General features: G+C 44.5%; 2 protein-coding genes across 3 annotated transcripts; both read right to left on the minus strand.

Moving 5' to 3' along the window:
• Window positions 1-9,473: 9,473 nt before the first annotated feature.
• On the minus strand, window positions 9,474-31,136 carry Smarce1 (SWI/SNF related, matrix associated, actin dependent regulator of chromatin, subfamily e, member 1). Of its 2 annotated transcripts, XM_051158521.1 has the most exons (11): window positions 31,022-31,135; window positions 29,193-29,244; window positions 28,971-29,014; window positions 25,696-25,800; window positions 21,179-21,259; window positions 20,244-20,375; window positions 19,853-20,024; window positions 15,415-15,587; window positions 14,681-14,782; window positions 13,639-13,849; window positions 9,475-10,736 (listed from the first exon to the last, which is right to left on the minus strand). In XM_051158521.1, the coding sequence occupies exons 2-11, from the start codon at window positions 29,197-29,199 to the stop codon at window positions 10,528-10,530; spliced, it is 1,236 nt and encodes a 411-aa protein (XP_051014478.1). In that variant the 5' UTR covers window positions 29,200-29,244; window positions 31,022-31,135; the 3' UTR covers window positions 9,475-10,527. The 2 variants fall into 2 exon arrangements, with proteins under 2 accessions (XP_051014479.1, XP_051014478.1); XM_051158522.1 differs by lacking the exon at window positions 25,696-25,800 and having other exon boundaries at window positions 9,474-10,736; window positions 31,022-31,136.
• A 6,196-nt stretch (window positions 31,137-37,332) lies between these two features.
• On the minus strand, window positions 37,333-50,240 carry Krt222 (keratin 222). The gene is made up of 6 exons (XM_051158523.1): window positions 50,082-50,240; window positions 45,659-45,787; window positions 42,974-43,194; window positions 39,339-39,415; window positions 39,015-39,150; window positions 37,333-37,707 (listed from the first exon to the last, which is right to left on the minus strand). The coding sequence occupies exons 1-6, from the start codon at window positions 50,175-50,177 to the stop codon at window positions 37,479-37,481; spliced, it is 888 nt and encodes a 295-aa protein (XP_051014480.1). The 5' UTR covers window positions 50,178-50,240; the 3' UTR covers window positions 37,333-37,478.
• Between the last annotated feature and the right edge of the window lie 21,254 nt (window positions 50,241-71,494).

Below are 71,494 nucleotides of genomic sequence, written 5' to 3' on the forward strand. Positions count from 1 at the left end.
GCAGACGGTGTCTTGGGGAGGAGGCTTGAGAAGAAGCCCCACGTGTTAGAGGATGGCTGGCTCTTGGCAAAGACCAGCACAGCCAGGCGTGAGCATGCAGTTCTCAGCTGGAGGGCCTGCTTGGCCCCAGGAGAAAGACGTCACGGGGAACGATTCTAGTCTGGGCTCTGAACTCTTGTATTTGAGATGAGTCACTCACCTTTTTTTTTTTTTTTTTGAGACAGAGTTTTTCTGTGTAGCCTTGGCTGTCCTAGACTCGATTTGTAGACCAGGCTGGCCTCAAACTCACAACGATCCACCTGCCTCTGCCTCCGGAGCGCTGGGATTAAAGGCGAGCGCCACCACGCCCGGCCCAGAGTCGCTCACCTCTTTGGGTATTGATTTCTCCTTTGTTAAAACCGTGAAATCCATGCGCTGGATCCCTTGGCTCCATCCTGGCCATCTTGGCTGCAGTAGTTGTGGGTGGGTCCCAGGCATCTTTGTCTAGAGACATGCTGACAGACATCCAGTGTGGGAAACCGCCCCTGGTATTTAATGGAGGGCTTTGAGGTGGGGCTGAAAGCTAATGTCTCAAGAGATAAAGTGGGGGAGAGGTGGATGAAGAAGGTCTGCCCACAGCACACACTGACAGGAAAAAGTAGGCAAGTTTTGTTTTTCATGTTCTTGAGACAGAGTCTTGCGACGGAGGGCAGATCCGCATGCCTCATCCTCCCAAGTGACAGGATTATAGGCATGTGGTACCCCAGGAATGCAGTCACAGGCAGCCAAGATAAGGATAAGCAGAAAGCCCACATAGAAGCCATGAAGGTGGTTCTCTGTGATGCCTATCTTGAATTATCCCAGGCTTTCTCTCTGAGCTGTTGGCCTGTGTGTGTATGCTCTCATTTTGGCAGTACAGACAGCCCTGGAGGGCAGGGATGGTGGTTGAAAAGGGAGCAGTTTTTATCTGTGTTTCTCCCAGTGTAAGAAGTAGCTGGTCCCTGGGTGGATTTGTTTGCCTGGAATCTTTTGAATTATTGACTCACATCTCATGTCACTTAGCACCTTGTATATAGCCCGAGGTCATTTTTCTCTTTCTCCAGGAATCATGGGAATTTATTTTCCGACTCAGGCCGAAGATTACAAACATAGATTGCCTTGGGAAAGCGATTCATTTTATTATTCACTTTAGGATTTAGACACTGAGTCAAAAGGGCTGGGGAGATCCCCAGAGCCTTGATGAAAAGCTGGGCGTGGTCTCATGTGGTGGAGGGGCACAGAGACAGGGGCATTACTGGAACTTCCTGGCTGCCAGTCAAGCCTCAGGCTAACTGAGAGGCCCATTTCTCTAAGAAACAAGGCAGAGAGCGAGACAATGGGGCACCTGCCATCCTTCTCTTGCTTCCTCCTTCCCATGTGTACTTACATCAAACACACACTCATACACACACACAACACACATACACACACACTCATACACACACACAACACACATACACACACACTCATACACACACACAACACACATACACACACACTCATGCACATATACAACACACAAACACACACACTCATGCACACACACAACACACATACACACACACTCATGCACACATACATACATACACACACATACACACATACACACACACTCATACACACTCATATACACACACACTCATACACACACACTTATAAACACACACACACTCATGCACACATACATACACACACATACACACATACACACACACACTCATACACACACTCATACACACTCATATACACACAACACACATACACACACTCATACACACACACAACACACATACACACACACTCATACACACACACAACACACATACACACACACTCATGCACACATACATACATACACACATACACACATACATACACACACACTCATACACACTCATATACACACACACACTCATACCTCATACTCACACATATATACACACACACATGCATACATATACACACGCATACACACACACATACATACACATAAAGTAAGTCTTTTTTTTTTTTAAGCCAAAACAGCCAGAAATTGCATTAAAAGCACTTGCGCATACAGTAAGCACTCGTATTGGCTCTTATTATTATTGGGTGACTATGGCAGTAGCTTCCTCTTATTGACAGGATATCAGTAAGAATTCTCATTGTGTAACCGGGACATGCCGCGTGTTGACAACATGGGTAAAACCCAGGAATGGAAACTTTAAACTACGCTTTATTCAGAGAGGCAGACACGCAAGGAGACAATGGATCACTCTGCTAAGGGTCCGTCATCGCTCTTAACTACAGCAGCAGATCATGTGGGGAGAACACAGGCCATGAGTCACCCAGCGCTCAGGCGTGGCCTTGTGGTCAGGTGATCAGCCACATTTTTTTTTTTTGAGACTTGTGATGTCCATGCCTCCCTCCTTATTGTCACTTTGCGCTCTCTTCTCTTCTTCTCTGCATGCTCGATACTATGAGTCTAGTCAGTACCTGCCAGTACCACCCTTGTGCTTCTCCAGGGGCGTTTGGTCTGGGAAGAGATTAAGTTAGAGCAAACCCCACTAATAGTGTGTGTGAGCTGAGCTGGGGACGACATGTCTGAGCTTCCTTTTTATGATACAGAGCACGCGTATACCATATAATACCGACTATGGGAGTGCCCCTGCTAGTTGCTGTGACAGGAGCAACCTAAGGAAGGCAGGGTTTACTAAGGCTCACAGTGAGGGTGTGGTCGGGGAGCACAAGGAAAGAGGGGTGTGAAACAGCTAGTTGTACTGCACCCACAGTCAGGAAGCAGTGAGTGATGAAAAACGGGTGCTCAGCTAAGCCTTCTCCTTTTTTTTTTTGACTCAGGGTTTCTCTGTGTAGCCTTGGCTGTCCTGGACTCGATTTGTAGGCTGGCCTTGAATTCACAATGATCCGCCTGCTTCTGCCTCCTGAGTGCTGGGATTAAAGGCATGCGTCACAACATCTGGCTGCTGCTGCTGCTGCTGCTTGTTCTTCTTCTTCTTCTTCTTCTTCTTCTTCTTCTTCTTCTTCTTCTTCTTCTTCTTCTTCTTCTTCTTCTTCTTCTTCTTCTTCTTCTTCTTCTTCTTCTTCTTTAAAGATTTATTTATTATTAAGTATACAGTATTCTGCCTGCATGTACACCTGCACACCAGAAGAGGGCATCAGATGACATTATACATGATTGTGAGCCGCCATGTGGTTGCTGGGAACTGAACTCAGGACCTTTGGAAGAGCAGCTGGTGCTTTTAACCTCTGAGCCATCTCTCCAGCCCACCTTCTCATTTTTATTCAGCTTAGGATCCCAGCCTGTGGAGTGGTGCCACCAGTATTTAGAGTGGGTCTTCCCACATACTTACCTTCACCCAGAAACTACCTTGTGGACACGCTCAGAGATTGGTTTCCATGGTAATCCTAAATGCCATCAAGCTGACAGCGATTAGTCCCCAGGAACAGTTTTGTGTTGAGATGGGGGTTCATGTAGCCAAGGATGATCTCGAACTTCTGATCTTCCCACTTGTACCTCCCAAGTACTGGGATTTCAGGTGTGTGCCACCAGACCCAATTTTATGCAGTGCTGGGAACTGAAATTAGGACTAATTGAATGCCACACAAATATTCTACCAACTGGGCTACCTTCCCTAGTCCCCTAGGAACAATTTCTTTTTTTTTTTCTTTTTTTGGTTTTTCAAGACAAGGTTTCTCTGTGTAGCCTTGGCTGTCCTGGACTTGGTCTGTACACCAGGCTGGCTTCAAACTCACAGTGATCCCCCTGCCTCTGCCTCCCGAGTGCTGGGATTAAAGGCGTACGTGTGCTACCGCCGCCCGGTTCCAAGGAACAATTTCTAAGCAAACAACATTCCTGCAATCCTAGCAACTTTAAAATAGTATATGTGTTAGCATAAGCCCAATTCCTAAAATATTTGTGTTTAAGACTTTTTTTTTTTTAAACAAAAAGCAATAGTTTTATATTTGTGCTGACTGAAAAATTCTCTTTAAAATAAAGAAGTCGAAGAAGTCAATTCCAAGAAGGCTGTTACATAACAACAGTAGAGAGAGGTAGTACCTAGAAATGCCGCTAACTCTCACAGAGGTATGAACATGACCGAGGTTCAAGAATCCTCCTGTGGCTTATTCCAAAACCCTAGCACTTGAGAGGAGCAGGAGGGGGATCAGGAGTGCAAGAGCATCCTCTGCCACATAGGAAGTTCAAGGCCAGCCTGGGGTATGTGGGGGATGTCTCAAAAAACGCACGCACGCACGCAAGCAGGGAAGGAAAGAAAGGGAGGAAGGAAATTTATCTGTATGCTCTTCTTTTTGCTACTTATAAAAATACCTAGCAGGGCATGGTGGTGCACGCCTTTGATCCCAGCACTGGGGAGGCAGAGGCAGAGGCAGAGGCAGAGGCAGAGGCAGAGGCAGAGGCAGAGGCAGGTGGATCTCTGAGTTTTAGGCCAACCTGGTCTACAGAGTGAGTTCCAGAACAGCCAGGGCTACACAGAGAAACCCTATCTCAAAAAAAAAAAAAAGTAAGAAATACTTGTTGCTGGGTGCACACCTTTAATCTTAGCACTCAGGGGGCAGAGGGAGGCGGATTGCTGTGAGTTCGATGCCATCCTGGTCTACAGAGAGGGGAGGGGGGGAGAGAGAGAGAGAGAGAGAGAGAGAGAGAGAGAGAGAGAGAGAGAGAGAGAGAGAGAGAGAGAGAGAGAAGGAGGGAGAGTTCATTCTCTATGATAGGCAGGGGTGCGCGGTGAAATCGTGTCTTGAAAAACAAAACAGAATAAAACAAAACCAAAACCCCAAACCTGTCAATACTTATGGAGGTTGGTTCTTTAATATGGTTACAAAGGTTTTGTGTTGAATGGGACCCCGAGATCATCATATCATGGCCCACTTCATTTTAGATGATGATTCTAAGGTGCCTTGGTTGAGTGCCAAACGCCGAGAGGATACTCTTTCTATAGTAGAGAAAACGGCTTTCAAGGGTCTGGACCTCAGAGGTAGAAGCAGAGTCACATGGCAGGAGAGAGAGAGAGGCCCATGAGCTCAAGGGACACTTGTCCGTTTGTCTTGAAATGGTTCATCTTTTACTTGGAAGGACAATGCATTGGTTCTATGTCAATTCAAGGTGCATTTGTAAGAGGATTTGAAATTATTATTATTATTTTTTAGGAGGTCATAAGCTGTCTTAAGATGTTGGGTTAACAGAACATGATGGCCTTGGGGGCCAATGGACCAAGTGCTTTGTGGGAACGGGAGGTGGTTCCTCTAAGCCTGTCTTTCCTGAGTGTCATACGGCCTCTCTTGCTTTCGAATGACACATCAAAGAGCCAGTATCTACAGATACTATCTGAGTTTTACGTAAAGAGCAAACTGCATTTGGGAATTTCCCCTCCCTGCTCAACATTTTTATTCCTAAGTGAGAACGAAGAGAAGAAAAAAAAAAAAAAACATTATTGGTAATAAGTGAGACCATGTGAACACAAAAGAGGTGGTTGGTTATGTGGCTACTGGGGTGTGTGTTGTTGGGGCTGTAGAGATGGCTCAGTGGTTAAGAGCTCTTGCTGCACTTGCAGAGACCCAAGTTCAGTTCCTAGTACCCACTTAAGGTGGCTCATAGATGCCCATAATTACTTACGGTGGCTCACAGCTGCCCGCAATTCCAGCACCAAGGGATCTGATGTCCTCTTCTGGCCTCTGCTGGTAACTGCACTCCCATGCATATGCCCCCACATAGACGCGAACACATTACACATAATGAAGATAAAAATAAATCTTAAAAATCGGTCAGGATGTTAAATACTGGGAACCTTGGGATTCGCACTTTAATTTGGGTTCCCTTGAACACTAAAACTACAAGAGAATGCAGGTCAGTCTGGCAAACTGCAAATTTCACACTCTAAAGCTATGAGCAAGCATTTACACTTGCAGAGTGAAGTGCAGGAGTGTTAGCAAGCAGGTGGAAAGGTCATTCTGTAGATAAACATGGGGAGGTGGCTCAGCTGGCAGAGTGTTTGTTGTGCAATTACGATGACCTGAGACCGAATCCCTCACATCCCTGTAAAGTGTGTACCCATGATCTTAATGCTCAGGAGGTGGAGATCCCAGGGGCTTGCTGGCCTGTCAGCCTAGCTGAATCAGCGAGCTCAGACTCAGAGAGACCTGTTTCAAAAATAGGTAGAATGGCAGAGGAAGACCATCTGTTGCTAACCTCTGGCTTCCACACGCACATGCGTGTGCACTTGCGTGCACACACACACACACCCACACCCACGTATCCACATGAACAAGTAGACACATGTACACTATGGCACATGCAGACAAAAGCAAATGAACCTATATGAGCAATTAATCTCATATGGTTCAAGATGACAATTAAGACATTTACATCTATAGTTTTAATGATTATTATTATTATTTTTTTCGAGACTGGGTTTCTCTGTGTAGCCCTGACTATCATGGACTCACTCTGTAGACCAGGCTGACCTTGAACTCAGTGATCCACCTGCCTCTGCCTCCCGAGTGCTGGGATTAAAAGTGGGCGCCCACCCTAGTTTTAATGATTATTAATACACTCATATCACTTTGTACTAAACTGCTTTTTTCCTTACCATACTGATGAGAGAAACATCTTCACAGTAAGCCACATTGTGATTCAGCATGGTGTTTTCTAAAAGCACTCTGAGTTCTTTCAAGCTTGTTGCTGCACAGTTTGTTTTCCATTTGAAAGGTGGTAAGCCCTCTGAAGTACAGATAATTAGGAAGTCAGCAGTAGTTTTCCCAGCAAGATTGCTTCGGGTGAAGAGAAACAGGATAAAACCCATACAGGAGGTGGACCCGGGCGGAGGCTCACGAGGATAGTGCTTGCGGGTGGAGGGCAACTTCCTAAAATGAGAATTTAACAAATTAGGATCGCTGCGTCATTGCCTGTTCACATGAAAAACTAAAGCTTCAATTTAGCTGCAGGCGACAGGAGTCTCACACCGTTGGCACCAACTGTCTCCTCTCCAGAACTGCTGTAGAAGTGGGGAGAGTCAAACCAAAGGTCTGGCCTCGGGTTGGCTACCCTCAGTAGCTATCCGTGACCCCAGACTCCCTTTTTGGATAGCCCTTGAATCTAATATTTTCCTATTTGGCCTTTATATCATCACACTGAAATAAGATGGTTCTTTGCTTCTTCCCAATTCTCTGCTTTAAAAAAAAAAAAAAAAAAGTAACTGCTGGGAGTACAGGTGTGGTGCCACTGTGCCTGGTTTCCCAGCACTCAGGGAGACAAAGGCAGGAGGATCTCTGTGAGTTCCAGGTCAGCTTGGTTCACAAAGCAAATATAGGACAGCCAAGGCTGCCTCAAAAAAACCAAAGAACGAAAAAAAACCAAAAAACCCTAATTAGTGGGACATGCCTTTGATCCCGGCACTTGGGAGGCAGAAGCAGATCAATTTGAGTTCAAGGCCAGCTTGGTATGCATACAGCCAGGAGCTAGACAAGCCCTGAGACCCTGTCTCAAAAATCAAAACAGAATATATATAGCCATGGACCACTTAGTAAAAGGGACACACACACACAGTCACTGGGTGATTTTCACCAGGCACGCATCATGAAGAACATGTGTACAAGCCTATCATGCTGTGCGCTGGGGCTACAATGGATTGTTAGAGGGTGACCTGTCAAGTCCATGACTAGAGAGACATAGAAAATAATTTCAGGACTAGGCAGTACGAAGCAGAGTTGGGGTCTATTAAAGATAGCTTTACAGAAGATTTGAGTGTGTTGCCTGTAAGAATGGATGTGCACCACCCAGTAAAAGGGGCCTAGTGTCCTCCGGGGCCAAAAGAGGGCATTGGATTCCCTGGAGCTGGACTTACAGAGGGTTGTGAGCTGCTGTATGTGTGCTGGGAATCAAATCCTGTTGTTCTAAAAGAACAGCCAGTGCTCTTAAGCCTTGTATTCATTCTAGATTTTAAAAATCATAGTCATAGAGAGGTGCTTACAAAGGGGAGGAAAAAAAAAAAAAAAAGCAAAACCCCCAGAGTGTGTGTATGGACTTCTTAAGTCACACTTCATTGTTTTTACAATAGTCATATAGAAAATTTGGGGTTTTGAAGCTATTATCTTCAGAGGGTTGCTAAGAAACCCAAATGAGATCACAGGGTGGTTCCTGAGGGGCAGACGTGATTTTAAACTGTTGAGGGCAAGAGGCAGGAAATCCCTACCTTAACAAACTCAAGTGTTCAAATTCCTAGAAAATGTCTGGGAGTGACTGAGGTCCTACAAGGCCACACATATCCAGGGTGTAAACCTACTTCATTGCTGTCTTTAGAAGACACCCATACTGGAAGGGAGCGCTACCTCTAGGATGGCAGGCTTCATGGCAAATGCTGTGTTCTAGCTCTCACTTAGCCTTCCAAGACATTTCTCAGCCCGTGTGTCTGCGTGATGGGACCAGTCCGCCACACACACACACACACACACACCTTTGCTGATGGGAACACAGTCATGCTGCACCTGGCTGCTCTTGTCAGGTCAGAGTCATTTAGAGAAAGGCTTGTAGGCTGCCTAGGCAAGTTGCAGAATCTGAAATTTCTACAAAATCACGTTATGACTCCCCTCATTGCTTTTTCTTAGAACCTAGTAAAATTTAAATCCTCGAATCTTATGCACTCATAAATAAAACAAATGCATTAAACAGCATGTGAGGGTAGAGAGGGTTAAGATAGCTCAGCATATTTAATACTTAAAACACTCAGTTTCACCTGTCTGGTGCCTGTCAGGTGTGGGGTGTCAAAGACCTGTTATACTCGACCTCTCAGAACCAAGAACTGCCCCAAACATTGGTGTCTACATGAACTGCCTGACAGAAACCATCAACTCAATCCTTCCCCACTGAGGTTAGTCCCATTTCAACCCACTTTTTGGTCAGTGCCAGCAGCAGCCTGTCTGGGCAGCCTTTCCCAGACCTCACAAGTTTTCTGCTCTTATTTAACAGCTTTTCTGCCCCATCTTGTCTACTAGAGGATTACGTCTGTGGCTATCCAATTGTCTGGGATGAGATGTTTTGAATTCTTAGCCTTACATGCAACACTCCCAATAGACCCGTTGATAAGAAAGCTCTTCACCAGGGCAGCCAAGGCTCCAGAGAAAATTCTATGTAAAGCACGAACCATCTGCCCAAACAATGAGCCCACATATCAGACCTCCTCTGAGTGAGCTGAACACAGTGTGGAATCTGACACTAAGAGTGCCTTGTACTCAACTACAGTGAGTCACTGTCCTGAGGAGTGCAGGTGTGGTCTCCCCACATGAGCACAGGCTGTATTCATTAGTTATACTTCTTGCACACTACTCAAACATAGATTTCCTCACAGTCTTGTTAATACTGACAGTTATGACACAAGGGTCTTATGTATGACATTTCATGATGTCCCTGTATCATGGGGACCAAATTATGTCTTTTATCTTCTATAGTGCAATAAAAACACTGAGACCTTCGTCTTCATTTCTTTATTATGTTTGGACCTTTAAGAAACATAAACCATCATATATACGACTATTCAGTAAAAATCTATTCTAGATTTTAGGAAGCACACCCACAGACTATCTTGTTTCTGGTCTCTAAGAGCATTAAGGTTTATCAAAAAGGTAGGCTCTGATGTATGCAATCTTGAGCCTTGAGGTTTTCATCACTTAAAATATGTTCAAGTGGATAAACTTAATTCCTGTTTTTCTCTGGGAATGGGATAATCATACTGAAGCGTGTAGTCCATTTTAAGAATATTCCATTTAAGCTCTGCTGTCTATCATGACTTTGGAAAACCAACCTGGTAAAAAAGTACTTCTTTCCCCCTGTACAGTAAGGATGAATTTCTTAGAACACTTCCCATATCACCTAGAACGAAAAGCACTACAGATAACGTACATGTGCTGAGCTCACTGTAATGATGATTTCACACAAGCACTACTCTACCACGGAGACATCTCTGCACCAGTCTGATCTATGCGTTCCTAGTTTCAGGCTACATCCTACCCTGTAAGAGAACTGGTACCCGACATCAGAAATTTTAAAAGGGCAAGTGAACAAACATACTCACAGGATGCTTTCAAGAGGGCACTCTGGACAAGTACACAACAGGGGACACGGGAAGCTGTGGATGGGCTGGGAAGGGTTAAAGCTATGGCTTTGGTGAGCACCCAAGAGAGCTGAAGGAAGGCATTTGTAAGAGGAGACTCTGCAGCATCAAAGGTAATTCTCGAAAAGAGGTGGGTATCTTCTCGATTAATCTCAGTTCTGAGGCTTCAGAAGTTAAGAGCTACCAACAATATCCAAAGGGAAGAGCCGTTTCCACAAAGCTAAGGAAGGTGAGTGCTTAGGCTGTGATGCTGACGGTTGAAAAGACTTTGGTGGTTATCAATAGAAAAGGAAATAATTAATACACAGACCACATAATACCATTAAAACCAAAAAAACATTTTTTTTTCATTTAAAAAAGTTTTAGGACACATAAAACAAGGCAACATTTATTCCTTCTTCTCGTCTTCTGGCATGGGGTCTGTGGGTGGCTCCTCTACTGTTGCACTGTTGCTCTCTGAGCCAGTATTACTATCGCTGGTCCCTTCCACCTCCATGCTGTCAGCCCCCTCCTGCCCACTCTCCTTGTCCTCAGGAGTAGACGTGCCTTCTTCCCCGTTCTGCTGGCTCTCGGATGTTTCCTCAAGGTGTGTCTCCTCTGTAATCACACATTTGCCACTGTCAGTTCCAAGACAAACATTTACTTTAACTATGCTGAAGGCATCAGATGTTCCGTTCAATATGATAGACGCCAGCCACACATGGATAAGCACCCGAAATGGACCAGTATGACTCAGAAATTTTTAAACATATTTGAGACAAGTTAGGGTACAAAAATCTACATTTTTATCTATAGGTTTATGAAATTTAAATACAAACCAAACACTTGGTGGTGAGAATTGAGCTTGGATTTCAAAGATTTGCTATGACAAAAGACTGCAAGACAGTTACAGTCTTGTGTGTGTGTACGTGAAGGTTAGAGGAGGACCATAGGAATGTAAGACAGTTACAGTCTTATGGTGTGTGTGTGTGTGTGTGTGTGTGTGTGTGTGTGTGTGTGTGTGTGTGTGTGTACGTGTACGTACACGTGATGGTCAGGGGAAGACCACAGGAATGTAAGACAGTTACAGTCTTATGGTGTGTGTGTAAGTGAAGGTCAGAGGAGGATCATAAGTGTTGTGTTCCTCAAGAACTGGCCACCTTTTTGAGACAGGATTTCTCACTGACCTGAAAGTGACCAAGTAGGCCAGGCTGGCAAGCCAATGAGCCCGAGGGCTCTGCCTGTCCCTGTCTCCCCAGAGTGGAATTATGAGAAATGTACCATCACGCCTACTTTTTACACATGGGCTCAGGTCTCTAGCCTAGAATGTTAATAATTTAAAAAATGTTAGTAACACTTAAATGCTTGGCTGTATTAGGTTAACTGTTACATACTGGATTAAATGTAACATTAAAAGTAAGCCAGGGGCAGTGGCACCAGAAGTTTCAGCTGCCCAGAGGTTGATGTTAAGACTGTTTGAACCCAAGAGTTTGAGGCCAGCCTGGGCAATACAGTACAACAAAATGAAAGCACAGAGAGAAGATGAGATGCTTTGTTGAAAGTCCACTTCCCTCGGGTGTGGAAGAGGTAGGTAGGAGCTCTGTGAATTCAAAGCCAGCCTGGTCTACAAATGAGTCCAGGACAGCCAAGGCTATACAGAGAAACCCTGTTTCCAAAAACCAAAAGGAAAAAAAAAAAAAAAAAAAAAAAAAAAAAAAAAAAAAAAAAAAAAAAAAAAAAAAGAAAGAAAGAAAAGAAAAGAAAGAAAGAAAGAATAGAAAAGCAAAGCAAGTCCAGTTTCTTTAGGAAGTTAAAAGCACAAGGTTTAGCTGGGTGTGGTGGCACATGCCTTTAATCTCAGCACTCTCCTCTGTAATCAGAGGCTGGCCGATCGATGTGAGTTGAGTTCGAGGCCAGCCTGGTCTACAAAGTGAGTCCAGGACAACCAAGGCTACAGAGAGAAATCCTGTCTTGAAACCACCCCTACCAAAAAAAAAAAAAAACACCCCTCCTCAAAAAAAGGGTATAAGGTTTTTTACATCTCAAATTTTTTCTTACCGGGCATGGTGGCACATGCCTTTAATCCCAGCACTGGGAGGCAGAGGAAGGCGGATTGCTATGAGTCAAGGCCAGCCTGGTCTACAAAGCAAGTTTAGGACAGCCAAGGCTACCATAGAGAAAGACTGTCTTGAAAAACAACCCCCTCCCCCCCCCCAAAAAATAATTTTTTTCTTTAGTTCCTCTTCCTTTTCCTTTTCCTTAAGCTAAAAGACAGAACCCAAGTAAACATCCAGGTGCTGTGAGAGCAAGACAGACCTCATCTGGGAGCCAAGCAGGCTCAGGGTGGTCTGGCTGCAAAATAAGCAAAAACCTGCACTTTGATTTGCACGCGTCTGCTGTAACCACAAAAACGTGCTCCAGCCCCAAATTTCTGGTAAAAAACAGGTTCATAACAGAAAGAGGCCCAGACAATGAAGATTAAAACTAGACTGTCTGAAAAGAACCTGGTGAGTTAAATAATGTACAATATTTAACTGGTAGAGATGCTGATGTTCCATTAAACATTGGCCAGGCAGCTGCCTTTTGAGTACAAAGTATGCCCACATCCCTTCTATTTTGTGTTAGCGACTCTGCTGGTGTCCCCTAATGACCTTTGGCTTATTCCTGTTTACCCACTAGGCAGAGTCAATAGTGCCAGAAGGCAAGGTGACCTCAAAACTCCACGGATAACCAAGTTGATTAGTATTATCTTTAAAATTTTTAATTGATTAATTAATTATTCTTGTTTTTTTCGAGACAGGGTTTCTCTGTGTAGCCTTGGCTGTCCTGGACTCATTGATAGAAGAGGATGTCCTCGAACTCACAGTGATCCGCCTGCCTCTGCCTCCTGAGTGCTGGGATTACAGGTGTGCGCCACCACGCCCGGCCCTGATCAGTATTATCAATCAAAGTTTTACCTTTAAAAATAAAAGAAACCCGAGGAAACTTTTATTCAGCAACATCAAGAAGCATTGTTCTAGGGTGAGGTTTGCCATCCAGTGAAACTTTACTCACAGTAAGATGCAGGTAAGACATGACTTATTGCCTTTACTTTGCCCGATGCCATCCCAGAATACCAAAGACAACAAATCTTGGGGTCAATGATCACATCTTATGTAAATAGTAGCCGGAAGGGTTAAAGTATTATCTCCTGACAATCAATTCTTTACCAAATCCAGTACCAGAATGTACTCACAGAGGCAGGTACTTGTTCAAATGAGGGAATGAGAGGCCCCTCCTGTCTGTTTCCAGAACCACACCCACCCACATGGCATTAACCAAGAGCTCACACTGCAGGACTGAAGCCACTGTCATGCGCTGCAATGCCAGCAGCAGTGCCAGTGCGACTACTATGGGTGGTCAGATTGGAAAGTCACAGAGTGACTCAACAGTGACAGCTGCTGAAAAGCATCCAGAAGGAAAGTCAGAAACCAGCTGTTAAGGGCCCCGCACACTTCCTGGGTGTCAAGGAGGCGGTTACCTGTCTCCATCGGGATGTTCTCCTCATCTTTCTTCTCCTCGGCTTTGTTCGCCACTTGTTCTTCCTCAGGGGCCATGTTGCCCTGACTGCGTTCAGCTTGCTCCGCGGCCTCCTTCTCCCTCTCCTCCTGCCTTTTTCGGGCCTGTTCCTCTGCTTGTGCAATTTCAGCTGCAATTTTCTCCATGTCTACTTCTACCTTCAGACCGCACAACTAGTTGTAAAACACAAATCAGTGGACTCTTAGTAATGCTTTCTTCTTATAACCTTGGAATCAGGCAAAGGGTTTCCTGGCTTACATATGGTATTTACATGAGGGGGAAAAAACCAAAGCAGTGCTTTGTCCTGAAACTGTACAGGACAAAGAAAGCTGCTGTAGCAGCCATCAGTCATCAGAGGGGCAGGGGCTGCTGGGCTAGCCTGAGGATTCCCCAATCACACCTCAGCTACCAAAACACATGGCTTACTTCCCCCCGCACCCCGAGACTGGGTTTCTCTGTGTAGCCTTGGTTGTCCTGGACTCGCTTTGTAGACCAGGCTGGCCTCGAACTCACAGCGATCCGCCTGCCTCTGCCTCCCGAGTGCTGGGATTAAAGGCGTGTGCCACCACCGCCTGGCTACTTTTTTATTCTTTTGGTTTGGTTTGTTTTCTAGAGACAGGGTCTCTCTATGTGGTCCTGGACTCACTCTGTAGACCAGGCTACGTCTGCCTGGTATGAAAGATTTACTTGTTTTGATAACTACATCTAATGAAGGCATCTATGAATAAATTACAGTAATGTGAAAATAAAATCCACAACCAGAAAGATTTTTGAACAAAGCATCGTAGGGCTCTACCACCTGTGGGCCTAGTCCTTGTACACACACTCCAGGACACTGTAGATTTATTGCAATTTTCCCAGAAAATGGGAATAATTTTATAAAGACAGTACAAGTTGTGCTGAGATGTGAGTATTGTTCCAACGTGACCAGTACTCAATACAAACATTACTGAGAAAGAGGCAACAGGCATACAATAAAGGTAGTCAGTGAACGGAATGGATACCCTTTTAAGTTCATTGTTAAAGGAGTCTGTGCTTTCCAGGAATTTCCTCTTCTTTTCCTGGTGTCGCTCCTCTATCTGAAGAAGCTCAGCTTCCAGTTTCCGCTGCAAGGTGTCAGACCAGATTATGTATACTTGTAAGTTTTTTCTAAAGCAGATTCAAAGCACAGAAAACTACACCATTTTTAAATAGTTTATACTTTCAAGTATAATTTTACATTTTAAATTATGTGAGGTGTGTGGATATGTACACCAGTGCAGGTGCCCATGGAGGCCAGAAAAGGGTGCTGGATACCCTGGAGCTAGGACTACTGGGGTTGTGAGCTACCTCACATGGGTGCTGGGAACTGAGCCCCGGTCCTCTGGAGAGCAGACCATGCTCTTTACCACTGAGCCACCTCTCCAGGCCACTAACTTTGAATTTAAAAAGTCATTTAGTCTAAAATCTAGCTATTATTTTTAAAATGTAACATAGAGAAATGACTGTGATGAATAAGATGTTAATGAGTAAATTCTTTGTGAAAAACATTGCATAGTAATGCAGCAAAGGCTAATAGGATGCCTCAAATTCTTTAGCTTGCATCCATCTCTTAACAGATCTCTTAACTTGCACTACAATGTTATATTACAATTTCCAGTCTTTCTCAAAGCAGGCACAGGTGGCACTACACTACCTCACAGGTCGACTTATGGCTGTAGCAGAGCCCCATCGCCTAGTGAGTGCTGTCTGTCCTTACCTGATGCACCATTAAGGACTGGACCTGTCGCTTGAGGACCTGCATTCTAGCTGTTGTGACGACTGACCGCACATCAGGTACCACACTCTCACTGAGGATCTCGCTGATGAGGCGGTGGTTTCTCTGGAAACGTGCCGTGGCTGTGTGCTTCATTGAAAAGCCATCATCATAATCTGGAATGAAGGGAAATTTCTGGAAATTAGGTGGCTAGTATTCATAACCAGAACAATGTTAACAAGCAGTTACCTAGTAAGTGTGTCCCTCAGTGTCCTGGCAAGTGGGTTTGCTCAGTACCAGGGCCGTCTGGGCAGGCCACAGTAAGAACTACACAGAGGCAGAAGACACAGCCCACCTAAGTGTTGTTCTCATAAAGCTACTAAGGCAGTGGTACTCAACCCCTCACAGGGTTGCATATCATCAGATGTCCTGCATATCAGATCTTTACATTATGATTCAAAACAGCAGCAAAATTACAGTTATGAATTAGGCACAAAAATAATTTTATGGTTGGGGTCACAACATGAGGAACTGTATTGAAGGGTTGACAACCACTGCATTACGGGATGATGTGTGTTTTGAGATTCAGTTAAAACACGAACAACATATGCCTTTTACCCTGGGATCCATGTAAAGCCTGCATATGATGGCAATACTTGAAATTCTGCCAAATGTTTCATTCTCCTGGTAGTTATCAAAGGCATTTGATAAATGCTGGACTGTAACTAGAAGGTATCTTTACTATAGTTGTTAAAATTAATGAAAATAACCATTTGTAAGATTAACTGAATGCCTTCTCTAGCAGTATTTAGTTTTCCAGGTAGTATTTATGTTTTATCACATTAAAAAATGGTAAAGACCCAAACTAATGGTTCACTTGGTAAAGTGTTTGCAGGCAAGCATGAAGATGCCAGCCAGAATCTAAGTGAAGCTGTGTGTGGCAGATTCTGGACCCTAGCAAGCTTTAGGTTCAGAGAGAGAGACTGTCTCAAAATAAGGCAGAAGAGAAGCAATTTAGGAAGCCATCTCGATGTCAACCCTCAACTTCACATGCACCTGAACAGGGAAGTGTATGTGTATAGTCATACCCAACATATCAAAAAAGGCAGAGATTGGGGAAGGTAACAACCATGCGTGCACACACTCACATACATACCCTCTCAGACACTGGACTCTAAATTAATTAATTTTGTTTTTGGAGACATGGTTTCTCTGTGTAGCCTTCGCTGTCATGGAACTCGCTCTGTAGACCAGGTTGGGCTTGAACTCACAGAGATCTGCCTGCCTCTGCCTCCCCAGTGATGGGACTAAAGACATGCAACTCTATTGCCTGCCCTAAATTGTTTTTAAATTTGCCAATTTATATATGGCTACTATTAAATGTGTAAAGGTTCCCCCATACTTAGGTACATAAAGGACACATTTGGGTTACATGTTTGTTATGGGTGGAGGTTGTATTATTTTTGGTGTGTGTGATGGAGCACATGGGACTGCAGGTGTGCGCACATGTGCACATACATGTGGAGAACAGAGGAGGATGGCAAGTGTCTTCCTCTCTTTCCGCCTTATCTGTTTAAGACAAGGCCTCTCACTGAACTGGGAGTTCATATTTTGGTTACGCTAGCTGCCCATCAAGGTCCCAGAACCTGCTTGTTTCAGCTCCCTGATGCTGGAGTTTTGGGTATGTGCTAGCAATGCTTGAATTTTTACATAGGCACTAGAGATTTGAACTTAAGTCCTTGTGCTTGCATAGCAAGAGTTCTTACCTACTGGGCCATCTTTCAAGCTGTAGGGTGTGTGATTTTTATTTATTTTTAAAGACAAAATTTCACTGTGTAGCCCAGGCAGGCGTTGAAGTTGCAGCAGCCTTCCTGCCTTAGTTTTTCGTGTGCTGGGATAACAATGTACCACCATACCCAGCACGTATGTTTATTTCTAATAACGTAAGAGCTGTTTGCTTTATCTTGCTCTATCACCTTCACATATTTGGCAGCAATCTGTGTTAGCATCTACTTAATCGTTTTCTTTACATTAACTCATCAAAGCAAGTTTTTCTTCCAATATAGATCAAAACAAAGTGTGTCTCTGAACCACCTAATCTTAAGTGTCTCATAGAGGTGCAGGGACTATGCTTTAAGAAAGAAACCCTGCTCCACACAGAGGCCTGCATGCCGCACACGATGGTCTCTGAAGAGTAATTTAACACCCCCTTACTGTCTTGTGTGAAAGAGGTGGGTCCTGTGGACCTTCTGACAGGCCCCTCTGAGATGTCAGTGGCTGCTGCCCTGATGGAAATAGGTTCCATCTCTTGGTTTTCTGTACATTTCTACCTCTCAAGTTCTTCTAAGGCAGTGGTCACAACTGTGCTGTGTGACCCCCGTGTGTGTGTTTGTGTAATGACCTCTGCACAGGGGTTGCCTATTAGGTATTTCATAACAGTTCATAACAGCAGCAAAGTTAAGAGTTATGAAGTAGCAATGAAAATAGTTTTATGGGTGGGGGGGATCACCACAACATGAGGAACTGTATTAAAAGGTTGTAGCATTAGGAGAGCTGAGAACCACTATCCTAGAGGGTAATATTCTATTACTATACCTTCTTTTTTTGGGGGTGGGGAGGATGGGATCAGGTGGGGTTTGGAGACAGGGTTTCTCTGTGTGGCCTTGGCTGTCCTGGACTCCCTTTGTAGACCAGGCTGCCTTTGCCTCCCAAGTGCTTGGATTAAAGGCATGCGACACCACACCTGGCTTAAATTATTACATTTCATGTTAATGTAAAAGCCTCTCAAACTTAGTTCCTGCTATTATTTTGCTTAGGAAAATGTTTATTTTCTACACATGCCCTCCGTGTTGCTACCCTTTGTTTCTACTGCATTGATCTTCATTCTTCCAGTTACTTGCAGACTTCACCTTCTATTGTTTCGTTCATGTTTTGCTTGCATCACGTCACCTGGGTAATTAAAGTCTGTATATATACCTTTAGCAATGCTAATTCTGCTAACACCCAATTTCTGTTTCTAGTCCACATTTTACTACATTCTGTTGCACTTCTGAGAATTTTTGCTAGTAACTCTAATGGATCCTTCTGAAGTTCATTCCTGATTCTTCCTCTTACTTAGCTAAATTTATTCATGTCTTTTGGTGTCATTCCTCTTCCTCCACTGTTATCACTCTAAAGTTCTCAAGAGTTTCCTCTGGTGTTTTCAAAAGTGTGATTTTATATTATACTCTTGGTGGCTTTGCGGTTGGTGGTTACTGCTTCCAATCCTGTCCACAAAGCAGCAGACACAGGAAGAGTAAATATTTACCCAGTGTGTGGATGACATGCTGTTAAGTGGAGGTGGATCTCTGGGGGGGAGGGGGGGCCCTTGCAGCTCCAGACTCTGTCTAGCTGCAGAGGGCCAGGACGGCAATCTGCACATGGAAGCTTAATTAAGAAGCCTGGCCAGCTGTGTGCAGTGTGTGTCAGCGTGTACAGTGCTTCTAGAGTTCAGTTCCCAGCACCCATGTTAGGAGCTCACAGGCCCCTGGATGGAACTCCTGGCCCAGAGGATCTGACATATATCCTCAGGCACTGCACCCAAATGTATAAACCTACAGGCTCCTACACATACACATTAAAAAAAAAAAAAAAAAAAAAAAAAAAAGACTGGCTCTAACTGGAAGGTATTTAACTTTTTAGAAAAGAAGCAGGGTGTGGTGGCTCACACCTTTAATCCCCACATTTGAGTCAGGGAGGCAGAGCTCTTGAGTTCCAGGCCACTTTGGAATGCATAGTGAGCTCCAGGTCAGCCATGGCTATGTAGATATCCTATCTAAAAAAAACAAAACCAAATACCAACCAGCCATCCAGAAGTTAAAAGGGGGAAACAAACAAACAAACAAACAAACAAACAAAAAAACCATGTTGCCAGGCTAGGTAGGGTGCGTCAGCAAAAACATGTAATCCCCAAATTTGGAAGCTCAGATTGGAGAATCCATTCAAGATAAATCTGGGCAACACAGTGAAGCCCTGTCTTGAAAAACCAAACAAATCTTTTATCCTCAGTACAAAGACTTGGAAAAGACTACAGCTTTTCCCCCCCTTAATAATTTTCCACACTGTAAAGGGTATTTTTTTTCCCATGGGAAAGTCACATACAATTTTCTTATTATTGAAAAGGCTTAAAATTATGCTTTTTCTGCTGGATGTAGTGGCACACGCCTTTAGTCCCAGCACTTGGGAGGCAGAGGCAGGTGGACTGCTGTGAGTTCGAGGCCAGCCTGGTCTACAAAGCGAGTCCAGGACAGTCAAGGCTACACAGAGAAACCCTGTCTGGAAAAAAAAAAACAAAAACAAAACAAAATTATGCTTTTTCATTTAAAGGACCAAAAGCCTCACGTTACGATGTATCTTCTGTTAATCCAGAGAGAATGCACATGCATGCCCCGCTCCCCCTTACCATCGGGGTCCTCGGCAGGCTGAATGCTCATGTAAGGCTCTCCTTTCTCCATGCGAGACTGTCTCTGTCGACTTTCCTCCTCTAATGCAGCTTCGGCGCGGCTCTTTGCATTAATATAGGCAAGGTACGCAGGGGAATTGTGATAGGCCTTCATGGACTCATTGTACTCTATCTGAAATTCAAAAGGGGTGTTGGTTTTATAACGTGCACTCCGCAGGCTGCCGCGTGCGCCTCCATCCTCCATCTGAATGTCAGAGGGCAGGAGGTGAAGCGGGCGTTGGGAGATGTGGCTCAGGTGAGTGCAGCCTGCTGGGCAGATCTTCAGTGCCGCCTCAGCTTCCTGGTCCCGCTGTTTCTTTTATAATGACAAGCAAGGCGGCCCTCTTCTTACCTTCTCTGCTTCGTATTCGTTTAAATATTCTTGTTTCTCTTCATCAGTGAGATCTCGCCACATGCCACCAATAATCTTGCCAATCTCCCACAACTTTAGGTCAGGGTTGGAAGCCTTTACTTGGTCCCAGACCTTAAAAAGTCAACAGTTGAAAACTCAACATTAATGCCTAAGTGTTGTCATTTAAAAATACCCTAATATGGAAACTTTTAAATACAAACAAAGCAGAGAAACAGTATCAAACGTGTATGCACCAATCAGCTGGCTTCACACCTGCCGACAACTGGCTTGCCTCATCTCATCTCTACCCTTCAGAATCTCATATACCATGTCATTTTACTCAAATACTTCAACCTGATTAAACTAAGAACATCTTTTTTTTCCTTCTTTCTAGACAGGATTTCTCTGTGTAGCCTTTGCTATCCTGGACTCGCTTTATAGACCAGGCTGGCCTTGAACTCACAGCGATCCATTAAAGGTGTGCGCCACCCCGCCCGGCTACTAAGAACATCTTTAATCACTGTAAACACTTGTAGTGAATTAACTGAACTGTTAAGACTATGTCTCTAATTGTGCAAGTAAATTTAGAAGTAGTTAATTTGCATAACCCAATGGCATCCTACTATCAAACATGTAGTAATTGTGATCAAAATATTTTTTATTATACTTATTCCATTCTCTTTCTACTTAACAGTCTTCTCGAGTCTTTCAGTATTCCCCAAAGATGTCACTTTCATGGCTACTGACTCATCTCTTTAAAGATTTTAGCAGTTTATTTAATCATGTTCCTCTTGCATCTAAGCTCTGGAATTCTAAAATCAGAACAAACCACTTAAAAATTTACGGGTTTTTAAATTACACCCTATCAAATATGTGTAAGGAAGACTCCAAGCCAGCCCGAAACTGCACATGAGGCCAGTAAGGTCGGCACCCACCTTTCTGCTGTACCTCATGTAGGGCATCAGCGGCTTATCTGGTGGCTTGGGAGGCTTTGGAATCGTAATGCCGGAGGACGCCTGTAAAGAGTGAGACACAGTCATTACTCAGTTGCAAGGAGGTCACTTCCACCTGAAAAGAAAGTCCCTTAAAAAGTCTAATGCGTCTTTCTTCTACTCGTCCATGGATACAAGATTCTTATATGTTCTCCAAAGAAAATAGATATCACTGCAAATTCAGAAATGTTTATATCAAAAGAAAATGACTTTAAACACAAAATATTTAATGTTTTACTTAGCAGTTTATTGCTGCAAGAATAAAATATTACACAGTATTCCACACACTGAAAATGTCAAACGCCTTACATTTAGAACATTACCTGGATCCTTTTATTTTGCTCAGTTGCCATTATGCATGCAGTCAACACTAGATTACCTGTGCACTCTGAACACTGAGCACTTACCACATACACACTGGCTACAGGGGACCCTGCTATCACTACAGGAATGCACCCCTACCAACAACAGAAAGGCATCTCCTAGGTTAGAAAGAGCACCAGTAGGAAACAGGAGGGAACTAGAAATCTAGGAAAAAAAAAAAAAAGAAAAGAAAAGAAAAGAAAAAGATTTCTTTTAGAAATAGACTATTTCTCTTAAGGCTTTATATTGTCTTGTAGCTTTTTGTTTTGCATCTTTGCAGTCTTAGGGCAGTGGTTTTCTTACAGGGGATCAAGGTGCGAACTGAAGTCATACTTTTGTCTTCAGTCAGATGGCCACAGAAATAAGGAAGCGTCTTAAGAACTCTGTGCCTTGCTTTTGCTGCTTTTAAGGCCCATTCCTCAGCATTGCTTTTGTAGAAAAGAAATGAGGAAAGGAAAGGCAGAGCACACAGGGAAAGAAAGAAAAATACAAGAAAAAGGGATAAAATTTTTTCAAAAAGGTATTGAAGTTGGTTGAGAGGAAAAAGTAAAAACAGAGGCCATCGAGCTTGAGGTAATTGGTCCATGTGAGGAGACAGGCAAGGAGGCACCAGGTGACTTCTAGCAGATGCCCCATATAAAGCTGCTGTTCCCAGGGCACCTGGTTCTGACCTTTTCTATCTCCTCTTTGTATCATCACTGCTCTGGTGAAGGAGCCAAAATAAGTAAATGGCGTACCACACCTGCCTCTGATATGGCAGGGGACCCTGATCCTGATCCTCTTTGCCAGAATGGGGAAGAGGACTGCTTGCTTTAGACTAATTATCAAAACACACACTGGCAAATTCTTGCTGCTCTGACCCTCAGAGAGATCTGGTCATAGCCAGCAGTGGGCAAGGGAATAAAATGAAACATGGGGGCAACTGTCACAGTGGTTAGAGTAGCCACTCAGGGAAGCAGGCATCTCGGCTCACAGGAGTCCTAAGGAGAAGTCAGAGTCATGGTAAGCCTGTTTCTAAACACAGGAAGTGATTAGAAAACATTTTTTAACCCAGACCCCACACAAACTATTGGAACACAAAGTGGGTTACAAAAAAAAAGAAGATGATAAAGTCATGTTTTTTTTTTTTTCCCCCCTTCTTTCTGGAGACAGGGTCTCTCTGTATAGCCTTGGCTGTCCTGGATTCACTTTGTAGACCAGGCTGGCCTTGAACTCACAGCGACCCACCTGCCTCTGCCTCCCTAGTGCTGGGATTAAAGGCGTGAACCACCACGCCCGGCCCAAAATATTGCTAATAGGTAAAAAAATCTAATGTGTACTTTTTAAGCTTTAAGTATGAATTAAAACACTTTAAAAAGTTTAGTAGTATTTGCTCATGTTTGCCAAAGCATCACATTTTTTACAACATTAATAGGTTTGCTAATTCATCCCTTTCCCAAAGAAAGGTACCCAGCTAATACTGAATTCATTACTATTACACTGTCAGTTTACACATAAAAACAAAACAAAACGACAACACGAAACAATGCTCCCACCATTCCCTAAGAATAATGAAGTTAAATTCCAGTTGATTTGGGGATCCTAAAGCATTTCCTCATCACACATCACTAGTTTAACATCTCAGACATCTAACGGCCCAGACACTTCTCTACCCTGCAGCGAGCACACTTTATTTACTCCTTTCTTGTTGTGACTCAACTGGAAACAGCCGCTGTGCGCTGAGCTGTGCTGTGCTCCTGAGTATGAAAGGACTACACTCGACTTTTCACTGAGCGGCCAGGGAGCAGGGTTTTGGAGAATTCTACTTTGCTTTGTTGATGAGGCTCTTTCCTTGTTGCTATCGGGAAACCCACCTGTTGCACCAATTCTCCATCCTTCCAATTTCTGTCTTCCCATTTGCAATGAATTGGAGGGGGTGGAAGCAAATACTTATGCTTGTTAAAACTGCTCTTATCTAAGACTTAGGTCCTAGTCAATCTGTGGATGAAGGCCATGATTTTGTGATGGACTCATCTGGGACAGCACAAAAGGCTTTTTTGTTGTTTCTTTCTCAGTTCCTAGCTGTTTCTCTGGTAAGGTCTTAGACAAGGATTTTCTTTTGGAGAAAAGATTTCCACTAGAAAGAAGCCAGCTGCTTTTAACATTTTGTCTCAGTCTGTGTATTAGAGGAGGTGAACCGTTATCTGAGCAAAGGCGAGGGCTGTGCTCAAAGCTGTCCCGAGTCCACTAAAGCTCTCAATCTGGTACCTAAGTGCTTTATTATCTGAAAACTACCCACATGGAATAGGCCCTTGCTTAGGGTTTCCCAGAATTATTCCACAAATCGCTATAGCTATTTATAGACAGATTCCCCACAAAGGAGTGTATCACTGGGGTCATTCCCTACCGACACTTTTTATCAGCAACTGGGGTAACAGAGAATGCAAGCCCCTATGGGCTTCTAGCAGTCTGGTGATAACAGGACAAAAGGAAAATAATACAAGGGAAAACTACAAAGAACAAACCCCCAGACCTCTCACTCCTAACCACTCTCCTGCACTGAAGGCTGGAGCTCACTCCCATTTCTGAGTTCTTATGTTCCACAGGAAGGAAAGGGCTGAAACAGATGACCAAGCCAGGCCCAGACAAGGAGTCTACTCTCCTTTTTCTAGTAAGGTCTCCACTGAATGACCTTACTTTGTATCACCTGAGATGTCTCACAGCTATGTACAAATAAAAAACTGGCCATTCATACAAACCCAAACCCAAATTACACTAGGATCCCTCCTGTTCGTCTAGTGTGGCCACTACGAGCTGACTGTATGGAGCTAATCAGAACCATCGTTCTTACATGATTTCCATCAGGACACTTCTGCATTAATACAAACGACCCCAAATTAGCCCTGCTTGCCATGTAAATCACAGTACTCTTTTTTATCATAGTATTCTTTATCATGTAGTGACCCTGCCACCCATTACACCTGTGAAACATCACATTTAGGCCAGGGTGCGCATTGCACAATGCACACATGAACATATTTTGTCAGAATCCTTTTAAGAAACTATGAAATACGTATGGAACACAGAACTTGATATGCTTATGAAGTACAAATTATGCAGAAACAATGAAAAATTTAGACAAACAAGACCTATCAAGCTAAGCAATATGCTTACCAAGATAGACACACAGTTTGATAGGGACGACTTTTCAGCTATAGCTTTACTACAGGGTGAGAGGGTTTTTTTTTTTTAAGTTACATTTCTTTCTTTTTTTTTTTTTTTTAAATGAATACAGCAAATGAAAACCAAATACTAAAAAGTTTACAGCCATTCTGCATTATATATATTCTCACCAATACCATATTCTAATGGAGGTATTTGACTTTTGGATTTATTACCTTAATTTCCTTGGAGTTTAAGATAATTTAAAAATAAAGCTTTGACGTATATCATCCAATTTTGATGATCTTAGTTGGATTACTGAGATGAAATGTCCAAGTTTTAAGGGTCATCATCTACAGTGGGTTGGGAAGGGACTGCTAGCTGTGCTTCTTTAACACCTGAAATTAATCCAAGTTTTATTCTGAAATTCCTTAAGGTGGCAGTAAGATCTTTTTTCTGTATTAAACTGGAAAGAAGTGAGTTTCAGACACGTCAATTATTAAATCCAAAAGACAAATACTAAGTGTAGAAGTTTGGACAGGCAGGTCTGTCAAAGCTTTCTAGTCCAGACAAAGCCAGGTCTAAGAGTCGTAGTGTTCCTTAACAAACTCTGTCCTAGAGAATAACGCCAATTACCTTACGCAATGAAAGACACTCTTCATGTCATAGAATATTTTAACCAAAGGAATTCTAGATTTGCTCACATATACAGCATGAGCACTAAGTGTCCAAGACTGTAACCCTACTGATCACCAAACAGAATGCATTTCTTTTCTTCCAGGTACATATCCAGACTGCACTTTTTTTTTTTCAGTGTTAAGACTGTACAAAATAGTTGAAAAGTCAGGTTAAAATTTTTAAATGGCTGTGCTTCTGATTCAAAAGAACCTAACTCTGGAGGCATTTCTGGTCAATTCCAGTTGTTTGCCGGAGGCTGTAATAGTTGATTCTCCTACCGTGACCCGGCTGTTGGTGCCCGGGTTCCCTCCCAGCCTGTAGTTGTTGTAGGCGAGATGACTGTATGGATTGTATCCCACAAACCCTGGTGTGCTGGGCATTTGCTGATGGAAACAAATGAGACAAAAACACGAATGAGAAATGAGCTCAAACGAGGAAAACACAGAAATGAAAAATGATCTGCATATGGCATGCAAAAGCAACCTGAATTTAAACAAGCAATGGTGTGCTGCAATTGTTCTTTCTGTTGTTGAGGAAATTAAGTTGGGTTTCTTGTTTTGTTTTTTGTTTTCCATTGAGAAACCAGCCTGCAGGTATGCATATGCACGCGTGTGTGCGTGTGTGTTTCTTCTTTTTCCTTCTTTTCCTGGGTGGGTGTTAGGGTGCTTGTGACATTGAGACCGAGAATGGCATGTTCTGCTCTGAGGAAAGCATCACACTGCAGTTGTAAACAGCTACAACTATCATGGTCAACAGTATGAGACAACAACTTAGCAGTCTGTGATGTCTGAGATAGGAAAGCTTCAAGTATGATATACTTTAAGTCTGAAAACACTACATGCAAACGAAACATGATTTATTTGACAGTTATGTGGATGCCACCAATGCACTCATTTACTAAAAACAAAAACAAGAAATGGATCTGCTTTTCAAAGACAACTTTAAATAATTTTCTATGTGACAAATGAGAAGAGACTCAAATCAGGAAGCCAGGAATTGTCAATAGAAAAGAACATCTGCTGGATTCAATGGATGTCACATGCATGACTTCAAAACAAGGACTTATAAGAAATGCATAGATTTCATACTGGGGTACTATCTGATCTTTAACCCAGTCACTCTTTCATAGGTTATCTCTTCTTTGATCCATCTTCCATAGGTAATCATGAACAGTTTATGCATTTAATTTTAATTAGAACTACTTTTTTTAGTTGACAGACTTGAACTTTCTTTTTCACCTGATTTCCTGAAGTCTCTCAGCCTTTCCAAATACAACTGCTCACTGCAGCAAAAAAATTCTTGATTTTTGTGAATTATGAGTTGATATCATCACAAATGGGTTCTTATGTAATTGTGGCCTTGTAGTTAATACAATGACATCCAATGTTCATAAAATCAAAGCATAATGCATGAAAAGAGTATAGTAGCGACCAAAGCGTAGTTTACTTAGTGAAACTCAAGTCGTAACAAGTGATAGCAGCGCCATTTTTACATGCATTAACATAGCTCTCCTGAACTACACAGAGCTACACTTGACACACCCCCATTAAACTTTAGCTGTCACAAAATAAATGTCATTTCCCAAGCCATGGCATTGTATATATCCTTAGTGTCCAAAAACATTCAAGCAGGCAGCACATGGGAGACTTTTTAGAGGGAAGCAAAGTCATCAGTTTATAGCCCACATAGTTAGAAATGACGCAAATTAAGCATATTTAAGTAGCAAAACACAGATGAAAGAAGGGTGCATGCCACGTGCAGTGGCTCATGTGAGCTGTGGCGGTGGACGAAGCGGGTGGGGGTAATGGTGGCCAAAGCCATGGAATTAAGAAAAAAAAAAAAAAAAAAAAACAGAGAGAAAGAGACTAACTCAGTATCTGTTCTGTTGGGTTTATAATCCCTAGTTTCTGGATTTTGTGTGTAAATGTGAAATTATGATGAGTGTTTTAAAAAAATCCCTTTCTTTGTATAAAAACTCAGAAGAGAATCTTTATTTAAAAAATAATAGCAAGTTTGTTTACTGTACACTCTTGGAGGTGGTATTTATATAAAACGGTACCTCCAAACACTGCATAAGAATGAGTCATAGGTTCAGTATGCAGCATAATGTAAACAATAGAGGAATTAAAAGAAACAGGAACCTAGCATATTGTAGTTATCCATTTCTGAAGTTGAGGGGCCCTGCTCCATCTTTGAGTGAGACTCTTAATCACTCAGCTCAACCTGTACCCAATGATGAGTGTGATGTGATGGAGATGGTGGTAAGAAATGTTCTTTGAGAAAGAAAAATAATGAAGCACAAGACTTTACAGTCTACTGGAAGCAACTATACAGACTGTATGTTACATGAAGTGAATTTAGGAATATATGATAAGCTTTTTAAAAAGATCATCTAAGAAAAAACAAACTGTTGATAAATGCATTCACCTACAGGTTAGTAAATCAGACTAGTTACCTAGTGGAGAAAACAAAAATGACACAGGAGCTCATTAGTAATAAAAGTAGACTAGCCTGAAGTTAGCTGGTAGAGGGTATGGAAGGAAGAGCTAGCAGACATTAAAGGATTAGTTTTGGGCTGGGCATGCTGATAATCCCAGCATTGGGAGGCCAAGGCAGAAGGAAGGATCATCATTTCGAAGCCAGCCTGGGCTACATAGAGACCCTGTCTCAAAACAAAACAAAACAAATCAAAACAATCCTGGTTCTGATTCTGTAGGGTATGGTTATGTTAAGTGGTTTTGCTGTTGTTGCTTCTGTTTTAAAGCAGTAAGAAAGCCGTTTCTGCATTTCAACAAGGGCATCCACTGCTGCTGTTAAGTCTGAATCATGGACTGGACAATTATTTTACATGCTGATCAAGCTGGGCTAGAGCTTGCTGGGTTCACAACCATTAGACACTTTGAAACAGATCCGTTGGCAAATTGTTATAATTTATGGAGAAGAACAAAATCTGGCAGCAAGGTCTGACCTGTGGATAATGAGGCCCTTGCTTGAGCAGCTTGAAAATAAGATTTATGGTGAGTGTAGTTATCTTCAGAACTAGAACTCTATTTAACGTGAACATTTTATATACAGACAAAAGTTAAAATTGTGTTGCTGGGGTCTAGGGTCTTGCACATGCTAGCGAGTGCTCTGCCACCAAGCTACATCCCTAGCCCTTGCAGTGAGAGAAAAAGTTAACCAGCTGAAGGTTAGGTTTACAAACAACAACAACAACAAAAGGAATCAATAATGCTGATATGAGCATTTAGTCCATATCAACTTAAAGAGTCCTCAGCAGGGAAAGCTATCAACAACAAGAAGGGTTTCACGTATTTCCTGTTAGGAAAAAGCAGAGCACAGGAGACTGGAGGCTCATGGTGTGTATTTTTAAATGTTGGGTTTGTTTCAAGGTAGGATGAAAAGTATTATTTTATTTTGTAGGAAGTGCCGGTTTTTAGCTGAACTTCTAGTCTGTGGCTGTGTTGACTGAGTGACTGTCACTGGAAGACATCTGGGTTTTTGTATCAAGGCCAGACTTGGCTATTACATTAACAAGAAAATTAAAACTTACTGTTGCAGGAGCTGGGGTGGGAGGTGGGGCATAAGATGGTCTTTCTGTTTGAAAGAAAATAAATAACTTCTTGTAAACAACTGAGATATAATACTATGCAACAAAACTACCAATGGTCCTGTTTTGAAGAAAAAAAAAAGAGAGAGTATTTTGGAATTCCCATTTGCTAGGGCATTAGTCTCGTATTAACACAGATTGATAAATATAAAAATTGAAACTTACTTGACATTTTGGAAGATTAAGTTCTCAGTTCCTTAAGAATGAATCTGAGACACTAAAATAAAAAAAAAGAAAAAAAAGAAAAAAAAAGAGAATCAAAACTCAGCAAGCATAAGAGAATGTTTTCCTAAAGAATAAGGTAGTTTGGTATTTCTGAGCAAAATTACTTCACTGTTAATTGCTAGTAATCAAGCCTTTTGCATTTTTAAAACTAATTCTTGTAGTCATTTGATTGATCAGAATTAAATGATGAAGATAAATCACTGGGAAATTTAGAGTTATATTAGAGATGGATTTTTTTTAGGTTTTTGCTTATGATATTTGAGCCACGTCTTGTATGGAAAACATTTTGCTGATGCCATGCAAACGTTTACTTAGACTGATTAAAAAAAAAAAAAATAATGACAATAGAATGTGATGTATTATCAGGGTGATCCCCAACAAGGCCTACCAGATACAACAAATAACTCCTGACCAGAAGCTCTGCCTTATGTAGGGGGCATCTTTTATTGAAACAGAGCAGTGACTTATTCTTGGAGGGAGTGTGAACAGATAACCCAGGCACGGTAACAAATTGTACACTCTCTTCTATCGGTAAATAGTTTCGTAAGTGTTGGAACAAATTTCCAGAGTCTACTTAGGTGACTTATTGTTCCTTTACAGCCCATTTCAGAAATTATCTCAGGAACTTCCTTGACAAATAATCTAGGAGGAATTGCTTGCATCGTCTCCGTTCCTATATGGTTTACAAGTATCAATAACACGTTCCCTCACACAGCATGCCGATACGGCTAGGTTTTGACTTGCAAGCCAGGAGGGATGGTCCAGTTTACCTACTGTCCTGCTCAAACCTAACTCAATTCTTCATAAATTTGCTCCTGGTATTACCAGCTCACAGCAGGGCCAGATGCGAGCTCGTCCCTTCCTCAACATACACCACGCATGGTAATAACGTAGAAAGAGATGAAAATTTATCTATTTATTTTAGAAAGAAGGTGAATAAATTATGACCGCTGGAGTACTTTCATCCAACATTATGTAAAAACAAACACTTTTCCCTTAGACACCCAGTAGGCCTTGCTGTGGGGAGCCCCGACAGAAACTGTTAACAAGGTCCCTTTACACTCCACTGCTAATACTTACAAATGACTGCTCCCCTGTGCTAAGAATCATCTGACGGTGGATCTAACCCCAGTGCCTGGTGTGGAACTCAGTTTACCTTACACGGTTTGGATCACTAGTCACAATGACCCTAACCAGACAGATACGTATGGCTTGTCCCCATTTTTACAAAGGAAGTCTCCAGGGCGATTATTAAGGATAAGTGTCTAAAGCCATAGACCCAGAACTGCCAGAGGTGGGTTTAAACCCAACCCAACCCCATCTCGGAGTTCACTCCTCACTCCAGGCCACCCCGGGAGTGTTTAGGGCGCTGTCTGGACCCAAAGGGAACCAACCACCTTCCAAGTGGCCTCGCCCGGAGGGCTCCCCAGAGGGCCTTTGCTTTTGAGTTTTTAGCGGAGGATGAGCTTTTCTGACAACTCCCCTGCAGGGGGTTGGGCATCGGTGCTCGGCCGGGCTCGGGAGTCCAGCGTGAAAGGGACAAGCGGCGCCTCCGAGGAGCTGTCCCGGATAAGGGCTCCCTCGCCACCCCGCCACCGCTAGGCCTTACAAGAGGCCGCACCGGCCCCACCCCCACCCCCAGCTCCCGCCTCGCAGCCGAGCCCGAAGCAACCCCAGCACCCCGCGGGCACTCGGGGTCCCGCCAAACCGAAACGCCACAGCTCCCGCCACCCTCCCCGACCGGGTCGGGCCCACTTGCAAACACTCACCCGCGGGCCGAGAAGGCGCCCGCAGCTCCGGCTTCGCTTCCCTTTGTCCCGCGCTCGCCCCGCCCCTCGCGCCGGTGCTTCCGCGCTCGCACTTTCCACACGCTCCGGGACTTCTCGGCGGGCCGCGGCCGGCTCTCCTCAGACGAACAGCCCCTTCCAGCGAGGACGCGGCGAGGCTTGGCGCAGCCAAAGATTATTATTATTATTATTATTTTTTTTTTATTTCTCTTCCAGGCTCCACGGTTTCCTCCGGAGTCTTGCAATTTGGATCCCGTGGCAGTCGGGCGCCGATTCGTCACGGCGAGGAGGGCGGAGAAGGCTGGGCAGCGTTCCGGGCCCCTGGTTCGCGGCCCGGCGGCAGGAACTACGCGGGGAGCGCGGCGGGGATTGACCCAGGCGGTGGGCGCCGCCGCCGTGTGAAACCGGCGCCGGGCGAAGGCACGCCGCAGCCTCTCCCGGGAGAGGGGCGGGACGCGGCTCCGGCACACCCGGCACCCTGGCGTTTCCCTTTCGCTGTGGTCCTCAGTACGCCGCTGCAGGATGGAGGATGGAGGATGGAGGCGGGGAGGACTCGGGTCGCCGCCTTTAGGTCCTTCCTGGCGCCGGGCACGGCTCCCTTGACTCTACCGCCCCAGCGAAAAGCAAGACGGGAGTTTCGTGGGTTTTCTAGAGGCTGAGTGATGATGGCGACTGATTTCTGAGCCTAGGGTCCTCAGATGTCAGCTCACTCCTTGCAGGTCGCATTACCTGTGACAATTCACATTCCTTCCCAGGAGGGGCCAATTGAGCTATTCGTTTGTCTTCCAATAGCCAGCTCAAATGTTTCTTTGTGATGGTCTCATGAAACTTTACCAGGCCAATCCTTGCTTTGGCTCTTTGTAGTTGTGTCTGGTACTCTCTCTCTATGAGATTGAGCCATCTGCAGTCTTGGAAAAGTCTTGAAAACAAAGGTTCAGACATCTGGGCCGGACAATTTCATAATTACCAATGCTTTCTAAGGGCTAGGCTCGTAGTTAGCTGTTCGGTAAATGTACGAGAGGCCACCTTTCTGGACTATAACGGAACTCGTTTTTTACAAGTACTGTGGTGGACCATGTGAAATAAAGAATACTTGGCTAAGGCTAATGTGTATCCTGGTGGTGGGAGGGGAAAAAAAAAAAAAAGAACAGATGACCTGTGATTAACTAAGGACAATGCTAGCATCTAGAGAAACTGGCAGAATACTGGGGCTACCCGTTGGTCCTTATCCTACTTGTGACAACTCGAAATGAGGTGGCTTTTAGAGTCTTCCGAGCCAGGATAATACTGAAAATACTGTCCAGTTCTTCCATTTCCCAACTTTTTCTTTTCTTTCTTTTTCTTTCTTTCTTTCTTTCTTTCTTTCTTTCTTTCTTTTTTTTTTTCCGAGGCAGGGTTTCTCTGTGTAGCCTTGGCTGTCCTGGACTCGCTTTGTAGACCAGGCTGGCCTCAAACTCACAGCGATCGACCTGCTTCTGCCTCCCAATATTTTCATACTCACGAGTAGAAATTAACGAAATGGAAAAGCTTTTAGTATTTGTAAGGAAAGGCTAAAGGAGAGGGTTTTTTTTTTTTTTCCCAGACGAATGGGCAGCGCGCAAGGGATTGTATCTGAAGTTGATTTTTAGCATAAAAAGCATAGAGAAGGTCGGTGTAGGGTCCGCGGGGTTACAGCAGGGGCCCAGTGCCTTCTCAGGCTGCCTAGCAACTCCAGCCTTGATGCTTCCCTGCCTGAGCAGTTGTGGGGATGAAGGAGCGGTAGAAAGGTGGGCAGGGGAGCACAGTGCTGCGTGTGTGTGTGTGTGTGTGTGTGTGTGTGTGTGTGTGTGTGTGTGTGTGTGCGCGCGCGCGCGCTACAATGTGGCATCCCCAGCTAGGCAGTCCTCAGAAGATAAACAGTGTCAGGCATGCTGGGTGGGAAAGGATTGGTACAAAAGTGGTTTTAAAAAAGAGGGAATGAAGCCGGGAGGTGGTGGCGCATGCCTTTAATCCCAGCACTGGGGAGGCAGAGGCAGGCTGATGTCTGTGAGTTCAAAGCCAGCCTGATCTACAAAAGCAAGTCCAGGACAGCCAAGGCCATACAGAGAAACCCTGTCTTGGAAACATTTTTTAAAAAGGGGTGGCGCGTGCGCGCGGGGCGTGGGGGGGCGGTTTCTAAGTGGAACACTGGCGTAGGCAGTTTTTCTTATTTACTTTTGTATGGTGCTGGACATTGAATTGAATCCAGGGTTGTGAACGTGGTGAGCATATGAGCTACGTCTGCAGTCCTCTCACTGTTTGTGGCCTGTGCGTTTTTTTTTTGTTTTTTTTTTTCTTTCTATAGCTTATATGTTAGATCTGTAGATATTTCTTTCATTTCTTCTTTTGGGCCTCCTTTTGGAATGGGAACATTTTTATAATGGAGACATTTGATAGCTTTTAAAAATTACTTTAAAAATATTTATTTATTTATTTATTTTTTATTACTTTTATAATATTCTGCCCATGTGTGTCCCTGCATGACAGAAGAGGGCACCAGATCTCATTATAGATGGTTATGAGCCACCATGTGGTTGCTGGGAATTGAACTCAGGACCTTTGGAAGAACAGACAGACAGTGCTCTTAATCTCTGAGGCATCTCTCTAGTCCCCTAAAATTAATTTTTGAAATTAAAATATAATTACATTATTCTCTCCTTGCCATTTCTTCCTTCCAGCTCCTTCCATGTTCCTCTTCCTCTCAAATTCATGGCCTTATTTTCTGTGTGTTCTCTCTCTCTCTCTCTCTCTCTCTCTCTTACATAACGTGCATTGCATCACTGTGTGAATACCACCCGTTCAGTCCATTTCATGTTACCAATGTATATGATTTCAGAGCTGACCATTTGGTACTGAATAGCCAAGTGGGGGCTCATTTCTAGGGAAGACTTTCTTTCTCCTGCTCTCAGCACTCCTTGGGTGCCTGTAGTTCTCTGTGTAAGGGGTGGGGATATTTGATATCTAGAACAGTGGGTGATATATTTAGAAGCTTATTATCTGGGAAGTTAGTGGATGTTGGTTTCATTATCCTCTTTTGGTTCTCCCTCTATTTCTTGGGATTTCAAACACATATAAAGGGCTCTGTTAGGAAGGCTCAGCTGGTAAAGGCGCCTGCTTTATAGCTTGATGTGAGTTCAGTCCTCAGGACCCACGTGGCAGGAGGACAAAACCAAGTCCCACAAGTTGTCCTCTGATTTTCACATGCTCCATGCAGTCCACACGCAGACAGAAGAAATAACTGCAACAAATAACATACACACAATAGATAAAAACCATCTATTCTTAAAATAAATGACTTATTTTGAACTTTAGTATAAAGATAGTTTCTTTTTCTTTAGACATTACTTGTACTTCAAAGACTGTTAGGACAGAACAGTACAAGTTGGGTAATTTGCCGGGAAGGAATAAATTTTTTTTCTGAAATAATTGAATTTGAAATCACTATTGTACTTTGACCTATTGCTTAATCATTGTCTGCTCTAGTTTTCCTCACAAATCTTTACTCCCAGAGACAGTTTCCATTTAAGGGGAATTGTACATTTGAGTAGTGCCTTGCCAGATATTTCCTTGTGCATATTCAAGTAATTGAGGGCAGGGGAGGCTGCAATTAGAAGCAAGCATTGCCTTCTCTTTGTCTTCAGGTACGAGCCTGAGGCCTAGGAGACACAGAAGGCTCTTTCCTTTCCTGTGGTTAATTACTGGCAGTGCAGGGCTAGGATCCTACAGTTGGTAGTAATTGGAATTACTCCTTATTTTTTCTATTTTGTCATGATCGCATGCGTTTGAAGTATTTCCAGGAGATGGGGGAAAATTCATTTCTATTCCTTTCTAAGAGAGGGTAATATTAGTTTGTAAAATTTCTGTGAAGATTACAAATGATCACCTGAGTTCATTGCCTGGAGCCCTGGAACCACTTTGCAAATAATGCTGTCTACTATTATATTTTTTTTTCCAGAAATATAGGATTTTATAGTTATGGCAATGATGATGATGATGACGCTTACGGCTATGGTGGTGGTGGTGGTGGTGGTGGTGGTGGTGATGGTGGTGATGGTGATGGTGGTGGCGATGGCGGTGGCGGCGGCGATGGTGGTGGCGGTGGTGGCGGCGGCGGTGGTGGTGGTATGTGTGTGTAGGATCTTACTACATAGTTCAGACTGGCCTGGAACGCAAAAATCTTCCTCTGCCTTCCAAGGTCAGGGATTACAGGTGTGCACTGTCAGCACACAGCTGGATTTTAAAAATAAAAGCATCAGCATGCCATCCTTAATTTATCTTGGGAACCAAATTAAACCCACCATATACGGTGACTGTAGTTTTCTTTCTTACTCAAGTTAGCTGGCTTTGTTTGGCTGACCATGCGCAGACACCTTGGAAATAAGAGCTCAAAGACAAGGCAGCCTTAGAGTTCATGGTTCCTTTTTTTTTATTATTATGGTGGCATCATTTACTTTGGTAAACTCATTCGATTTTAAAATGCCTCAAAACAAACATAACTCACAAATTCAAGTACTATACATTATACACATGATAGCTACATAGTGGAATTTCTCTGTCAAGCTGTTAATTCGCAATGCCTGGTACTAACACTGCAGTAGACTGCACTACCATGGCCATTGGTGCACAGTACAGTAACCAATACAACAGCTTACATGATTGCACGTCAGAGCCTTAATAAGGTTGCAGCATTTAATGATGAATGAAACTCCTCCCCCCCCTTTTTTTTTAACCTGAGGTCCAGACCCAGTGCCTCCTGTGTGCTAGGTGAAGCTCTGCCACCCTGCTATGCCCCCAGCCCAAAAGAAACATTTTATGTATAGGATGCAATTTTAGGTCAGATGCTTATACAAGAATAAGCGGTAAACATTGCTCTTGTATCCCTGACAAACAACAGCATCCCTTTTTACTATTGTGAGTCAAGCTAAGAGGAGCCTGAAGTATGAAGAGAAAAAGGTGAATGTTAAATCCCTGTATTCTATTAAAAGTTAATTAACATAAGTTCCTTGTGGCTAAACATGTTTACTAGTGTGTATACACACACACACACACACACACACACACACACACACATATATATATATATATGTACATAGGGAGGGAGAGGGCGAGGGAGGGGGATGATTTTGAATGCTAGTATATCTGTAGCCCTTTGGTGATACTTCAGCTGGAAGCACAACAGTGGTGAATGGTCTGTATTTTTTGTTGTTGTTGTTGTTTGTTGTTTAGGAAAAAGAAAAAGCCTATAAATGTCTAATGTCTTAAAACAAGTATTTATTATTTAAGGTCTCAAAGTAATTATACCTGCATTAAACAAATTAGGTTGTTAAAAAAAAAACCTTTGCAACAATTCTTCGCTTATTCAGAAATATATTTTACATCTATATTTATTACAGTTTGAACAGTTTAAAAACAAGTTCTGCAGATACTCTTAGCTCGGACGGCAACGCTGTGCTGTTAGTTCACAGAAATGACTGCAGGAACTATCCTCCTAGTTCGCAGACTATCTCCTCTAAGGCTCATAGCAAATGCTGTTCACACTTCATTTTACACATAGGAGAGCAAATGATGAGCGGTTGGGTAACTGTCCCGTAACTAGAGTAACCACCCTTTCAGTTTGTTTGTACAGCGTGTGTGTGTGTGTGTGTGTGTGTGTGTGTGTGTGTGTGTGTAAGGATACAACCTTTATAGCTCTTTCAACAAACTGGCTCTCCTGCAAACCAGATCCTGATTACAGAAACATTTAGGAAACAGAGTAACTTAATTTTATAAATCATCAAAATAGCCTTGCGGTGTGCTGTATACTTTATTCAGAATTGCTCATGGACAGAACAGCTGCTTAATCCCCAGGGTTCCAATGATTGTCTCAAAAAGAAAAGCCCTAAGTGAATGTCGAGTCCCCTCCTGAAACATTGGTTCCTAACTGCTGCCCGTTTTAGAAGCAGAACACACATTTTAGGTTCAGCTGGTCCTAGAACCCCAAAGTAACTCATGGTAACTCTTCAGTAGCCAAGCAAACTATTCTACTGTCCTTAGGATGTTCAGCCTTTGAGGGACAGACTTAACCAAGCCACCCTTAATACTTAGAGCCTCTGATAAAGCTCACCAGGATAAAGACTATTTGGAGGATAAATAAAACAGAAATCGCACTGGACTTCTGATTTATTTTTAGGCATCCCCCCTCTCAAAAAAAAAAAAAAAAAAAAAAGAAAGAAAGAAAGAAAGAAAGAAAGAAAGAAAAAAGCTCATCTTTGGAGTCCTAGCAACTTTACCGCTTACTGTATGTGTTCTCTGAAGAAAGCTGCAGCCCACAGCATCTTAACATTACCCATACATATAGAAGAGCTTACATTTGGGACCGAGCATCTGCACGGCCCACTTAGGTCCATCCTGGTGTCCCTGATAAATACGATCGATCTCTGGGTTAGTTGGTTCCTGGTGGGGGTTTGATGGAGGGAATACTACATGACCTTCGCATGATAAGCCTGACTTCAATGTCTGGGAGGTTATCCCGTCTACTCTGTAAACACCCCTCCTCAGTGGCTGCTAAGTGCAGATCAAACCGGAGAGAGACAGACTTTTTCCTCAGGCGAGGGTTATCTTTAAAGAAAGAGCCTTCCCATTCTTTTATAACTTCATCCACTTTCTCTGTCCTGAAATGAGAAAAGAAACGGTTTGTAGAAGAAGAAATAGACACAAAGTATAGTTCACATTAATGAAAAAGAAAGATGTATAACATATAGGGCTTGGGATTTTAACAATTTACATTTTTTTTTTTTTTTTTGGTTTCATGTGTGTTTTGTCTACATGTATGTATGTGTACCACTTGCATACCTGGTGTCTGCAGGGGCAAAATAAGGCATCAGATTCCCTGGAACTGGGACAGTGAATGGTTACAAACTACCATGTGCTCTTTGCTTTTGAGGCATCTCTCCACCCCCAGGTTGTGGAATTTCCAACCGACACAGACAACTATAACAGCCATAAGAATATAATCTCTAATATAGAATTCTGTGAGATTTCTACACTATTCTTTTGTATAACTTTTTTTTTTTGACAGGGTCTCACTATGTAGTGCTGGCTGTCTTAGAACTCATTATGTAGACCAGACTGGCCTCAAATTGCAGAGATCTGCCCGCCTCTTCCTCCTGTGTTGCTGGAATTTTTTTTTTTTTTTTTTTTTTGTGTGTGTGCAATTTTTGTTTTTGTTTTTGTTTTTTTCGAGACAGGGCTTCTCTGCGTTAGCCGTGACTGTCCTGGACTCTCCTTGTAGACCAGGCTGGCCTTGAATTCACAGTGATCTGTCTGCCTCTGCCTCCCAAGTGCTGGGATAAAAGGCATCCACCACCACGGCACAGCCCAAAGATTTGTTTATTTACTATTATATTGTATTCTGCCTACATATATGCCTGCATGCTGGAAGAGGGCATCATATGTGATTCTAGATGGTTATGAGCCACCATGTGGTTGCTGGGAATTGAACTCAGGACCTCTGGAAGAACAACCAGTGCTCTTAACCTCTGAACCATCTCTCCAGCCCTCTAAATAATTCTTAAGTTCTCATTTTAGTTTTAGGGGGGAAAAAAACTAAATTCTCTACCTACACACTCTTTTGTTTTGTTTTGTTTTTGTTTTTTGAGACAGGGTTTCTCTGTGTGGCTTCGGCTGTCCTGCATTCCCTTTGTAGACCAGGCTGGCATTGAACTCACAGCGATCCACCTGCCTCCGCTCTCAAGTGCTGGGATTAAAGGTGTGCGCCACCACGCTCGGCTACCTATACACTCTTATATGTGTTGTTATGTGTGTATATTCATTTTTGCCTGAAAAAAATCACACTATAAAGAAAATCACACTATACTAAAGGTATTTGAAATATTTGAAAAAGACTGCTAAGATTGCTCAGTTGAAGTGAATTTCATCACATTTTGTATTGTTTCATAGTCCGAGCTGTTTTACTTACTGCACGGTGCCGTGAGCCTCCGCACTCTCCTTCACTGTATTACCGTTTACTACTGCCTGCTTGGTCTCTGTCCCCACATTCTCATCTTCGTACTTTTGTGAGACTTTTGTTGAAAAAGATATTTCATTTATGATGGCTGCGAAAAGGTTACATTACATTACAATGTTGAAAAAGAAAAGGAAAATAAAGTACATTTCAGTGTGTGTGGGGTCACAACACGGAAGAACTGAACATCTCTCCCTTTGCTGCTGTGGAGAACGTTCTGTATAATCTTCACAAATAGCATGTCTATCTTCAAAATAGCCTATTGTGTCAGAAACTCACCTGAGGGGAGAAGGAAGCCAACTTTGCTCCTGGTAGGTTTCTCTTCTTTTTTCTCTCCTTGGATACAACCATAATATCTGAAATGGAAAGAGTCATAGAAACAACACTGCACTACCAAAACCAAAACCAAAACCAAAACCAAAACCAAAACCAAAACAGAACAAAACAAAAAAAAGGAAACAGACACGAGAACAGGTAAGTTGTTATGTTCACACAAGGGGCTACTAGTCAGCGTTCACAGTCATGAGCCAGGCCAGGCAGCATCTTTGTCAGTGAGTCTCCCAGGCACAAGGAAGAGTAGAGGGAAACCAGGAGCTAGTTTTATAGGGGCTAAAATAATACACAGACCAATTTTCTACATTGTGCAGAGGCACATCTATACTACCAAAAGAGCTGGATGAGACTAGTAAATACCAAATTCTGAGCCAGCCGGGGGTGGGGGTGGGGGATGAACAGGTGTCAGGGGGAGTGAGGTGGGGATGTACAGGTGTGTGTGGGGGAGTGGGGTAGGGATGTACAGGTGTGTGTGGGGGAGTGGGGTAGAGATGTACAGGTGTGTGTGGGGGAGTGGGGTAGGGATGTACAGGTGTGTGTGGGGGAGTGGGGTAGGGATGTACAGGTGTGTGGGGGAGTGAGGTGGGGGCTGTACAGGTGTCAGGGGGAGTGAGGTGGGGATGTACAGGTGTCAGGGGGAGTGATGTGGGGATGTACAGGTGTCAGGGGGAGTCGGGTAGAGATGTACAGGTGTGTGTGGGGGAGTGGGGTAGGGATGTACAGGTGTGTGTGGGGGAGTGGGGTAGGGATGTACAGGTGTGAGGGGGAGTGAGGTGGGGATGTACAGGTGTCAGGGGGAGTGATGTGGGGATGTACAGGTGTCAGGGGGAGTGGGGTGGGGATGTACAGGTGTGTGTGTGGGAGTGGGGTGGGGATGTACAGGTGTGTGGGGGGGAGTGGGGTAGGGATGTACAGGTGTGTGTGTGGGAGTGGGGTGGGGATGTACAGGTGTGTGTGTGGGAGTGGGGTGGGGATGTACAGGTGTGTGGGGGGAGTGGGGTAGGGATGTACAGGTGTGTGTGGGGGAGTGAGGTGGGGGCTGTACAGGTGTCAGGGGGAGTGAGGTGGGGATGTACAGGTGTGTGTGGGGGAGTGGGGTAGGGATGTACAGGTGTGTGGGGGAGTGAGGTGGGGGCTGTACAGGTGTCAGGGGGAGTGAGGTGGGGATGTACAGGTGTCAGGGGGAGTGGGGTGGGGATGTACAGGTGTGTGTGGGGGAGTGAGGTGGGGGCTGTACAGGTGTGTGTGGGGGAGTGGGGTGGGGATGTACAGGTGTGTGTGTGGGAGTGGGGTGGGAATGTACAGGTGTGTGTGGGGGAGTGGGGTAGGGATGTCCGGTGTCAGGGGAGTGAGGTGGGGATTACAGGTGTCAGGGGGAGTGAGTGGGGATGTACAGGTGTCAGGGGGAGTGGGGTGGGGATGTACAGGTGTGTGTGTGGGAGTGGGGTGGGGATGTACAGGTGTGTGGGGGGGGTGGGTAGGGATGTACAGGTGTCAGGGGGAGTGGGGTGGGGATGTACAGGTGTGGGGGGGAGTGGGGTAGGGATGTACAGGTGTCAGGGGGAGTGGGGTGGGGATGTACAGGTGTGGGGGGGAGTGGGGTAGGGATGTACAGGTGTGTGTGTGGGAGTGGGGTGGGGATATACAGGTGTGTGTGGGGGAGTGGGGTAGAGATGTACAGGTGTGTGTGTGGGAGTGGGGCGGGGATGTACAGGTGTGTGTGGGGGAGTGGGGTAGAGATGTACAGGTGTGTGTGGGGGAGTGGGGTAGAGATGTACAGGTGTGTGTGGGGGAGTGGGGTGGGGATGTACAGGTGTGGGGGGGTGGGGTGGGGATGTACAGGTGTGTGTGTGGGAGTGGGGTGGGGATATACAGGTGTGTGTGGGGGAGTGGGGTAGGGATGTACAGGTGTGGGGGGGAGTGGGGTAGGGATGTACAGGTGTCAGGGGGAGTGGGGTGGGGCTGTACAGGTGTCAGGGGGAGTGGGGTGGGGATGTACAGGTGTGGGAGGGAGTGGGGTGGGGATGTACAGGTGTCAGGGGGAGTGGGGTGGGAATGTACAGGTGTGGGGGAGTGGGGTGGGGATGTACAGGTGTCAGGGGGAGTGGGGTGGAGTTTTGATGCCCAGGGAATAAAACAACTTCAAAAACATGTTACTTCTTACTCTTGAGAGACTAGGAGAAGCATGTTAATGGGCAGGACTTCAAAAGTCATAGGAATACAATATATAATACTTTAAAAAACAGTGTTTATTTGTATTTTCCTGTATTTATATCTTAAATATAATAGAACAAATTTAGAAAACTATAAAAATATTAAACACCAATTTGCCAATGTCTTGAATGATTGTAAGTTAACGTTTACAACCATTTAATAATGCATCACGTGCACATCATATTGAAGACTGGGTGTTTTCTGCATAGCACGATGGGCTAGGTACTGCTTCAAGCACTTCACAAAGGTTAACTCGTTGAATCCTCACAGAATATTGTCATGTAGACAAGATTGTCCCCATCTTGTTGATGAGAAAACTGAAGCACAGAGAGGCTAAGTAACTTGTCCAAGGCGGCTCAGCTAGTAAGTGGTATATTTGGAATTCAACTTATGATTGTTAAGGATTTAGGAAATGCCAAGGCTTAACATATGTTAAACGTATTCCATCTGGTTTTGCAGAAGACTCAGAACTCTGAAACAAGCACGAACAAAGATTCATTTTTACGGGAATATAGAGACTTGGAGGAGATGCCATGTTCAAAGGACTAAGACCTTATAAATGGTTGTAAAATATAATATTGAAGAAATGAGAATTCCCCCACTAGCACCTTTTCCTCTCAGCATTACTTGAAGCCTTTAAAATGTGACTCAGAGCAGGCTTGTATAATAGGGTCACATTATTATTTTTCTTTTCTTCCTTCCTCCCTTCCTTCCTTCTTTCCTTTTCTTTTCTTTATTTTTATGAGACAAGTTCTCTTGTAGCCCAGGTTAGCCTCCAACCTGCTATGGAGCCAAGGACAACATTGAACTCCTATCTTCCTGCCTCCACCTCCCAAATGCTGGGATTGCAGGTATGCATGCTTGGATTGTGTGATGCTGGGAACAAATTTAGGGTGTCACGCATGCCGCGCAAGCCCTCTACTAGCTGAGCGCCATGCTTCATCTATAATATTATTCTTTCGTTGTTTACTGTGGCATGGGGGAGGGGCCTTAAGGTCAGGTTGTGGTGATAACATGCGAGTCTCCAAACTTCCTTGGAGGTGATCTATAAAAGGCAAAGACTAGTCCTAAAAGAGAGAAACGGTGAAGAAAGTGGGTAGGCTAAGAAAATCCCCTTTAGAGACCAAGAATTAGGATAGCCACCTCTGGGTGTTATAATGTGCTGCTCTTAGCAGGCTGGATACAGTTCTGAGCGCTCTCTGGAGGGCGTGCTAATCCTGCTTTACTCCAGGAGCTCAGTGACCAAGGCTGTGGTGGTGGTGGTGGGCTTTATTCTCTGTTTGATTGCTTGCTGGCGGCATCCACAGTGGCTCTGTGCATCGGACCCCATGCCGCGCTGTGCCGTTAGCGCCTGTGGGCTTAGGTACCTGATCTCTTCCTGTTCTAGCAGGCGGCGGTACGTGGCTATTTCCTGCTCCAGCCTCATCTTCGTGTTGAGAAGCGCCTCGTGCTCCTGAAGCTGCCTCTCGATGCCACGCCTCACTTCCTGCAGCTCTTTCTCTAGTCTGTCAGCCTCGGACTCCAGATCCTGCAGCTGCGTCTGGTAATGCTGCTCACTGGCCTGCAGGGAGTTTTCAAGGCCCCTTTCCTGTGGACAGACAGCGTCAGCAGTGAACCAGCGGCACAAAATGGGCTCCGGAAGTCTCATTTGCAATGTTTCCACCCATTCTATTTTACTGCTTTTTTTTTTTTTTTTTAATTTGTTTTTTTTTATGGCATCAGCAATCAAAGCCAGGGCCTTAAACAGGATAGGCACTGAGTCACACCTTTAGCCCCACTTATTATTATTATTATTTTTTAATTTAAAGGTTATAATAATTGTGTTTCAGTCATTCAAGTAGGTCTTTTTCTTTTTGCTATCTGAGTTTTTTTTTTTTTTTTTTACATTTATTTATTTGAACACTCATATGCCACAGCACAAGTGTGGAAGCCAGAGGACCGCTGTCAAGACTTGTGGCAAACACCTTAACCTGCTGAGCCATCTTGTGGGTCCCCTCTTTGCTGTTTGAGACAAAGCCTCATGCTGTAGCTAAGCCAGGCAGCCCTTGGAATTACTACTGTGGGGAACCTTGCCTACCTAGTTCATTCTACAGTTTAGGCTGACCTTGAACTAACGGTAACTGTTAGGATTTTGTTTTAGTCTGTCTACCTGTGATGTGACTGTTTACCTGCCACGGGGGCGTGGCCCTGTCCTGGGCCATATAAAAGACACCCTTTACGTGGCTCTCTCTCTCCTTTTTTTTTTTTTTTTTAAATCTTTCTAGCTCCTCTCTACCTTTTATTACTTTTTTATCTATCTCTTTATCTCTCTCTCTCTCTCTCTCTCTCTCTCTCTCTCTCTCCAAGTATGTTTCCGGAGACGGTTCCTGTATCTCCCTATTAAACCTTTTAAGTGGATCTGTTGCGTGGTGTGATTTCATCCCTCTGTACAGCTCTGCTGTTCATCTCTAACCTCCGCCGCCCACTTTTTACAGTGACCTTCCTTCGTCAGTCTCTCAAATGCTAGGATTATAGGCATGAATGACCGCACCTGGCTTCCTCCTCTTCCCCACCCGCCTCTCTTCTTTAAAGAAAATTGTATTTAGTGGTTGAGCGTGATGACACCTATTAACTGTAATCCCAACGACTCAGGAAATAGAGGCAGGAGGATCACCAGTTCAAGGCCCACTTGAGCATCTTTGTGAGAGGATGTCTCAAGAGCTAGGAACAGGAGCTGAGGATGTGGCTTCATGGTAAAGCATTTGGTTAGCAAGCACAAGGCCCTACGTTCAATCTTCAGTACTGGATATTTTTATTTGTTTTGTTTTTGTTTTTCTAGACAGGGTCTCTCTGTGTAGCCTTGGCTGTCCTGGACTCGCTTTGTAGACCAGGCTGGCCTCGAACTCACAGTGATCCTCCTGCCTCTGCCTCCCCAGTGCTGGGATTAAAGGCGTGCGCCACCACCGCCCGGCTATTACTGGATGGTTTTAAAAATGTATACTTAACTACATAGCTTTCTGTATTTCTTTCTTTCTTTTTTGTTTTTGTTTTTGTTTTTGTTTTTTTTTGAGACAGGGTTTCTCTGTATAACATCCTTGGCTGTCCTAGACTCACTTTGTAGACCAGGCTGGCATCAAACTCACATCAATCCACATGCCTCTGCCTCCCAAGTGCTGGGATTACAGGCATGTGCCACCATGCCTGGTTTAGCTTTCTGTTTTTCAAAATAATATTGTAATTATTCCTTTGGCAAGAAATGTGATAGACTTACTGTTATTTATTTATTTTTAAATACTGAAAACATAGTGAATTTCAAAGCTGCTTATTTGTGTGTGTGTGTGTGTGTGTGTGTGTGTTTTCTGGAGACTGGGTTTTGTGTAGTCATGGCTGTCCTAGACTCACTTTGTGGGCCAGGCTGGCCTGGAACTTGCCATCCGCCTGCCTCTGCCTCCCAAATGCTGGGATTAAAGATGTTGGTCACCACGCCTAGCCAAAACCAGCTGCTTATAAAAGGTATGCAAGGGGCCAATGACTTTGCTAAGCCTAATGGCCCGAGTTCAAGCCCTTGGTCCTACAGGGTAGAAGGAGAAAAGTGGCCCACAAAAATCGTCATCTGACTTCCACAGGTGCACTCACATAAACGAACAAGCAAATATATAAATGTAATTTTAAAAGGCATGTTAGGGAAGCGCTTAGCTATTTTTCCATTAAGAATCTCAACGGCACAGATGCGAGAAGCCAGCTGTTAGAAGACTATGGACAACAACACACGGTCTGTTTTCTCGTATCCACAGTCCGGAAGCCCCAGAGCCACAACCAAGTATAACTGATTTTTCTCTAGATTTCGGAAACTGAATCTCGAATGAGCTGATTACAGTCACTGGGTGGGAAAGCATCGATCGGGCTAGCATTCAGTGGCCTCCACTATAAAGCGATGGCGTCTTCCTTTCCCTCTCTCTGTTGTCCGCACTGGGCAGGGGCTCTGCCAGCAAGCTACCTTCCCAAGGCCCCTCCTCTTTAAATCACATAGCCTCTGAGGTGCAAGGAGCCCGGTGCCTTGGGACCTTCCTTACCACAGCGTGGAGAGACTCAATTTCCACTTGTAGGTGGTGGCACTGGCGGCGGGCCTCTTTGAGCTCAGCCTGAGCTGCCTTCAGAGCTTCTTCATCCTTGTCCATTCTTTTCGTTATATCTTCCTCTAGCTGGAAGAAAGCCAACAATAACAACAGAGAACTGAAAAAAACAAAACAAAACAAAACAAAACAAAAAACCAAAAACCCAAGGGGTTGGGGGCCAGAGAGATGGCTCAGAGGTTAAGAGCACTGACTGCTCTTCCAAAGGTCATGAGTTCAATTCCCAGCAACCACATGGTGGCTCACAACTATCACTTCTGGCCTGCAGGCAGAATGCTGTATACATAATAAATAAATAAATCTTTAACAAACAAACAAAAAAACCCAAAGGGCACTTTTGAACGGGAGCTGTTTAAAAGCAATCATAGAACTGTATAGGAATCAAATCACTTTCTATCAGATTTCAAGTATGCATTCCGGCGGGCGTTCATTACTAATCAGTGCTGCAGCCAGCTACGCTCTTCAGCCCCGGTCTGCTCTGCTAGAAAATGATCTCAAAAGCTCCTTCCCACTATGGCAGCCCATGAAATGCAGGAAAACACATCTGTTTTAACGAGAAGAGAGTTTTCGAGACAAAATTGTCACCTCTGATTCTTTCACTTTCCTGGATGTGTCAATAAAAAAGATTGATTGAAATTTAGTGATTATAGCTGGGCATGGTGGCGCACGCCTTTAATCCCAGCACTCGGGAGGCAGAGGCAGGTGGATCACTGTGAGTTCGAGGCCAGCCTAGTCTATAAAGTGAGTGCAGGACAGCCAAGAGAGACCCTGTCTGCATATTCCCAAGGGGTCAATTCCGGATGCACTGACCGGGAGTAGATGCCACTCGGAAACGTATTACTATACTAGTAAACTGAAAAATTAAGTCATCATAGATATCAATATTCCTTTTGTTTGTTTGCTTTTGTTTTTGTTTTTCCAGACAGAGTTTCTCTGTGTAGCCTTGACTGTCTTAGACTCACAGCGACCCATCCGCCTCTGCCTTCCTGAGTGTTCTTAAGTGAAAGTACTGCATTATGGAAATCTTTTTACTTTTTTTCAAAATGACCTTTTTTAGAAGGCATCTTCAGTTTGGATATTTGGGGTAGTAAAAATGATCCTGTGTTTGTGTGTGTGTGTGTGTGTGTTTGTGTGTGTGTGCACGCACATGTGTGTGTCCATGTAGGTGTATGCTTGTGTGGATGTCTACGTATATATGTTAGTGTGAGCCTCAGGAGTAGTTCCTCAGGAGCTTTGTTTTTCTTTTTAATCTTTTTGAGACATGGTCTCTCACTGGGACCTGGGCTTGCTGATGAGGCTGGAGTGGCTGGGCCGTGAGCCCCAGGGATCTAACTTGTCTCCAGATCTCGCTGGTGAATCACAGGTGCCACACTACCACATTTCACTGTTAGATGTGGTCCTACAGAATCAGGTCCTCCTCCTCTCACAGGAACACGGAGTTGTCCTCCAACACCCCAAAAGTCCATCTTAATGAGCATTTCCTAACTGTTCTCCTATTATAAAAACAATCAGGGGAAGACGTTAGTGGTAGGATGCCTGCCTAGTGAGCACAGGGCGGGAAGTGGGTATTTTTGTTTTGCTCTAAATGTTTTCATGCTGATGGCATGAAAAGAAAACACCTGTTTACAGCATCATCAACATTGACCTCATTAAGAGCAAGAGCGAGCAAGCGAGGTATTGAGTTGATTTGAAGTAAAAAAAAAAAAAAAAAAAGAAAAGACAACTTTTTATGTTCTTTTAATTTTGTAAATTTGATTATATGGTAAATTTTGTTTGCTGGAGTCAATAAGAGTCTGTGAATAAAGTTTAGGGCAAGATATTAGAGAAAAGGGCTGGGGAGCTGGCTCAGTAATAATTGCCTCTCATGCAACAGACAGGAGTGCAGGTCTCCAGAACCCACGTAAATGCTGGGTTTGGTATGGAAGCCTGCCTGTAATTCCAGCCTGAGGAAGGTGGGATAGGGAATCTCATCAGTGAGCTCTGGGTTTGATTGAGAGACCCTGCCTCAGCTAACAAAGTGGAAGAGCTGTGGAGGATGATTCTTGAGATCAGTCGTGGTCTCCGTTAGCATTCGGACCAACATGTGTGTGAACCTAACACAGTTCACCCATATACATGCAAACATGTACACCCACATATGCACAAACAATGCCCCCACCCCACCCCGCCCCCTGGGAAAAGATCGATGCTAGAGGGATTTTTTTTCTTTTTTCTTTTTTTTTTTATCAGCTGATCACTCGTTCTTAGTGTTAACTTGGTAAAGGTAAGCAACCAACATCTTCAGGAGGAACTATAAAACAGAGTGTAAAGACTTTTGAAAACAATATAAGGCTATGAGGACCACTCTTTTGAGTTCCCAGTGGGGAAGTGGCAGGTAAACTGTGTGGTAGCTAGAGTCCCAAGATGGTCCCTAGTGAACCACCCTTCTCCAAGCTCATCATCCATCAAGTGGCATCAGGCTGTCCTGAGTTTTGCTGTAACCAGTTGGCTGTGGTACGGGAGCTGCTGTGCCGATTCTAGACTAAGCCAAAGCAAGCCCGCCAGCTTCCACGTTCTGCTTTCGGGAATCCTGGGTCATCATTTTAGAGGAAATCTGGCTTCTTGGTTAGAGGTCATGTAGGGAGGCTAGGCAGAGAGAGACCCAAGATTACACGGAGAGGGAAGCCTGCTCAAGCTAGCCCTCGGGCAATCCCCTGCCAGGGTCCCAAACCCATCAGCCATCACTTTCAGTATGCCAACTGCAGGGCGCTAGGTCATGGCATCCTACCCAGCATCTCGTGTAGCACCAGAGTCCCTACACGGCAGCCTCTTCACCCCCCCACAGAATCAGAAGACAGGATACAATGTAGACCATCGTACACCATTAAGTTTTGGGGAGGGGTTACTTACTATGCAATAATTGCTAGCTAAAACAACTGTCTGCTTATTTTATTTTACTTATTTATTTGTGTGGTTCTAGGGTTTTGCAATATTTTGTGACAATAAACTGACTTTGGGAATTATTTGGGGAAAAACATTTCTCTCAGCATCCTTTATGTTATAAAACGTTGCAAACAGAATGAAGTGGAGTTTTGCTTTTTTTTTTTTTTTAATTCAAAGTCAGCTCAGCATTGGTATTATAAACCGGACTTAGATTTCTACTTTGTAAAATAAAATAGCCATTTGGTTTATAACTTTCAAAAGTTGTCCTCTCTCAATAGTTTTCTGTATCATGCAGAAGCTGAACAAACTTCTACAGTTAAACAGACAGCGGGGTGACCTTGTTTAAACTAGGGAATGGAACATTCTTTTTGAAAACTGAAACTGTTACCCACAGGCAAAATTTATAGTGCTATTGCAATAAGTTGCTAATGGAATGAAGTCCTGTGGTTTAAAAAAAAATTTTTTTTTAACTAACATTTTTTTTTTTTCCTGTTGTGGTCTTGTTCTTAAGTAAACTCTTTGCTGTGCCTAGGTGCTGGGAATACAATTAGAACAGTGGTATAAGAGGCAAGCTAAAAACAAACAAACAAACAAACAAAAACACCAAAACCCCAAAACACCTGAAATTTTGGAAACTTTGTTTCCCAAGTACTTGCTTTTAATTTATTTAGATTTGAGGCCTCAGTTATTAAAGATGAGCAGTGTCACTTTAAAACTGAGTGTATGGAAGTCGAACTGAGCCTTGGCCTGAGTTGGCTCAGCCTCATTTCTTTATTTTAATTATCTTGCGAGCTTAATGTCAGAAGTAAACAGTTCTCACAGCCCAGAGCAAAAATGGATACTTTTAGGTGTAGAGTCATTCACTACCCGGCTTGGGGGACTTTGATTGTCAGAGCGTGGTTCTGAGAGCCACTGTCACACACTCAGATGACTCTATTTATAGCAATCAGGATAAAACTAAATGCATGAAAAGATGACAGAAGCGGTCTAGGAATATTTCGCTTGCTTTTTATCTCCTCCCAGACAATCTTGACTCTCAAGCTTTCATTCTACAGATGTTATTTAAATCGCTCCCATAATTAAGTCTATAATATCTCTGAAGAGTGTTGGGAACGCTTCCTTCCTGAAAAACCTACAGAGGTCGGAGTGCACCATTTTATTGTTTGTTGACTCCATGTTTTAGTAATGATGGTCACCTTATGATCCATATACAGTTCCAGTTCAGCAATCAATAGTTATTGAATGGTCGTTCAACAGCACAGCCACGGGGTTTTGTCCCTGCCTGGCACCCCAGACCCAGTGCAGAAACACCTACATTGCCTCCCCAGTAAGCCGCTGCGTGGAAAAGGAAATACTGTACCTCAGAGAGGCCGGGACAGGAATCGGGTAGACATGGACTGTCTCCTTATCCTGAAGGTGCCTGGCTGAATGAAATCATTACCTGGATCCGTGTTGACAGCACCGTCTCTATCTGATTTCTGGTGAGAAGCTGTTCATAGTTTGCCCTGATCTCATTGAGGAGCTGGGACAGCTCCATTCTTTTCCCATCCTCCACCTCGGGGCTAACTGGACCTTAGCGAAGGGATGAGTCGCTGCGGCAGAGCCCAGAGCCGGCCCTGCCTGCGTCGCCAGGGCAGACAGCCCCGCGCAGCCTTAAAGATGCAGAGATCCATTTCCTACCAGAAGCCGGGGGGGGGGGGGGGGGGGGGAAGGAACTACTGGATTGCTAATCAATTATGCTAATATGAGAAACAGTCCCGGTCCACTGTCAATGGTACCGCAGAAACCTCAGAGTCTCCACCGGGAGAGAGGAAAATGACGCTCACAGAGTCACTGCCCTGGTTCCCTGTGCATATGAATGCTTTGTCTGGGGGGGGGGGGCGTTCAATTACTCTGTGGTAGGGAAAGGGTCACAGTAGTAAGAAAAACTGTTGTGAGCTAGGCATGGTGGGCAGGCGTGTTATTTTAGCACTCAGGCGAAAGATCTTGAGTTCAAGACCAGTCAGGACTTCATTCTGAGACCCCTGGGTGGGGAACAAAAGAAAATAACAAAACCCCAACCAAACCACCACAAAAAACCCAAAAAACCCTCCAAGTAAAATAAATAAAATTTTATTTAGCTTTCCCGAGATATTGTATGGGAATTAAACTGGGCTCCAAAAATGATAGCTTAAATTTTTCTTTATATTATATTTATTATTTTATTTATTTATTTATTTATTTTCTGAGATAGGGCTTCTCTGGGTATCCTTGAGTGTCCTGTACTTGCTTTGTGGACTAAGCTGTCCTTGACTTTACAGAGATCTGCCTGCCTCTGCCTCCCCAAGTGCTGAGATTACGGGTGTGTGCCACTTTTTTTTTTTTTTTTAAATCACTGGATTAAAAAAAAAATAATTGCTAAAGGAGAGGGAAGTGGGAGGAAAACAGAGGGTAAAGGAATCCAGGTGACAAGAAGCATGCTGGGGACTGTTCGAGTGGGGAAAAGGGACCAACAGAAGGTTAGGTAAGGTTGTGGGAGGCAGGGAAGGGCCGCTTCGGAGGGGGATACATATACACCAAGGAACAGTGACCTATGGATGGAAATGCTCTAATGGGGCCCGTGACTTTGTGTGCTAACTTAAGAGAATTAATTAAGAAAACCCAGCCCAAATGCTATGGAAAGTCATCTGAATGTACCGTACATTTCAAGCATCTGACAGCTACCCCAGACGGAGTTGATAATGACCATTTGCTGTGTTTCTCAAAGGGTGGTGGTGGAGCGGGAGCGCCAACCCAAGAGCAAAAGAGAGTGTGGTGGACGGAGGTGAATTCCTGAAGTCACTCGCGTGAAGCAAGGCTGGAGGTGGGCACTGGAGCAGTGTGGGAGCGTGAGTTAGCGCTGCCAGTGTCGCGACGTTGAGCCCTGTGGTCCCTGGAATGGGGCATCCGCCGAGGGAGACTTTTCCGTTACTAGAAAACAGGCAGAGAGCGACAGCTCACACTTAGGGGAGCGTCCTCAGCTCTTCCAACGACACTGTTCTACTCTACCCTGATGTCGTGTGAACCGTGAAGACGGAGGACTGTGGTCACAGGGGGGTCAAGCGTCGACCTACCCAAGGGGATTGAGTCACTGAAGTGACAGCGTCTCTGAGGTAGGCATTTGGACTGCAGGCTGCATGCCATGCTTGCTGCTTCCTTCTCTTTTCACCTGGCTTCCGGTTTGCGATGGCAACCTTCTTAGATGCGACTGAGATATTTTTTGAGAATGGGCCTGCTGTTATATTGGGTGAATGAATCAGATCTTGGTTCTAGAACCCGCAGGGCCTTTGATGTGCCTCTTATTTAAGTGTGTGTGTGTGTGTGTGTTGCCATGGGCACAGGTGTGGAGGTCACAGGATCACTTTCTGGAATAGTTCCTCTTCTCCCATAATGCAGTTGCAGGGATCGAACTCAGGTTGTCAGGCTTGTTGGCCAGCGTCTTTACCAGCTGACCCATCTCATGAGCCCACTTACCGCTCTTTTAAGTTTCTGGGTTAACTTATGAATGTGGGTTTTGAACTTATGCTTGTGTATACATGTCTGTGTATGCGTCCGTGTGAGTGTATGCATACACGTGGATTTGGGTACCCGAGACCGGAAGAGGGCACGGGATTCCTTGGGAGCTGGAGTTATTAGTGCTTGTGAGCCACTCAACATGGGTACTGGGTCTCGAACTCTGCTCCTCATCATTAAGCAGCAAGTGCTCTTAGCCACTGAGCCACCTCTCCAGCCCCCAAATTAAACTCGACTTAAATCCAGAAGTGGAAAAATTACAGTGTTCCTTGTTATTTCAGGTCACTCCTCCCCGGAACCCAGAGAGCTGAGTTAGGTGTAATGGAGGTCACACATGGCAGTCTGCACTTTAAATGGCTTTCCCAGTATTTCCTGTGCACCTAAGTCAGTGCCTCTCAGAGAAATAGTTTGATATGCCTCTTGTTTTAAATGTGTGTGTGTGTGTGCTACAAATGTAAGCTATGTGGGTTGTTTTTAAATGCTCTAGTAATCATGTCAAAAGATATAAAAATAAACAGGTGAAATTAATTTTAGTATTATATTTTGCTTAATCTTATATATTGAAAATACAATAATATAAACATTTACATTCTTAACTCTTTATTGTCTTTGAAATCCAAGGTGTATTATATATTTCCTCTCAAGTTGGACAAGTCACATTTAAAGTTTTTAGTAGGGGTTTGGGGGGTTAGCCCAGCTGGTAACTTGCCTGCCTCACGAGGGTGAGGACCTGTGTTTGGATGCCCAGTTCTTTCGAGGAGACTGGGCGTAGTGACGTGCATTTTATAACTCCAGCATTGCGGAGGCAAAACAGACAGATCCCTGAACTCACTGTCCAGCCGTCCTAACCAGACTCCTGAGCTCCGGGTTCAGGGACGGGCCCTGCCTCAAAAGAAGGCGGAGAGTGATTGAAAAGACACCCAATACCAACCCCTGGCTTACACACACATGGACACACGCTTATAAGTCCACACCCAAGTGCGCACACACATCTACAGATACACCAATAAATGGTGTTCAGTAGGTTGGGCATAGATTCAGTGGTAGAGAGCTTGCCTAGGTTTCACCTTCCCAACCCCCCAACTCCCTGAATCAGTAAGAAACAGAGAGGAAATGTGTGGCTAGCAGCTACTGGACACAGTGTAAACCCGAAATTTGAGCTCCTTGCTGGGAACATTTCTCCTGGACACCAGGAAATGCTATTCGCGTCCTTACACATGCATGCATAAAAGCAACAGTGCCAGGTTGGTTCTGAGGGGTTGGTATTTACACGTCTACAAGCTCATGACTGAAAAGTTAGCCACGTCGAGATTTCACGTCCTCTCTCCCCGCTCCCCCCTTTAAAGGAACATGTTGCTACTTTTGAAAAATGTTGCATTTTATTAAGAAAACCAGTCATCAAACATTGTGGGGTTAATGTAGATTTTGGTGCATTCACTGTAAGCTACAGAATAATCGAGCATGGGTGCCATTCTTACAGAGGATCATGACTTCACTCTCAGAGGTGCCTGGGCTCTTGCGTGCATTGCCAGGCGGCGGCAGCAAGTTACAGGAGGTGGAGTAGGACCCCGGGAGCTGAAGGTCAAAGGGCACAAAGTGGCAGGTAGGTAGGGTGACTCACCCTAGAGATCTATTTTCTGTTTCTGTTTTTGTTTTTGTTTTGTTTGTATTAGATCTTCAGGCTTTGCCGGAGTAGTGATGCACACCTTTAATCCCAGCACTCTGGAGCCAGAATCAGGATGAGCTCTGTGAATTCGAGGCCAGCCTGGTTTACAAAACAATTTCAGGACAGCCAGGACTACTAGAGAGACTTTATCTCAATAAATAAATAAATAAATAAATAAATACAAAAAACAAAAATGGGGCTGGAGAGATGGCTCAGAGGTTAAGAGCACTGTCTGTTTTCCCAAAGGTCCCGAGTTCAATTCCCAGCAACCACATGGTGGCTCACAACCATCTATAATGAGATCCGGTGCCCTCTTCACACATGCGGGCAGAACATTGTATAAAAAGTAAATAAATAAATATTTTAAAATAATTGACGTAGTCTGTTCTTTCACAACTTCATATGCATATATAGTGCATTCTAATTAATCTCTCCCTTTCTCTCTCTCTTTAAAGATTATTTATTTAGTTGTCCCACGCCCGCCGCCCTCCCCCGCCTCCGCCCCAGACAGGGTTTCTTAGTGCAACTCTGACTGTCCTGGAACTCATACTGTAGACCAGGCTGGTCTCGAAGTCACAGAGATTTACCTGCCTCTGCTTTCTGTGTGGCGGGATTAAATGCAAGCGCCACCACGCCTGGGTGAGTTTATTTATTTTTAATTATATGTGTAACGGAGTGTTTGTCAGCACGTATCTGTGTACCATGTGCATGCAGTACCGGAAGAGACCAGAAGAGGGAGCTTGAACTCCTAGGACAGAGCTGAGGACTCTCTAGTCCTCTCATCTCTACCTCCCTCTCATTCCTCCTCACACCCCCACATCAGTCCCCTTTCCAGATCCACGACTTCAGGCATTGTCTTGCGTTCATTTAGTTTTACCACAGGCCTCTGTGTGAGCGTTTATTTGGAACTATCAAACAAACTGGTAGGAGACTGGTGGTAACACCAGCAATACACTACTGAAGTCAATGGCACTCCTTCTCCCTGAGTCTGTCAGGAGCAAATAGTTCCGCATGCAGGACTGTTGAGTTCGTGATTGCAATGGCTGCTCTTATCCAGCAGGTGGCGTTTTGCATACTTTCTCTCTTTACATTCTTTCTGCCTCCTCTTCCTCAATGTTCCCCGGAGCCTTAGAAGGAACGTTAAACCTTTTCTTTAGGGCTGAGTGCCCATCTGTCATTTATTCTCAGCCCCTTTTGCTCCCATAAGTCTCCACATATACCCCCATCCACCATGAAGAGGCCTTTTTATTTCTTTTATAAAATATAATTATTACTTAAAAAAATTGTTTTGAGACAGGGTTCTATGTAGCCCAGGCTGGAACTGAATTTTCTATGTAGCCAAGAATTACTCTGATCGTCTGATGCTCCTGCCTCTACCTCTCTAGTTCTGGGGTCATAGGCTTCTGTTACCATACTCAGTTTACACAGGTGCTGTGGGTCTAACCCAGAGCTTTGCACACGCAGCATAAGTACCTACATAAGGACTAAGCTACACCTTCAAGACAAGCCTCTTGCTTTTAAGCATTTAGCTACTACCCTCTCTTCCTACGTGAGGGCTTGAAGGTTGGTGGCAAGGAGATATAGGTAGGTTGTTTGTTGGCATCTCCTGCCCACGGTCCATGTGCTACCCCCAACTTATTTGACCCGTGCTCCTTTCCTGGGGATGCAATCTAGGAAGCAGGGCACAGTTTTCCTACATGATCAGTGCCCCCAAACGCTCCTGCTATTTGGTCGGTTCACAGGCTCTCTGAACTGAAGCCCCACTCTGAAGGCCCAACCTCTCCCCACCCCCTTAATCTTGTCTTTCTTCCCTGTAGTGTGGGAAGGCTCCTCTCTCAAGGGTGGGGTGGAGGTTCCTGCTCTTGGTGCTGGAAGCTCAGTTACATAACGCATCTGGTTCATTCTCCATGACATCACCACTTCCTAGCTCTGGGCCCGGCACACAGAAAGTCGAAAACAAGTATGTGGGGAGGATTGCTATTTCCACTGAACGTGTTTCTGGGCCTGAGTTCCCTTCACTGAGAAGAAGGCCCGGGAGACTGCGTGGCTTTTGTCCAGATTTCCCCAAAGACAATGATCACAGAATAATAATGTTATACAGGAAAAGAAAAGCTGATCAAAACATCACCGTAGTCCCCTTTTCCATGTATGAAAAATGTTTTGCCTAAAAAAAAAAAAAAAAAAAAAAAAGCAAACCTCAAAACCCTGCATTATTAAGATCGTAACAGATAGTAAGGATGCTCTGAGCATCTGCGTCTTCTGTGATTACACGATTCCAAGTGAGTCAAATGAATACGGTTAGCTTCACCACTTATCTTGTGCCAAGTAATTGGTTGGATCAGGATTTCCTACTTGTAAGTAATTGATTTGTGTCTTCCAATCAGATCCGTGTCCTCTTACCTAACAGGAAATGCCCAGGAACTAGAGGTAACAAGACGTAACTAGTCTGTGTCTTCGGTGTTTCCTGTCTGTTTGAAGGTGGTGCATCGCCAGGAGACGAATGAGCAGCTCAGAAGGGCGCCATTCCTCATGTTTTTAATGTCTATAAACTGAAGCCCCGAGACAGGCAGCTGTCTTGCATGTTGGTGATTTTTTTCCCCCTAAATGACACGATAGGAATTTGGCGTTGGGTTTTGGAGGAAATGACACCCCTTTCGGCCTATGCTTATGAAAGCGTGTGACAATCATGATTGGGAATTTTGCTTTGAAGAGGGGAAAAGAGCTGAAGGGAAAGTAACAAATCAGTTTATTTTTACATAACGCATTGCTATGTACAAGGATGATAAATTTTAATCATCCAATACTCTTACCTGTCATACACACATCTGTCTTTCCTATCTTCTTCATCGTCATCGTCATTGTCATCGTCATTAATCCATCTGTGAGAGCTATCTGTGAGAGCACACACACACACACACACACACACACACTTAAACATTTATTTATTGGGTGTGAGTACATGTGTCATGGCACATGTGTGGAGGTCAGAAGATGACTTGCTGCTGTTTGTTCTCTCTTTCCGCCCAGTGGGTCCTGGGAATCAAACTCAAGCCAGGAAGCTTTGGCAGCAAACACCTTCATCTACCGAGGCACCCTGAAGGCCTCGTGATGTTTTTATCCTAAAAAGCGTCACAGATAAATGGATGACAACACATGTTAACACTAGTTGGCTTTTCCCTCCAGGCAGTTTGTAGCTTCAGCGTTTCTTTAGATAGACAGGTCCTTTTCGTTTTGGGCAATAATCTCACAGAGCTTGGTATTACTTGATTTACAAAGTATAATTTCTTTAGCAGCTTTAAAAAAAAATCAAGCCTATATTCTAATAGGATTAAAAACACACAATTAGTCAGCAAAAAAGGGATTTTTTAAAAAAACTTTCAAAATAATTGCGATGGATGAAAGGCCTTTAGAGGCTCGTACCCTTTTTGTAGATTTCTGCTCACACGACAGAGCGTGTCTCCACATGATGTGGTTGAGCTTGCTCTGTGTGTCGGTTAGGAAGACACTTTGATGAGGAGTGTCGCAATGAACGTGCTTGCCCGTCAGCATTTCTCAGCAGGTTCTTGTGTATATGAGAACTACTTACATGCATGCCCATCTGTCCCCTACATGCAATTCACGAGGAGTGATCAAACAGGGTATTTGTCACACGCTGAGCTCATCTCCTGTCCTTGTAGCTCAATGGTAAAAGCAGGCAGGACAGGGTTTGCTCTGGCATCTTCCCTGGAGTGTCTGCCTCCTACCATGTTTCTTGCTACTGAGCATGTGCAGATGCCTGCTGCTCGGAAGTCAGCTTTAGTAGAGGATGAGGGTGACAGTGCATCACAAGAGTATCCGTATTCTATTGTTAGCTGCACAGAGGATGAAAAGTCAGAATCTGGAGCCAGGCATGGTGGCACACACCTTTAATCCCAGCACTCGGGAGGCAGAGGCAGGCGGATCGCTGTGAGTTCGAGGCCAGCCTGGTCTACAAAGTGAGTCCAGGATGGCCGAGGCTACACAGAGAAACCCTGTCTCGAAAAACAAAAAACAAAAAAAGTCAGAATCTGGTTCCCCTGTTTTCCTCCGTAGCCATTGTGAGAAACATGGAAACATGGCCCCTGTTTGCTGTGGTTGTTGTTGTTGTTGTTTTTTTTTTCTTTCCCCTTTTTCTCAAAGGTATTTAACTGGGCAAGGACTTAGGTTTTCTAACTTTACCCTTTCCTCTTGGTGACATTTAGCCAGTCATATCAGATGGTGGAGTCGAGCCCCCCACAATTATCACATACGTGATGGATAAAAGACCAGAGCCATGCTGGCCTCCAAGACTCCCACTTCGAGTTCCCCCACCCCACCCCACCCCCCCTTCTTTTTCCCAGAAAGATTTGCCTTGTTGAGATGTGTCCCGACTTCTGTATTCCTTTGCGGACACCCGAGGCTCTTTCTAACACCCTGAGCCTTGAAGTTCTGCCTTGTAACTAAAATGGCACTCTCATGCACCAGGCCCACTAGATGCAGACTTACCTTGCCGTCTGGCATGTGGGAGAGAGATCTTTGGTGGGGCCTAATGAGCCAGGGTAGAAACACAGGCACAATAAGATTAGAGAGAAGAGTCCTTCATCCTGCTGCCTGGTGGAGGTCCCTGAGAGCCACGAATTCTAGCACAATTAATACATGTGCTATGAAGGCAGAGGCTACAGTCCTTTTGTATTTCTTTCTTTCTTTCTTTCTTTCTTTCTTTCTTTCTTTCTTTCTTTCTTTCTTCCTTCCTTCCTATCTTTATTGGTTTTTCAAGACAGGGTTTCTCTATGTAGCTTTGGCTGTCCTGGACTTACTTTGTAGACCAGGCTGGCCTCGAACTCACAATGATCTACCTGACTCTGCCTCCCGAGTGCCGGGATTAAAGGCCTGCGCCACTACCACCCGGCTTGTATAACTTTAAAATAAGGAAGTGAAAACATCAACAGATCCCCATTAAGGCCTAAGTGTGGGTGATCAAGCATGGCTTTCTCCTTGTCCAGATGTAAACCTGCGGTTCTCTAGGAATCTTACAAGAACTTTGTCATAGTAAAAAAAGGACTGCCTTAATCCCCTTGTGTACCCCTTTGGTGGGTTTACCTTATGTGACTGTGTTTCTATCCAAAGCACCCCAGGATCCACCCTATGCGCCCTTGACCAAAGGCGGGGTTCTTAGTAACCGTTTGAGATATAACTGTGCTGCCCTGGCTCCTGATAAGAAACTCCAAGTGTGACTCTTGCTTTGGAGGTCTGTGCCTGTGCTTGGGTGTGTGCTGTCCTTTCCCAAGTGCCTTCCTTTCTAACAGCCACCAACTTAAACCTATGTTAAAAGGTTCTTCTTAGAGCCGGGCGTGGTGGCGCATGCCTTTAATCCCAGCACTTGGGAGGCAGAGGCAGGTGGATCGCTGTGAGTTCCGGGCCAGCCTGGTCTACAAAGTGAGTCCAGGACAGCCAAGACTACACAGAGAAACCCTGTCTCGAAAAAACCAAAAAACAAAAAACAAAAAAAAAGGTTCTTCTTTTTGTGTGTTGCATACTTGTGTCTGTCCGTGTGTAGGGTGCATGCGCACATGTGTGCCTGTGCATGGAGAGGTCAGAAGTTAATGCCGGTGCCTTCCTCAACTGCTCTCTCTTAGCAAGCGCTTTACCGACTGTTGCTGCCTCTGTAGGAACTGCTCTCATTTAAGGGAGGAAGTAGGAAGTGTCACAAGAAAGAGATTTCTGAAAGAGTGACAGTTTTTTTTTTTTTTTGTACTGGAGATTGAAACTAGGGCCTCACGTATGGTGAGCATGGGCATCTGTCCTGAAAGTACATCCTCAGCTATATAGTTTTTCTGTTTCTCTGTGTATCACACATCATCTATGAATCTATCATTTATCTGTTATCTCTCAATTGATCAATCTATCATTTATTTACTTAAATGCTGAGAGAATCAGAAAAGACTAAAAAGGGTAAAAAAATTTTTTTAAGAGTCTTTTTTCCCTTCTTCCTGTTCAAAGCAAGGGAGAAGAGGTGGGCGTGGTGGTGCACACCTGTAATCCCAGCAATCTGGGAGGCAGAGGCAGGTGGATCTCTGTGAGTTTGAGGCCAGCCTGGTCTACAAAGTGAGTCTAGGACAGTCAAGGTGACACAGAAAAACCCTGTCTGGAAAAACAAACAATAAAACAAAACAAAACAAAAAGCAACAACAAAGCAACCTCCCCAAACCCCCGTCCCCTCCCCCCTGCCCCAAACAAAACAAAACAAAAAGGACAAAGGAAGAGTAGTTTCCCCTAACACCCAGAACACACACACACACACACACACACACACACACACACACACACACACTCACTCACTCACTCACAAACATTCTCACACACCCACAGTCACAGACAGACACACACTCTCACACACACACAGACACAGATAGACACATATACACACACTCACACACACCCACAGACAGACACAGACAGATAGACACACACACATATACTCACACATACAGACAGACACATACATACACTCACACACTCACACCAATAACAACAACAACAACAACAACAAGGGAAGAAGTGGGCATGGTGGTACACACTTGTACCACATACTTGTAGCCCTTGGGAGACTGGGGCAGGAGTTCCCAATCTGAAGGTTATCAGAGACTACCTAGCAAGACCTTCTCCCAAAATACAGAGTCAGGGACCAGCCGTCCCCTCCATTCTCTTTAATTTGATCATTTACTCATGATTTTGTAAATTCTTTCCATAGCTTTTTGAAGGGTTAATATTTCCAAAAGTCACACACAGGCTGGAGAGATGACTTGATTGACAGCATGCTTGCAAGTGTGAGGACCTCAGTGTGGATTCTCAGTGGCCACATAAAAAGGGGTGTGTGGCTGAATGCACCTGTTATCTCAGGGCCGAAGGTAGAGATACGATTCCCAGCCTCTCGGGCCAGCCACTGTAGCCAACTGGGGAACTCTAGATTAAGTGAGAGATCCTGTTAAAAAAAAAAAAAAAAGAGTGGTAGAGGAAGACACTGGGTGTCAACCTCTTGTGTCTAATTTACGTGTGCAGCTTCCCATATACACACAAGCAACAGCACACAGACCAGGACAAACAAAAAGCATGCCAAGAGGTTAAAGGCTTTTTGGCAGCTTCATTTTAATAATAGAAAATACCTCTCTCTTTTTCCTTCCTTCCTTTCTTCCTTTCTTTCCTTTTTTTTTTTTTTTTTTTTGAGACAGAGTTTCTCTGTGTAATAGCCCTGGTTGTCCTGGACTCACTCTGTAGACCAGGCTGGCCTTGAATTCACAGAGATCCATCTGCCTCTGCCTCTTGACTGCTGAAATTAGAAACGTGCACTACTATTCTCAGCTAGAAAATGCCTTTCTTTTTCTTCCTTCCTTCCTTTCTGCTTTGTTTCTTTCTTTCTTTTGGCTTTTTGAGATAGGGCTTCTCTGTATGATAATCCTGGCTATCCTGGAACTCTCTTTGTAGAGCAGGCTGGCCTCAGACTCACAGAGATCCACCTGCCTCTGCCTCTTGAGTGCTGGGATTAAAGCCAGGCATCACCAGGCATCACTAGGCCTTTCTTAAGGACCTGGAAACTATCTCTTTGGGATGTAAGTATCCAAAGATACCAACACTGTTGTCTCCCAGGATTAACAGTGACAAGAAGCCTCATGCCCATGGGCATCTTGTCCCCAAGCTGCCTTCTGTTATAAAGGTAGGAGAAGTTTTTGTCCTGTACATAAAGCCTATTAAGTAAGACAGACATCACTGAATTTACTGGCCATCTACGGTGAAGTCTGTGTGACAAATGGTCCACCAAATCATCTCACTAGAGAATTAATTGCCGCTTAGCTTGTGAACAGAACCTTGTAGCTTGTATCTGATTGGCTGTCTGATATGCCAGCTTTTTGCTCTGTGCTTGTGGACTGGACTCTTAATGAATCCCTTGCCATGTACATCCCATCCTGGCTCAACGCTTATTGGATAATAAAACGTGTTTTCTCTTTTGTGGTCTCTGTAGCATTACATGTTATAAGTGATTTATTTGAAATATCTAACATGTCCCTTTTGTAATTTAACTTCCACATGAAACACTATTTTAAGATTTACTTATTTTAACCATACATGTATGTGTGTCTGAGTGTGGGTTTGTGCACATAGGTGTAGGTGCCCACAGAAGCCAGAAGAGGGCGCTGGTCCCCTGGAGCTGTAGTTACAGGCAGTTATGAGCAGTACATGTTTTTTTTTTTTAATTGAGTCATCTCTCTAGCCATACAGTACTATTTTAAACAAGAGGAAGAGAGTTTACTTTCAAATAAAAATAAATTAAATCAAGGTAAAGTTCAACATAATATAGATAATAACATTTAATCCACTCACAAAGTTCTGTCACCATCATCACTATCTAGTTCTAAATAATTTTATTTCTCTTATTTCTTTGGAACTTGTCCTTTAAAGTTAGCACTTAGTTAACGTTGCGGATAAAGTTCAGAGTAGACAATCTTATTTTTAAGTTTGTTTTGGAGTTTTACTTTGTGTGGATGTGGGGGTGGGGCACATGTACCACTGTGTGTGTGTAGGTCAGGGGACAACTTGCAGAGGTCTGTTCTCTTCTTCTACCAAGAAAGGGCCAGAATTTGAACTCAGGTCATCAGGCTTGGTGGCAGGTGCCTTTATACACTGAATTATCTTGCTGTTCTAACAGTCTTTTTTATAATGTTAATTTTTAATGGAAATTAGTTTTGCAAATGAATAAGGCACACCAGTCCATGCACGCATGCACACATCCATCCATCCATATGGATATTATGCCTTGGTCATATCTGGTCTCCCTTACAGAGGATGATCTTGAACTTCTGGTTTCCCGTCCTCTTCTCGCTGCAAGCCTTGTGCTGTGACCACAGGGATGTGTCCAAAGCCTGGCTCTAACTGGACAATCGTTTATTGGATTTCCTTTATATCTTGTCCCAATGAAGTTGGGACACTCAGACACACATACACATATTTTTAAAATAAGTAAATCTTAAAATAGTGTTTCATGTGGAAGTTAAACTACAAAAGGGACATGTTAGATATTTCAAATAAATCACTTATAACATGGAATGCTACAAAGACCACAAAAGAGAAAACACGTGTGTTGTAATCCGAGAACGCTCATCACAAGGTTCAGATTTGTCTCAGATTTCCTCTTGTGTGCGAGCAGGACAGGATTGCTCACTTACGCACTGCTGTGGTATAATTAGAATGGGATGGTGACCCCTCCCTCCTTGGGTGTGAGAGCAGATGAAAGACAGGAGTACATCACACCAGCAATTACCCAGTCTGTAGTAGCTTAACTGAATCAACAGACCATCTCATTGTGCACAAATGGAATAGTTGTGTTCCTGTAAATAACTTTGAACATTTGGAGAAAACGCTGGCGTGTGTAGTTTTGAACTCTCAGAAGCCATTGTCCCCGAGACCTCCCTGACCAGCCTTAAGACAAGCAACTCATGCGGAGACTGAGAGCACTGAAGGCGGCACTGTGAGGTTCTGGGGAAAGCGCCTCCCTTCCCTCTGTCAAATCCTCAGTGAACAGAGCAGGTGGCTCCCCTTCCCAGCTGTTTGATCCTTTTGAGAGTTAAGCTCTCTGAGGTGGCTGTGGTACTTTAAAGCACCAGCCAGTGGGCTGTGAGCTCTCTATGGAGTGATGATCTAGCAGGAAAACTCGGGTGTGCACAATCCACTCTCCAGATGGCGAGCTGACCTCTACTGGCCGCCTTGCCCCACAATAACCCATTTTCTGACCGAGTGCTTGGCACGATGGCTGGTTTCCTGAACATTGTTGTCTGAAAGACTCCTGCACTTGGTGACACAAAGAGTTCTCAAATTCTTGAATAACGTTTACATCCTTGTAATCCTGTAGGTCCTCAGTTGGATTTTTCAAATACATTTTATTGATTTATTCATATTACATCTCAGTAGTTATCCCCTCCCTTGTATCCTCCCATTCCTCCCTCTCTCCCCCTCATTTTTCCCTTACTCCCCTCCTCTATGACTGTGCCTGAGGGGGACCTCCTCCTCCTGTATATGCTCATAGGGTATCAAGTCTCTTCTTGGTAGCCTGCTATCCTTCCTCTGAGTGCCACCAGGCCTCCCCATTCAGGGGACGTGGTCAAATATGGGGCACCAGAGTTTGTGTGAAAGTCAGACCCCACTCTCCACTCAGCTGTTGAGAACGTCCTGTCCATTGGCTAGATCTGGGTAGGGGTTTGAAGTTTAGTGCACTATTTGTCCTTGGTTGGTACCATAGTTTGAGCAGGACCCCTGGGCCCACATCTGCCCGTCATAATGTTCCAGAGGGCCCTAGAAAAAAGTTTTTTTTTTTCTTTTAAGGAGAGAAAGTGATTATTTTGTTTTAGCTCACGGTTCCAGGTAACAATCGTCAAAGCAGGGAAGCCAAGGGGGCAGGGACTCCATGGAAACAGTCATCTCCGGAGGCAACAGCAGAGAGGAGAAATGCAGGTGTCCCCATTCAGCTCACGGTTTTTTTTTTCTTTAACCGTTCCTGGAGCCAAGGCCAAGGAGTGATGCTACTCGGTCTTAGCCTGGGTGTCCCTCGATTGACTCACACAGTCAGACACCTCTGTCTCTAGGCATGCCCACAGGACGACCTCAACAGCGCCTCACTGAAACTCTCTTCCAGGTGACTCCAGATGGTGTCAAGTTCACAATGAAAACCAATCCCCTGAGACAGTGAATGAAATTCATGACTGTGACTTTGCACGAATGGTATATGTGTGTATGGATTCATTTTAGTGTCCACATGGAGGTATCCACCTTATTTTTTTAATTTATTTTTAAAAAAATTTGTCCCTCATTGTCTCTGGATCCCACCCTCCTTCCCTCCCCTGGTCCTCAGAAAGGGGGAGCCCTCCTCCCCTAACATCTGACCGCAGCCTACCAAGTCTCATCTGGACTGCCTGCATTCTCTTCCTCTGTGGCCTGGGAAGGCGGCCTCGTCAGGGGGAAGGGATCAACAAGTGAGAACCAGAGTCCATGTCAGAGGCAGCCCCTAGTCCCCATATTATGGGACCCACAAGGAGACTGAGCTGCCTCTCTATTATTTTTGTTTATTTAGGTTCTAAGTCCTGGCAACCATATTTCTTTTTATTTCATTTAAAAAACACGTGTGTGTGTGTGTGTGTGTGTGTGTGTGTGAGAGAGAGAGAGAGAGAGAGAGAGAGACAGACAGACAGACAGACAGACAGACAGAAGGAGTGTCAAAGAACAACCAATGACAAGCAGCTTTCTCTCTTCACCTTGTTGGTCCTGGGACAAAACTCAGGTCAGAGGCCGTTAAGCTTGGTGGCTGACACCTTGCCTGCTAAGCCAACCGCCAGCCCTGACTTTTCTATGACTTCACATTATTGGTTCATTCAGAAACAAACAAACAAACAAACAAACAAAAAGCATAATGCATTTTCAAATGCCTGTTGCCTTCAGTTGCAAGCTTTTACATTTAGAGACTGCAAGCATCACATCAGCCTTCGTGAGAAGCAGTCTGTCTGCTAGGAAAGCAAAGCCCTTGGCGGGACAAGCTGAGTGGATTAGAGGCCACACTCGCCTACGCCCTTCACAGATATTTTTTCACACTGTTGCCAGGAGAAAAATCCATTACGTGGATCCACCAAGCTTCAGCTCACCCTTAATTGTTTTTCTCGCATTTCATAACTAGCTTGTGGCTCAGAGCCATCTGTCACCGCTGACTCTCGCAATGGGCCTGGAGGATTTGTTGGCCCTACAGGTGCCACAAGATAGGTCATCTTGAAAAAAAAATCATTATCTCTGAGATGTCTGGAAGTTGTCACCTTGCACCACTGATGCCTCCATTGAATGACATTGAGTGAGATGGGTCAGTGGTCAGTAAAGTTACTGTGCTTCTCTTAAATTTGGGAATTGTTCCCTCAGGAAAGTAGGAACTGCCTGGCATTAAAAGCATGGGCTCTGTGGCCATTCTGCACAGGCTGGGAACTTGAAGAGGTCACTGGGCAGCAGCCTCATCAAATTGCTTCATTGCCACCTCAGCTTTCTCACAGGGAAAGAAATGCTCTATCTCACAGGACCACAGGGAAGGTGGACTCAGCCGATGCATATGAACTGCTTAGAACAGGGTGTCCCAGTGCAAAAGAGAGGCAGACAGGAAGGAGGGTGATAAAGTACGGGAGCAGAGGGAAGGTCAGCATGTTGCCGGAAATTAGGGCACATGTGTGGCTGGAGCTGGGAGAGAAGAAGAATTGAGTTAGGGGCTGGATGCTGTGAGGTGAGGCGGTGATGTGGACCATGCATAGGGTGTGAGAAGAAGAGGAAGGATGGGATCTGACCTTAGGGGGTGCGGGAGCAGTGTGGACGATGGCGGTGGAGGCAGACCGCAGGAAAAAGCTTTGTGAGGGCTTTCACTGTAGTTACAGGAATATATATAATTTGCATTGTGGCTTCAGCACATCATGCGTACACCTTGTGTGAGTTCCTTTTCTATCGCTGTGATAAAACACCACAATCAAGGCAACTTATAGAAAGATGGGTTTTTTGGGGCTCACTGGTCCGGAGGGATTGAAATGCATCATGGTTGTGAGTGGTGGCATCAGATGGTAGATGTTTTGGCTGGAATAGCTGAGAGTTCACACCTCAAACTGCAAGCAGGAAGCACAGAGTCAGTTGAGAATGGTGTGGGGCTTTTGAAACCATCCAAGTCCACCCCCAGTGGCGTTCTTCCTCCATCATGGCCACAGCTCCTAACCCTACCCATACACTGCCACCAACTCGTGACCAAGTATTCAAACATCTGAGCCTATGGGGCCCCCTCTCATCAGAACCACCAAATGGACATATGGCTAAACAAGAGCTTTGTGAAAACCATATTGGTGGACGACATCTCCCTGTGTGGCTGAGGGGGGCCTGAAACTCTCCATCCTTCCACCTTCTTCCTGTGGAGTGTTGGGGGAACAAGAGTGCAGCACTAAGCAGGGCACGATGGCGTTTGCCTGTAATCCCAGAACTTGGGGAGGTAGAGACAGGTGGATCTCTGTGAGTTCGAGGCCTGCCTGGTCTACAAATTGAGTCCAGGACAGCCAAAGGATTCACAGAGAAATCCTATCCCAAACTAAACCAAACCAAACCAAACCAAACCAAACCAAACCAAACCATCAAACCCCCCCCCAAACGACACTATCTAACTAATGTCTGTGTTGTTATTTATATATGAAATAATACCTGTATTATTTATTAAAACTTAAACTTACATTTATTTATTTTACTATTTATCTATGTATTGTGTGTGTGTAGGGGGTACATGCAGGATACAGCACACATGTGGAAATCAAAAGGAAACTCGCAGGACTCAGTTCTCTCCCATTCATCATGTGGGTCCCAGGGACTGCACTCGGGTCATCAGGACTGGTGGCAAACACTGAGCCATCTCGCTGGCCCAGTTAAATGACCACATGTTATTTAAAGTACTGCCTACCATCCCTACGTAACACGTGTTTTTGGTATTTTCTGTTCCATTCCACTTAAAAATGCTGATTGTGTCCCAGTATTTTTGTGTGTGTGTGTGTGTGTGTGTGTGTGTGTGTGTGTGTCCGTGTCCCAATACTTTTAACTAGGAGATCGCAAGCTGCAGCTGAAAAACAAAACAAAACCAACAACCCCTTCAACTCACCTACAGATTTAGGTCTTATTTGATTACATTTTTTGTTTTTGGTTAAACATCATGTTTTAAAAACTTGAGCGTTTCTGTTCCTTCTTTGTGACCTTTGACCTTTCCCAGCAAGCACCAGCTGAGAGTGTCTGCCTATACTCCGAACCAAATGGTGCCAAGGGGAAGCAATGTGACTATGACACAGTAATAGCATCTAAGAAATTTATCATCTGTTATTGTAGGTGTGCGTCTGCAGACAAAGTACAGCCATGCTTGGACACACAGGTTAGAGAAGCGGTTCCACAGGTGACTTTTGATTTTTATGTGATGGTGACTTCTTAATGACAATACTTAATTCATGTACAAAATATCCGTTCAGTCCTTGGGATGTATTGTAACTCTGAAGTGGAATAAGGGGAAAGGTTTCTTAGGAAGCTTCCCCTTGGGCCGGGGATGGAGCTGAGGCAGGATGTCTAGCGTTCAAGAAACGCTGGGCTCGACCCTTAGCACTGCAGAAAACCCTGGTGGTGCACGCCTCTTCTCAGCCGTCAGGAGGAGAAGGAGGAGACAGGAGGAGCAGAAGCTCAAAATCATCCTCAGCTTCAAATTGAGTGCAAATAGGCCAGCCTGGGCTATATGAGGCCATGTTTAAATCTGGGCCCAGGGCTTCTGCTCAAACTATGGCACCAGCCGAGGACAATACGTGCAGTAGACTTCGAACTCCTACCCAGATCTAGCCAATGGACAGGACATTCGCCATAGTTGAGTGGAGAGTGGGGAATGACTTTCACACGAACTCTGGTGCCCCATATTTGACCATGTCCCCTGGAGGGGGAGACCTGGTGGCACTCAGAGGAAGGATAGCTGGCTACCAAGAAGAGACTTGATACCCTATGAGCATATACAGGGGGAGGAGGTCGCCCTCAATCACAGTCATAGGGGAGGGGGGAAAGGGAAAATGCGAGGGAGGGAGGAGTGGGAGGATACAAGGAATGGGATAACAATTGAGATGTAATATGAATAAATTAATAAAATATATTTACAAAAACAATAACTAAAATAGCCAGGTGTGGTGGCACATGCCTTTAATCCCAGCGCTTGGGAGGCAGAGGCTCCCTGGAAGCCAGCCTGGTCTACAAAGTGAGTCCAGGACAGCCAAGTGTACACAGAGAAGCTCTGTCTCAAAAAAGCCAAAATAAAACAACAAAACAAAACAAAACCCCCAAAAGCTATATCCTTGATTTTACTTCCCTTTTAAGATCAGTTTTAAAGCATAAGAACAAAAAGTAACTAGTCCCATTTTAATTGTTTTAGGTATTTATAAAAATCATAATATCTGTAATGCTTCTTAAAACTCTAAGTTGCTTGGGGCTAGGGACAAGATGGTTTAGTGGTTATGACATGCTGAAAGAACTGGGGTTCAGTTACCAGCACCCACCTTGGGCAGCTCTCAATTGCCTATCACTCCAGTGCCAGGAGAGCTGGTGTCCTCTTCTGACCTCTGTGCCTGCACTCTCGTGCGCACATTTCCGTCCCCCACACACATACAGAGACACAACTCCCACCTATATGTTAGGTTCTTATCTCAGTTGTGGATATGCTCCTGAGAGATCAACAGAAAGATCACATCAGACAGAAATGTAGTGTGCCCTATGCCCTTACACACACACACACACACACACACACACACACACACACACACACACACAAACTTGCACGCACACGCATACTTGAAAATAATATAAAAACAAATCTTTGAAAACTCACTGGGCTTTAGCTTTTATATATTTTTAAAAAACTCACTTTGCTTTTGAACGAAACCGCTTCCGATGATGACTAAGTATGCAGGACCCTGGGCACGCGTGCTTGTTTGTGATGTAGGAGCCCCCAGTTTCGGTCTCTTGCTGCTGCAGCCCATCACTGAGTGGAGGCAGGGCAGGAGCTTGAAGCACAAATCAGGGAGAAATGCTGCTGTCTGCTTCTCCTGCTGCTCCATCCTTAACTAGCAGAAGAGGGCGCCAGATCTCATTATAGATGGCTGTGAGCCACCATGTGGTTGCTGGGACCTGAACTCAGGACCTCTGGAAGAGCAGTCAGTGCTCTTAAGCCCTGAGCCATCTCTCCAGCCCTTAACTAGCTTTCTTACAGGGCACAAGACCACCTGGCCAGGGAATGGAATGGGCTGGGCCGTCTTCCAGCAATTAGCAGGCTAGACAGACTCCACAGACATGCCCTCAGGCTAATCTGATCTGGGCAATCCCTCTCAATAGGAGACTCCCTTCTCAGGTGACTCTGCGATGTGTCAAGTTGACACGTTAGGCAAACTAGGACAGAGGGAAGGGAAGGCAGAACAGCAGTGATGGCCTAGATCTCAGTTTGACTGGGTAAGCAACCATGGATTCCCTTTGTCCCTGGAGCCATCGATGGAACTAGGGTCTGGCTCCTAAACCAGGAGCTAGTCACTGCCTTCACAGCATAGGGATGAGGTACTGGAGCGGCACTTAATATATGGGCCTGCAGAGGTCTGTTCCGCCTTGGTAGTATAGTGCAGTATTGTTGCATTTAATCAAAAGTGCAAGGTAGAGCAATGGACGCCCTTTCCAAAGGCACAGATTCTTCATCAGCCCTGTCCTTTGTGCAGGTGGTGGCAGGTCCCAGCTTCATTCTCCAAGTGTGTTTGGAAGCCCAGAAGCTGCACAGAGCCTCTCTCCTTCTATCTTTTGTTCTCTCTGGGGGTAATGAGCCTCCAGTGTGCTGATTTGCAATTTGTCCCTGAATTTGAGTTTGGGAGCTGGCCTTGAGTGATCTACCTACCTACCTTCCTTCCTTCCTTTTCTTCCTTCTTTCCTCCTCCACTTCTTCTTTGGCTTTTTGAGACAGGGTTTCTCTGTGTAGCCTTGGCCGTCATGGACTCACTCACTTTGTAGACCAGGCTGGCCTCAAACTCACAGAGATCTGAAGGAGAGATAAACCTGTTTTTTAGGATCCCAAGTGTGGGATCAGAACGGTCTTGTGAGAGAACGGGTGGGGTTAATCCAATAGAAGACCAACCACCTTGTGCGGGAGTTTGATTGTTGCCAGCTGAAAAGATCCCATGAACAGACTCTGGGAGGAGATATATAAGTGAGCCCAGAAGAGGAGGCGGGGCTGTTTGGAGACTTCGGATAGTTTTGGCTGTTCATCGCTCCACTTCCAGACACGCCTAGAGAGAACCGCTGGAGAGAAGGCTTTGGGGCTCCGGCTCCTGCTGAGGTTCCGGGTTCTGGTTACTCCAGGTTCCAGCAGAAGAAATCCTGCTGATTACCCCTGGAGAATTGTTCCTCGGAACTGATATCCTTATGGTTCGTTAATCCTCTTTTCATATTGTTTTGGTTAGTCGGGTTATAAGTGACATATGCTCAGTTAATAAGTTGTTAATAAAAAAATCTTGGACAAGAAAATTGAGCCTACAGAGACCCGCCTGCCTCTGCCTCCCTGAGTGCTGGGATTACAGGCGTGCGCCACAGTGAGTGGAGTGACATTCAGCCAGGAACAGAGAGAGGTGAGCAGGGTTGTCTGGGTAAGTGAGTAACAAGAAGCACTTTGGGTCACTTTGCAAGCAGAGAGCACGGGCTGTGCTCTTCTTCTCCCTTCCCTTCCAACCTCCATCCTCCTGAGCAGATCAGAGAACCTTCCCCAGCAGGACTCACATTTGGGGAAGGCTGAGCTGTGGTTTTATAGGAAGAAGGCCATCTCAGGCTCCTTTCCCTTTCATATGGCGCCGCATTCATGGACACATGTGGCTGGAGAGTCGAAGAGAAAAATCCTGCATTTCAGAGAGTCTGAGAAGTAATTGTGAACACTTTAGGCCCCTTTCTAGTCTTTCTTCTGTGACATTTGGAGACATTTTTGATTGTCACAATAGAGGTAGGAAGAACCTGTGACTGGCTCCCTGCAACCCACAAGATAGCCACCCCACCCCAAAGAGTTATCAGCCCATGACATT

The sequence above is a fragment of the Acomys russatus genome, chromosome 16 (assembly GCF_903995435.1).
Source record: "Acomys russatus chromosome 16, mAcoRus1.1, whole genome shotgun sequence".
NCBI classification, from domain to species: Eukaryota; Metazoa; Chordata; class Mammalia; order Rodentia; family Muridae; genus Acomys; species Acomys russatus.

Bases quoted from the DNA above. Each gene is read 5' to 3' on its own strand.
- Krt222 (XM_051158523.1), bottom strand. From the start codon at position 50,177: ATGGAGCTGTCCCAGCTCCTCAATGAGATCAGGGCAAACTATGAACAG. The intron at 45,788-50,081 runs GTAATGATTTCA...GCTTTCTTCCAG, and splicing joins TGCTGTCAACACGGATCCAG to CTAGAGGAAGATATAACGAA. The intron at 39,416-42,973 runs GTACCTAAGCCC...TTTCCATTTCAG, and splicing joins CTAGAACAGGAAGAGATCAG to ATATTATGGTTGTATCCAAG.
- Smarce1 (XM_051158521.1), bottom strand. The intron at 20,376-21,178 runs GTGGGTGCCGAC...TGACTTTTTAAG, and splicing joins ACATGAGGTACAGCAGAAAG to GTCTGGGACCAAGTAAAGGC. The intron at 13,850-14,680 runs GTATCCATTCCG...TTTTACAACTAG, and splicing joins TTAACAATGAACTTAAAAGG to TTGTGCGGTCTGAAGGTAGA.